General features: G+C 39.6%; 2 protein-coding genes across 4 annotated transcripts; both read right to left on the bottom strand.

Annotated features, from left to right (window-relative positions):
• Window positions 1–293: 293 nt before the first annotated feature.
• Window positions 294–20,264, bottom strand: vamp8 (vesicle-associated membrane protein 8 (endobrevin)). Of its 2 annotated transcripts, none has more exons than XM_049577982.1 (3): window positions 20,049–20,264; window positions 2,315–2,479; window positions 294–1,241 (listed from the first exon to the last, which is right to left on the bottom strand). In XM_049577982.1, the coding sequence occupies exons 1-3, from the start codon at window positions 20,061–20,063 to the stop codon at window positions 1,056–1,058; spliced, it is 366 nt and encodes a 121-aa protein (XP_049433939.1). In that variant the 5' UTR covers window positions 20,064–20,264; the 3' UTR covers window positions 294–1,055. The 2 variants fall into 2 exon arrangements, with proteins under 2 accessions (XP_049433939.1, XP_049433938.1); XM_049577981.1 differs by lacking the exons at window positions 294–1,241; window positions 2,315–2,479 and adding exons at window positions 8,423–11,134; window positions 14,826–14,993 and having other exon boundaries at window positions 20,049–20,245.
• Window positions 20,265–22,181: 1,917 nt separating this feature from the next.
• On the bottom strand, window positions 22,182–39,363 carry ncaph (non-SMC condensin I complex, subunit H). Of its 2 annotated transcripts, none has more exons than XM_049579678.1 (18): window positions 39,240–39,363; window positions 37,944–38,166; window positions 37,714–37,804; window positions 37,396–37,488; window positions 36,653–36,770; window positions 36,312–36,460; window positions 35,125–35,314; window positions 34,854–34,936; window positions 32,066–32,259; window positions 31,488–31,633; window positions 30,879–30,985; window positions 27,891–28,010; window positions 27,434–27,541; window positions 26,340–26,483; window positions 24,726–24,836; window positions 24,489–24,565; window positions 23,974–24,049; window positions 22,182–22,569 (listed from the first exon to the last, which is right to left on the bottom strand). In XM_049579678.1, the coding sequence occupies exons 2-18, from the start codon at window positions 38,159–38,161 to the stop codon at window positions 22,510–22,512; spliced, it is 2,085 nt and encodes a 694-aa protein (XP_049435635.1). In that variant the 5' UTR covers window positions 38,162–38,166; window positions 39,240–39,363; the 3' UTR covers window positions 22,182–22,509. The 2 variants fall into 2 exon arrangements, with proteins under 2 accessions (XP_049435635.1, XP_049435634.1); XM_049579677.1 differs by having other exon boundaries at window positions 39,258–39,356.
• Between the last annotated feature and the right edge of the window lie 21,585 nt (window positions 39,364–60,948).

Below are 60,948 nucleotides of genomic sequence, written 5' to 3'. Positions count from 1 at the left end.
AAGACATTGGACAGAATAATGGTCCAAAATCCTCCAATGTCCTCCCAGCTTTGGAGGATGATATGAAACTAAATATAGTGGACAGCTGATGAAACAGAGCTGTAGAAGGTTATGGATTTTAAGAATTTTACAATCATGTGATTTTGCAGAATATCAGAAGTGTTTCTATGCATATTTATCTGTTTACAGATTATTTGTACATGTACATTTGTTTTTCCAATAAAACTCAATGAAATCTTTTTTTAAAGAAAGTTTATTCATAATACAATGTAGCCTGATGTTTTGTTCCCCGAAACAGTAATAATGCACATTATATTAATAGTAGCATAGTAGCTACTCCATATAAAAATTAGCAGTACTGTATAAATATAATAATAAATACTAACAATGTTGCCACATTTCTTCCATCTGTGAATTCCTTTTACCCAGTACGGATACTGAATAAACCTGAATGCACTCTGTAATTATTAAACCACAAGTAAGATAAGATAAGATAAGATACATCTTTATTGATCCCCAGAGTCCAGAGAGCATCCCATGACAGAGCTGGCCTTCTTGATTACCTTGTCCAGTCTCTTCCTATCTGCAGCCAAGATGCTGCTGCCCTAGCAGACCACTCCATAAAAGATGGCTGATGCCACCACAGTGTCAAAGAAGGTCTTCAGGAGCGCCCCCTGCACTCCAAAAGACCTGAGCTGACTCAGCAGGTAGAGTCTGCTTAGGTATTCAGGAATTTAAGAAAATAAATACAGAGTAATTTATTTCAAAGTTTGTTTGCACCACATATTTAGAAAACAATATACATTCTAATTTGCAGGCTGTAAAACAAAGCGGTACTGTCATTTCTATTTGCCTCAGAATTTTGCATTTAAGAAAAAAAATACGCAAGAACGCAACAGTTGCTGTCCTCTGTAAAGGTTCACATGGAAGAGGGCTGCTGAGATAAATGCACTGATTTGTGTGAGTGATACTTTGTTTACGTTGTGATAGACATATGTTTGTTTATGATTTCATTGTGTCTGCTGCAGGTACATTGTGTGTGTGTGTGTGTGTGTTTATGGCTTGGAGGAGGGAGTGACTACAGGAGGCATAGGGGCACTGACAGGGATGACTCCGGTGGCCAGCAGGATGATGATAAGGATGACGATGAGGACGACCACCACGATGACCGTGATAAGCTTGACGTTCTTCCACCAGTATTTGCTCTCCACTTCCTTACTCCTATACTTGAAGTCCTCAGCCTGAGTAGGGAGGGGAGTGAGAAAATACATTGAAGCGAGTCACATTATATATTATGGACACAATGGTCCACGTTTCTGTTAAAGAAACAGAACCGAAACTCATTAATGTTTCCCTGAAAGTTCATTAGCTCTATCCTCTAACCATACCTGAATCACATGTCATTGAGAATAGTCTGAGACAGACAGCATATAACACTTATCACCGTTTTGATAGAGCAACAGAATATATACACTAACATCAAAACCACAAGCAACAGACCTTTTTACATTTTGGCTGGTCACACAGGTGTAACTGACAACATGCTATCCATTCCTGGCGCTATGCATGCGGGCTCACTAGCATGACTTAGTCACAATGCTAAATGAAAAAGTGCTATCAAAAAAGGAACAGTTCATCCCAAAATCAAAAATATATATTTTGGCACTTTGAGCACCACGAGCTGAGTGCCATCTAGTTTTATCATATTGGAGAGAAGGCAGATGCCCCTGCATCTGATATCTCCAATAGTCTGCAACTCACACCACAACAATCTAGACCAATAAATGCTACTATCACTATACTATACCTATACTACTATACTACCACTAAATACTACTACTGGGGTGAACTGTTGTACAGTTGTGCTTTTTCTGCTAAAACGAAACACAATGTCAGCCTAAGACAGTGGTTACTGTAACTGATTTCCTGATTTCCTGAAATGAGAAAACTTGAATGACTGGTTGTGCCTTTTACAGACATCAGTAACGTCATTACGCATGATGAGTAATACCACCTGTGCAGTGAGGCGCTAGAACCAAAGACAAAAGGTTGTTGACTTAATGTGCTTAACCACCACTGAGGTGCAGCTGGAACAATGCCTTACTGAAAAGTGCTTAATTCAAAGTTGAGGTCAGAGCAAGAAAAAGGCCACACATAGTCACTGAGGACATAATTAAATAGCCTCTTTATTTGACCTCCCACTGTAACTGCACAGGACACCAAAGATGCAATTTTGTAAGCGTTAACAATTCTCACAGCACAACAAATTTACACAAATCATAGTAAAAGGATGAACTACTGCAGTAAGACTGACCTCCTTTTTCATATTCTCTGATCTGGTGAGGAGGTCGACCACCTTTTCTCCTTTTTTAATGATTCCTTTCATATTCTCCTTCATCTTGTCACTGAGTTCATCTACCTCACCCCTCAAGGTCTGCACCTTGCTCTGTGATGCTGGCTCTGCCACTCCTCCCCGCTCCTGGGATGGGATATGAGAGAAGGACGGAAGGAAGGAAGTTAGTTAATTTCCAAAGAATGTCTTGTAGCAACCTTTATAGGTTCTGGATGGTAATAGTGGAAATGAATGCTGACCTTAAGTACATTTAAGATATTTGTACCTTACTAAAGTATTTCCCTTTTTCCTACATTATACTTTTTTCCCCATTACATTTCAGAGAGAATTATTATTATTTTTTTAAATATATGATTAAAAGTATCATCTTTTTCATTTAAATTATGGTTACATTGTTTTGTAACAGGACATAAAGTAGTTAAACTTGAAAGGACTACATTTGCTGAAGAAAATTTACATGTGCTAGCTGCTGAAAACTGTAGATGCAAACACTGTAAAGAAGTTAGAATGTTAAATATAAGATATAAGAGATACTGTATGGGCAGATTTAGTTGAAACATGAAGAGCAGTAGATGTGTCAGTTGAAGCCAAAGCACTGAGGCGGTTTGTAGTATCTGCTGACGTATAAGAGCTGAAAGCTGTTGGAATTATAGTTTTACAAGTGAGCCCTGCAGGCAGGTGAATTTTAGTTTGTATACAAACACCAAAAGTAGCTTAACTAATTGTTAAATTAATTGAAATGTCAGTTGATGATGCGTTAAACGCAGTTCAACTGTCAGCTGAAGGGACAGATAGATGAAGTGTGTGCATTTTAAATAGATGATGTGTTGATGACAGAAGTTATGTGTGTCATTTGCTGTGTGTCAGTTAATGTTTAAATGGAAGAAAATAAATGAATGAATGAATATGAATCAAAGTTAAAGTATTGAAATGGGCTGCAGATGATTAAAATATAATGCATGTGTTTCATGTCATGTTCTGGGGCCATAAAAAATGTTTCTGAGGGCCACAATAGAAAAGTTGGCTGCACTTCAAGCAACAAGGCTATGAGTCACTGGTTCCCGACTCGGGGGTTCTGACCCCCAGTAGGGGTCGGCAAGGCGTCACAAGGGTAATGAGGCCTTCTAAATTTTAAAGGTCGTAAAGCCCCTAACTCACCAAGCTCACGGCCCATGTTGGACCCTCAGTGAGTATCTGTTACCCTAGCAGGGGCAGTGTATCCTGCACCGTTGCCCTGTGTCGACTTCTTTTTTCAGCCAATTCAACATGTTAAATTGGTATCAGCAACAGAGGAACCCATTAGTGAATAAAATCACTCTGATTGGCAGTTCAGTTCAGTGCACGAGAAGGGAAACAGAAGTGAGGAAAGTAAACAATCTGCTAAAGTCAAGAGGGAGTGAGATCGAACCAAGCTTGTTACATGAAGCAGGATTATTTTTCTTTGAAAACTGAGCTGTTTATCAGGACCGTGTCATGATTGTTTGTCTTATTGTTCATTGGTGCAAGATACTTACGCTCTGTTCTTTCAATATTGGATTATGTTGTTAATGTGCTAACTGGCTAGTGTCAAGATGGTCTTCCGGTTTCCCTTTTTTAATGACAAATACAGTCTACTGCTACTATGAAAAGTTTTTTTTCCTCTCAGGCTGGTGCAGAATGTACATGCTGGGTGGTCGTTGCCTTTAGTCTTTGTGTTCATGTACAACTTTTTTGGGCCAAGACACAGGCGACGTGAGGCTACGCAACAGTCAACTTCTGTTGCCGCTAGTTCTTGAAAGTCGGTTTGGAGTGTCTAGGCCTTAAGACAACTTTTTTAAAAAATATAAAGTTGGCCTATGTCTCAGCATTCCACTTATTTATGTGAAGAAAGCTGAATAAAATTGTTATTTCTAAAGTTTGGATTATTATCCAAAATATAAACTTAAAAGAAAAATGGTGAAGCCTTAAACACAATCTACATTCACAGAGCCTTCACTAAAAGTGCGCAGTTAAAACAATCAAAGAGCTATAGAGCGATGGCTAAACGTCAGGGAGAAGAAAACGAAAACAAAAAAATGAAGCCTATTATGTATGTATGATTGTTAAAAATCAAATTTAAAGAATACATAACAAAGACAGAGAATTCCATTAAAAGCTCCTAAAAGACCCAGGAAAACTAATCTGTTATCCAATATTCACAGAAAAAAATCTGTTTCTAAATCTGCTGCTAAAACTCTCTGCAGTTGTTCTGTACTGTCAAGGTTATGCATTGAATATAATATGAAATATCCATAAAATATGTCACTTAGCCAGGGGTTGTGAGTTTACTCAATAATAGAAAAGGGGTCACTTGAGGATAAACATTGGGAGCCACTGCTCTAAGTCTACACACCACGAAGAAAACCACAAGAGTCCACTTTGATTCAAACCTTACATTTGTTCATTTGTTTATGCTTAAAATTCCTTAATCGTTATCCTGGCTGTATGAAGGTCACAGGTTTTTGCCACCTTGACTCTGAAATAATCTTTGTGAGAAACTTGCACTTAATTCATACTGAGGAAAATTCCTCCTTAAATCTAACTTTTCAAACACATTCTTTACAAGAGACTGACTGGGAGATACAAGAGACTGTTACTGGGAGATATATTTACTCTATGCCTAGTATCTTCTCTGTCTGATACCACAGTGAATTAACATGCCAACACAATCTGAAGAAGAAATCAGATGATTCACTATCAGGCAAAGGTCCTTTCAGTCCCTCGTCAAATGATCTTAAATTATGTCACATTAAGTAAAAATTGTTTTTCCGATTTCCAGAGACCCTCCTACAGTTTGTTTATCTTTAACTTAGAATGAGTGCAGATGTGAAGGCTGCTCACACAGCCATAAGTGCACTTTCTGAGAACAAATGTTATAGTGTATAGAGAGGGAAAAGCAGCACCCAAGGCCAGGACAATAACTAAATGAATCAGCAGCAGCCTGGGTAACTGCAGATTTCTAAGAGTTCCAGTGAAGGATATTCAGAAAGTTGTTGGGCCTCAAAGCAACTTGTATCCTGACAGGCTTCACCTTTGCCTTTGCCCTGTAAGCCATGAGAGAAAGCCGGCATCTCGGAGGTTGACAGAAACAGAAAACTGACAACACATGTCTAATTAAGCAGATTTACTGTCCACCTCCCATTTGTTTCATTTATGATTCATAATTTGTAATTTTAAAAAGAAGATTTTGCACTCCAACTATGCTGTCCTGTTTTCCCACAAAAAGATTTTACCACAGATAATGAAGGGTCAGAGCATACTTTTAGAAATCATCCTCCCAAAACAAACATTCCTCTCTCTCTCTGTCTCTGTCTCTCTAACCTTTATAGAGAGAAGTTTAGCCTATACAAATTAGGCTATGCCTCACTTACCATGTCTGCCTTGCCTCTTGCTGTGTCTGTGCCAGACCTGTCACATATCCAATGCATTTAAACATCCCATGGCATGATTTCTCAAGCTTCCTGAAAAACATGTAATCTTCACAGGTGATGTCATCTGTATTAATGGGTGAAACAAAAAAGTCTCACCAATTAATCATCAAATCACGCTTCCTTTCTCCCCATAACTGGCAGCCCATCCCTTCACTGACTAACAGGAAACACATCATATCAAGGAAATCATACCATTTAAAGTTACTTTTAGAGTGTGAATAAACTTCAGAACTTCAGAAGCAGGAAACACAGCAAACCAGCTCGCTTTTGTTGTTGTCCAAACTGTCCCCTGGGATGACAGTGTTAGCCTCTCAAGTTGGTTCAGACTGAAATATCTCAATAGTGGTTTGAGTTGACATTTGGTACAGAGATCCATGGTCCCCAGAGGAAGTATGACTTGACTGACCTGACTTTCAACATGCTGACATCTTCTCGACTATCTCAACATAATTTGGATGGGTTTCCATTCAGTCTTGTACTGACATTCATGTTCCTAACTCCTAACTTTTTCATTTGTGTGGTGCCCTAGTAGCTCACCAGATGGAGTGTGTGCCATTGGAGCTGGGTCCTTGCTTGGGTCTGGCCTTGGGCCCTTTGTTGCATGTCCTCCCCTCTCTTGGCCCTTTCATATCTCTATGTCTCTATCAATATAGCATGAAACATGCCCAAAAAAATCTTTAAAAATTCAATTTGTCTAATGCTTTGGCTTATAACTAAATACCTGCAAAACTAATGACATTCCCATCAGCCTCAGCTGTACTTTGAGTTTGCTAATTAGCAATTGTTAGCATGCTCACACCCTAAACTACAAGAGTGAACGTGGTAAAATTTATATCTGCTAAACATCAGCATGTTGGGATCATCACTGTAAATGATGGCTGTAAACTCTTGGTGTGTTTCAGTACCCATACTATTTAGTATACCAGAAAATGTCCCAATACATAGTATGTCAAATACAGTATGCCAGAGATACCAGGATGTACAACTCACAATTCTCTGTGCAGGGGAAGATAAGTCACAAGGACTGAACAGCACACAGAGGACAGCTCACTGACAGCTGACAGAAGCTGCAATGACTATAATCAATCTACAAAGTATGCTGTTATAACTTAAAATTTAAAACTACACGGACAAATTTAAATGCAACATCTGTGATTTTGCTCCCATTTATAACAGCTTTAAGTTAAAGATCTACAACTTTTTTCATGCACTTAAGATATATATTTCTCTCGAATTTTGGTTGCAAATGTGTTAAAATTTGTGTTAGTAAGCACTTCTCCCTCTCTAAAATAATCCATCCCCTGACAGGTGTGGCATATCAAAATGCTAATTAAACAGCATCACTACCAACATACTATATGGGAAGTGTTGTGTGTAAATTTTTATTCAGTCTACATTGCAAAGTAACAACAGCAGAGCTCTCCAGATCAACCTTTGTCTCTGACCAGCTTGGCAAATTGCATTTTGTTGTATCTTTAAGGTCATGTTCTGTGATAATGTTAAGATCTGTTGCATACCAAACAGCATATGATTTCCTTGTACTTCAAATTTCCCACTAAGGACTGTGGTGGATGTCTGAACAAAAGGGTTCAAAGTTCAAGGCGCAATGTTGATGAAGTAGCATTTCCCAGTTCTATGCATATTCTACGCAACAGTACTTTGTAAGGACAGCTGCAGAATGCACTGAAAGCAAAAAGAAAAAGTCTGTGATTTGAATGCAGTGTTAAGTGTCTTTGTACTCTTTCTTTAGTGCAAGCTCACCTCTGTCACTTTCACTTCCCACAATTTTTTATTGTCTGAATGTTTTTTTTAATGAATATAGCAGGACACCCTGGAGCAGTTTTGATAGTGAATTATTTATAAAGGTGAAATCAAATAAATCATACTGATATTCTCAGGCTGCTGTTGTTGGATTTGCTGTTTGACTATGATGTGTTTGCTATATTCCCAAAAAGTTTACAGTTAAAAAAGGTGATACGTAACCAAATAAAGATAACCTAAAGAAGATTCCTGGATGGAAATTTTGTCAGACCAAGAAGGTAGGGTCTAATGACAGCCATGTCAAGTTGCATCATGGGAAGTGTAGGATGCGGTATTTTGTGGACTTTTTGGAGGGATGTTAAAGAATAAAATTCAGGATGTCTCTTGCAACTCCTCCAACTTTATGAAAGCACAATACCTAATCACTGGAGTAACCCTTTAATATGACTGCTACTCCACCTTTCGAAAACATTATATCATTACATGTTTACTGTCTGTGAACTACTGAAATAATCTTTGCAATTGCAGTTTCATTACCCTAAAGCAAAATATACTTTGCTGTAAAGTGTTAGTCTTAACAGTTTTAGACTTACTGCTTTGAAATAAAGCAGCTATCAGAAGTTATGAACCAAATTCTTGTACTTGCTTTGTTGGTACTTACACAAATACACATTACACTGAGAATTAACTGCAAGTAAAAGTGGGAGAAAATGTGCCAAGTTGCTGTTCATAGCTTCACTGAGAGTTAAGAAGTATTGCCTCTGACCAGCTTCCTAGAGTGTCAGATTAGCTGGGCTCTCTGTCCCCATCTTGTGGCACTTTGACAAACAGCAAAGAAGGGGACACCATCACAACAGAGCAGAGGTAAATACTATTTATTTCATATCAGACCATTAAAACCATTAAATACCATAAGTAATCAGATTAAGACCATGAGAATTCTAATCAAGCGTCCAGGTACATCACAGGTCAGCTGGAGTCTGACATTACATCTGTTTAAAGATTAAGGTTCCAAAACGACAAGAGTTAAAGACACTGGACAAGGCCTCTAACACAATGACAGACCTGCTGCAGCCTGCATGAACACAAATGTGCTTGTGATCTCTAACAGCATGAATCAGGTCAGTATGAGTGTGTGAACAGGCAAAGAGGTTTGGATTACTGCACCCCAGAGCCATGTAAGAAACACACAATAAAGAATTTGTTCCAACACAGCCTCCTTTTTATACCGACAGCTGAAACATGATTAAGAACAGAGTGATTGAACTGAACCATTTTAAGATTAATGAGTCTGGATTACCTGTTTATACAGAAATCACATACAGCTTTCACTGGTTCATTTTTGATTAAAAAAAGAGAACATGAATGACAAAGCATTAAATAAATAGCCTCTAAAAGAACATATCCTTCCACTAACACATTAGGTTCAAGGCTGTTGCAAATATACATAAAGGTGAGACCATGTTGACTATTTACAGCTCATAATGGTGATTATTTTGACCTCTTTAAAACTAAACTGGTACTGTAACAGCAGAAAGAGGTGGGAGGTGAGACACACAGGATCTTTGCCACAGGCTTATTTGTATTCTATAAGATTTTCTCGCTGTAAGCTGTGACTGTGGGGGCCTATTGGTTGACATGCACCCAGCAAGGGGAACCATGGAGGGGCTGTAAAGGATCTCTCTCAGCTGGTTGGCTGGAAGAGCCTGATCTCCTCAAAACTACAAATGTGTGAACAGATCTTTGGCGGCTGACCCCAGTGGGCTGTTTATTGAATCTAAGTACCAAAGCAAAACATTTAAACTGCAATATTTCTAGAGGTAAAAGGAGAAAATAAACATGATCTTTTAAAAAGGCGGATACTGCAGAGCACAAATGTACAAATCTACAATTCTGTGTTAACTTTCCCTCTAAAGACAATGCATCTCTGTTGAGTAGAAAAAATACATTACTGCAAATGCTGTGTCATATTCAAACTTAAGGTCCTGCTAATTTTTATGGCCTGAATCAATGCTGTACATTTAAAGGTCTAGTATGTAGGATTTCATGACATATAGTGGTGATGCTGCAGATTGCTGCCAACTGAAACTTCTCCTGCATGCCAAGCTTGTAGGAGAAACTACAGAGGCTGACACAAAAATGCCAATGGCCCTATCTAGAACCAGAGTTTGGGTTTTCTGTTCTGGGCTACTGCAGAACAACATGACAGCCTCTGTTGAAGAGGACCTGCTCTGTATGTGGATATAAAAGGCTCATTCTAAGGTAAGGAAAACACAAGGAGTCTTAGTTTCATGTGATCATACATAAAACATAGTTATAAATACTGGATTCCATTTCTGCCAATATATCCCCCTAAATCCTACACACTGGATGTTTAAATATACACTCCCAGACTGTGTGTTGTACCCAACTGTGTCCCTACTCACCGTTTTGAAGGTCAGTACAGTTATATGATGATTTTTGTGCACAGCAATTGTTTCTTAAACTCTGTGTAATATTACAAACCTTTCTTCAAACATCAACCCTCAAAACCAGTAAGTAGCTAATTACAATACTTTTATAAGAACTAAAGCAGTGCCAAGTGTTTACATTCAATTAACTATTTGACAAATTTAAAAAGAATTTCTATAGTAATTATTTTGCCTAGACTGTCCGACTACAAAAGAAATTGGAAGCACTTTGAAAGGAATAAGCCCACAACTGGTAACATATATATTCAATACACAATTCAGCCTTTCATTAAACACAGTGTGACCTAAAATTGTTACAGATTTGCATCAGGTGCATTTGTCCAATATCAGCAAAAACATGTTTCCTGACTTCTTTTAGGAACTGCATTCTTCATCTTATAAACTATACACACTGCCCTTTGCAAAGGTGCAATAAGTGATAACATTCAACGCAAACATGTCTGGAATGATACTGGAGAAATCCACACTCATTATTTCCATCTACACACATTAAAGTGACGTGGTCTCTGCCAGGATGAAATAACCGTTGATGGTGAAACAGTTAAACAAAGAGGCGCTGGTGTAGTGGTTTGAAGCATCCTTTGAAAACAGGGACAGTGTTTTTGCTGCTGTCAGGTGAAGACCTCAGACCTTCCAGACACTTTCATTTCATTTCTCACAAATTCAAAAAAATGGCTATGCTGAAATTGGGTTTTGAAAGGATTTCAAAAGCTAATGTGCCATTACAGTTCCTTAAACCAAAGCACAAAGTCCTTGAATTCCAACAGAAGCATGAAAGCTACCAGTAGAAACTAACTCAGAAATAATAAGGGTTTCACCAGACAGCAGTTGTCTGCTAGAGTCTATATATTACTTTGTATATTGTGCAATAAGAATGTGTTTGTTGACTGTATATACATCGTGTGTGGGTGTGTTTAGGGCTTTTTGGTGGGAGTGACTATAGGAGGCACAGGGGCACTGACAGGGATGACTCCGGTGGCCAGCAGGATGATGATGAGGACGATGATGAGGACGACCACAATGATGACCACGACCAGCTTGACGTTCTTCCACCAGTAGGTGCGAGCCACTTTCTGGGACGTCTGCTTGAAGTGCTGAGCCTGAGCAGGGAGGGAGACGAGACAATACATTGAAGCAAAACATCATGTGTGTTCGGTAAAGTGTTCCAATTCTTTATTAAAGCCACTGTGTGGGATTTCTGTGATATTTTATTGTTTCAATCAAACCAATCAGTAGCGAGTGACGTCTTACCAACTCTTTAATTTTTCAGTTGACACAGAAGCTGTGGAAGCGGTTGTTAGGTGCACTTAACGTTTTTCATACTGATCAAAACATATGTCAATTTAAAAGAAAATATCAATATTTTGGAAAATAGACTTATTGCCTTTCTTGCCAAGAGTTTTATGGGAAGACTCATGTCCTTACACTCAATATAAGGAGTGGTTAAGGAATAGGGCTGCACAATAAATTGAAATGTAATCACAATCACGATTTTGACTTCCCACAACATGAACATGATCTGCTGTGTGGTTGACATTTAAAATGTGTGCTCTGCTTGTAGAAAACTCTGCTGCACATCAAATAAAGTGTTTTCTAGATTAACAGCAAGTCTGCACTTTTGGGGAGTTGTCTGCGACGCATGCACCCTGCAGTGGCAGAAATACTTTCCTGAATGTTGTGCCTGCAGGCGGGCTTAACGAAAATCATCTGTTCATTAACTGTCACCATCAATACTTTGGAAATAGTTCGGAGAGAACTAATCATATGCGACAAATGGATGAGACTTGTATCTGTGCTGCAAGTAACTCAACCAGCCTGTTAAACCACCTAAAAAAACCTCTAAAAACTGCAGTACGATGAATGCATGAAGGCCAAGATGAATAACATCGCCAACATTACTTCACTGAGTCCCCAGCCTTGACAGCAATGCTGCAGCGCGTCATGGTGCTGTGACCGCTGTAAAAAGTAATACAGCGGCGGAGACATATCCATAGGACATACACTGATTTGAGGTGACCAAAAGTTATTTTAATTAGCAGGAATGCAGCACCAGGTGAAAGTGAGAGCACTGCTCTGTTGATTTAAATTTGGGTAAAAAGTTTGGCACAATTTTATTTATATTTTCCTTCTAAAAGAAGCGTTAAGGTGAAGAAGAACCTAATTTTAACTCTTATATTGATACAAATATTTGTATATTAGCAGGAAAGTCCCATAGAAATATTGCCCCTAAAAACAATGAATAATTGTAATAAATGATCATGATCTCAGTATCAATTAAAAATAATCGTGGTTATCATTTTGGAAATAAGTTAGCATTTTTGCACTTCCGGTTCCCTCTTATTGAAGCCAAAGTTTTTTGTTTAAAATGGGTTAGATGCCTGAAAAAAGATCTGTGGTTAACACAAGCTGAAGAGACTTCCTCCTTTTGTTCTACGACATTAAACGTCATCGCCAAACACTGCTACAGCCTTGTGGTGGTGACGTTAAATTCATGCAAAAGTAGTGTAGTTCATATATAGCATAACCTTAGCATTGTACTTCTGGCAACTGCATTTAGGCTTCAATAATCATAAAAGTGGTGTTCATTTGTTAAGATTATGTTGCTGAGCAAAACTCGCAATATCACAAACTTTTGTTTGAAACAGGCTTATTTTCTGCAATAAGCCAAAATCCAAAAGAAAATTTGCAGAGAGAACCAGGGCAAAGCTAACCTCCATGCCCGCCTACAATAAGGTCATCCCTCTAGCACTCTGTACCCGAAGCCAGTAGCCAGCTTCTCGGCAGCTCAGCTGTGCATGAAGATTGGAAACTGGTGAAACAGCTAGCTTGGTCCTGTCAAAAGGTAACAAAATTCGCCTCCCAGCACAGCAAACTATGGTTTTTAAACTTCAGTTGTTGCACAGATAAAACAAACAAAATATAATTCGTTAGACAGCTTTTGTTACCTGGGTAGAGGAAAGTGGATTTTGTTACCTGTGACAGAGCCAGGCCAACTGCTTGCTTGTCACATTTTTTTTTTCAGATAGGAAGGTAGCTGGCATGCTATGTAGGAAAACTGCTGTTCAAATTTTTGCCTTTATTTTGATAGCTGATAGTGTAGAGAGAGAGACACAGGAGTATGACATGCATCAAAAGCACCAGCTACCATTAAACTGAGTATGTTGTGGTTATATGGAATGCACGAGGAAAAGAAATGAAGATAACATCCTGTTTCCTTTCTTTCTTAACCACACCCACTAATGTTGGATTGTTGCTCCAATCTGTGGAAATAGATTGAACACCAGATCAATATGAATTGAATAAGGTTTGTCACATTTTTCTACAATTACATATTAATGCCATCAGAGTCACTTCAAAGACGCCATCATCACATAAAAAATTGACATGTAGTAACAAACGCTTTATTAACCATTTAAATAAACACACTACCTACTAATGGTTACTTTTTGTGTGACTAGGAGGCTTAGTCGCCGACTCTCCCTTACATGGTACACAGACACCTTAACCATGCGTCACTGATAATGGCTCCTTTGTTCATTCCTGGTATCGTGCATGCTGGGTCACTGACATGGCTTACTGGCACTGCTAAATGCAACAGAGCCATTATCCATGTTATTAGATACAGCAGTGCTTTTAGGGCTTAGAGGAGGGTCAGCTGTGTGAGACATTAAGAGGTCGTACATTTTATACAGGTGCTTCAGATAATGAAGTTACTGTGACTATTCCACATGAAACAAAATGTATACTACTTGAAGAAGGTCTATACAGCCAGTGCAATCAGACATCTGTTGGGTTAAGGAGCTTAATCACCCAACAAGGAGCAACTGGAACAATGCCTTAATAAAAATTGCTGAAGTCAAAGTTTTGGTCAGAGCAGGAAAAAGGCCATACTTCAGCTACGTTCAGAATGCAGGCAAATCACAGTTGTTTCTCAAATCAGGTCTTTAAAAACAGACTGTCCACACTGTTATTTGAAAGTGATCACATTGGTAATGTGTGTCCAGGCTGGGGCTGCCCCCTGAAAGCTGAAGAGTTGGAGACTGCTCAGTCGACTGAGACTGCTTCAAGTCAAGTGGATGTTTTATTTTCATTTTTTGCCAGTTTGCAGTGTGCTTCTGTAGATGTTTGGTCCCCTGATTTTGCTGCAGAGTGACTGCTCTTCACTTTTATGCTGCTCTTTGGTACAGGCAGCTGTGGGCACAGAGGCAGCTGCCTGGAGGAGAAGCTTTAACCTGTAAGGCTCCAAAATAATGTTATTTCCTGCTTTCTGTGTAGAAGTGGTGAATTTACAGCTCACAGCAACTTAATGAAATACAGTCTCTGATTTTTGTTTAATATCTAGTGTCGGCTAAAAAATGTTTCACATTTGCAAACAGTCGTTAGTACAGTTGGCATGTTTACTATATTATGTGAATGTCGCTGTCACTCTACGTTCTCACATTGCACGTTCCCACTCAAAAATCACATTTCATGTGTTTTATGCTGTCCGGAATTTCTAAAATTAATCTGGATACAACCTGCATGTGCCAAAAAAACAGTATTTGGGCTGGTAGTGTGAACAAAGCCTTTGTCAGGTTCACTTGTACTGTGTAATGTCTTGAATCTGACTGACTTGTTATACTGGTTTACCTGATGATTATCACTGAGGTTACTGCTTACCAACCTGCTTGTTTATAAATACACGGAAAACCAAAAATGCATTTGTGCATTTTTGAGTGTTAAGTCCACATCTCAACCCACTTTTACACAAATCAAAGTTAAAGGATAAACTCCTGTGGCAGTATGACTCACCCCTGCTTGCAGGTCCTCTGACTTGCCCATGAGGTCATCCAGTCTCTCTCCTCGGGCCAGGATTCGGTCCACATTATGCGTCATGATGGTTTTCACTCCATCTACCTGATCCCTTAAGGCCTGCACCTTGTCCTGTGGCTCCGGCGCTGCCGCTACACCTCCCCGCTCCTGAGATGGGCAGAAAAGGTCATTTTAGAAGATGAGTTGAGGAATAAAGTATCCATGTCCAACTTTATCTTGTATTTTTATCAGTGTAAAAACAAACAGACAATAAACAACTCTGAATAAAAAAAAAACAATTGGCTATTGCCACTTCTATTCCAACAAAACCTTTACTTTGTAAAGTGAAAGACTCTAATTGCAATGCTCCTGTTGACCAGTTCTTAGTCCATTGATACTATGTGTAAACTATAGCAGTGGTTTTTGGGCAAGCCAAAATCTCGAGGCACACCTGTATTTACCTGTGCCCAACAGCTTCTATAACATGTGTTATCACCCTTATCACGACATTAACAATAAAAATCAGAAAAAATAAGACAGGTAACTTTAGTGATACTGTCTACTGACAGGTTTTTTTTCACTTATCTTTTGGCAGTAGGTCGTCTTCGCTGGTGCTTTGTTGTAATTTGCCCTGTACCATAAAGCCATCCATTGTCCCACTCATGGCTTTCTCCTTTTAAATGTTACCACCCCCCACATTGGCTGCCAATCAAGGCTTCTGATGTGTCACACACAGTCCCACACGCGAATGGCGAAAAACAGGTTCCTTGTGAAGTTTTTTTTATATTAAATATGATGAAATTACAGTTTTTTAGCTAGAGTTTGCCTCTTTATTGGGAAATGAGTGTGCACAAAATACTGATACAGTCAATGAAAAATTAATTCATAACTTTTTGTATAAGCCCAGTTGAATATTGTCATCATAATGTGTGGTCATCACAAGATCCCACAGCACAACTGGACTGGCGTCAATGCACACCATAGCATACTTATTGACTGATCGAGGCAGTGGAGAACTGTCTGGCATCTTTGAATTAGTTTGTCTGCTCCTTGATGACATGTGGAGAACCTCAGGGGTCAGTCATCAGATTAATTCCTTTTACTTAGCATATTAAAGATATACTCTGCAGGAATTGTTGATCAACTTTTATCACCAACAAAAGCAAAAGTGAAAGCCAACTCCAAATTCACTCTGGTTTGCTATATTTGCATCTTTTTTTTGGGCACTGGGTTCAATTTTCGTAGCTTCCTCTTGGATCTCTGTTTTTTTAATGGTCTGGCACCTGGTCGCTACCTTTTAATTATGTTTAGACCTCATCTGCATGCTGTGCCCAGGAATGTCCTGAACACAACAAAACAAGAAAATAAGAAAATACAGGTAGAGGCTCTGCAGATCAATACACCGCCACACACTTCTAGTAGCTTAGAAGTGAAGATTGAGAGGGATAACTTTTGTCTGTTTTTTTGTCTATACATTTAAATGTTTCTAAAAACTGAACTCAAAGCTATTACCATTACTGTCTGTCCTGCATCTCTCTCTGTCTCATTGTGTCATATGGATTACTGTTAATTTATCATGTTGATCTGTTCTGTATGACATCTATTACACGTCTGTCCGTCCCGGAAGAGGGATCCCTCCTCAGTTGAGGTTTCTACCGTTTTTTTCCCCCCCTGTTAAAGGTTTTTTTGGGGGGGAGTTTTTCCTTATCCGCTGTGAGGGTCCTAAGGACAGAGGGATGTTGTATGCTGTAAAGCCCTTTGAGGCAAATTGTGATTTGTGATATTGGGCTTGATAAATAAAATTGATTGATTGTTTGATTGATTAATTGATTGAAAGTGGCTGGCCTTTTAAATCTGTTCCCTGGACACATTTTTTTCCATTGGGCCTTTATTATTCTTCCATTTATTCCCTCCTATCCTCATGTTCTTCTGTCTGACACCAGCGCAAGTCAATAAAGTATTATAATCTAAAGAGATAAAAATCAAATGATTCACTATGAGTCTTTTATTTTCATACAACAATGTGCATGACAAGTGGTTGTGGCGTTGTGTGTCCTTTCTCAGGCCGCTGCACATGACAGTACAGCCTGCGGGCAGTCACACCATGGTTCTTACATCTCTGGGAACGCCTGCTACAGCGTGTCTGCACTCAACAGGAAGTTAAGCTGTAATCGTACAGTCGTAGGTGTCATTTCAAAGCAGAAATGATATATATGGTGTGTGTGTGAGTGTACAGTGAGTTTCATGTCCCATGGGCCAGCACCGGCCTGTAAACACAACTGTCTCTAGGAAACAGAGCAGCTTGTGCTGCGTCATCTGCTGCCTACCTTCTCTCCTGTTACCCTCCCCAACCTTCTTTCTATTCCTTTCTTCCTTCTACTCTGTTTTCATTCTTCTTTCGCTTTTGTCCTTTCTTTTTGTCCATTATCTCCCATCTTTCATTCTTCTCCCCAATCCAACCCTCTTACTTTCCTCCACTCTTTCAATTTTCTTTTAGATCTGCTGGTTTATGCAGTATCATCTATTTCACTTCTTAAAACAGCACTTTTACAGACTTGCTCTTATGTAGCTGCTTTTGATTGTGTAGGCTACACTTTGTCTTGTTGCTTTCTTGTTTCATTGAATATATTTCATCTTTATGCCCCCCTTATTTCATACTCTATATCTCAGTACTCTTATCAGACGTCTTGCCTTGTATCCTGTTTAACTCGTCTTTTATTCACCTGCCATATATATTCAGTTTAGTCCCTCTTCTTTTCCTCTACTAGTTTAACAAGGCCCACTGAATGGCTGACAGCGATCAAGTATCAACATTCACAGAGAGAGCGAGACAGAAACATGGCCATTATGAGACATTCATGCATGGATGGCTACATAGTGTCCCATAAAAATATTTGAACTGTTGTAAACCTTGTAGAGGAATCCACCCAAAAATGTGTTCCTTTGCTGTGCATTAAAAGTGACTGCAATTTTCAAGTAACATTTGACAACTCAAACAAAAGCCTGCCCAGAAGACACCTTGTAAATACTTATCTGATATGCAAGGAATAAGTATGACACATAAGGAAGTGCTCTCTGAAATGTGAGCGAGTTTAATCTTCCTGTTGAAATGTTTGACTGTGGCTATAAATGCAATGGGTGGATTTCATTTGTCTTTGTAGACCACATTAAATCCTCACTGCTCACATCCTAATCTAGTCAAATGTGAAATAACCCTAATCTGTAATTGCACACAAGATTTGAATAGACAACATGCAGACACTTGACTGGCAGTGAGATTTTCCTTTTGTCAAAGCATTCTTCTAAATGCTGATGTAAAACTGAAACTCATAAGTGCTGCAGGCCACAGGAAACACGGTTTGTTGGTTTAGATCTCCTCCTCTGCACAGCTGAGTTAGTAGTGCTTAAGTTAACCTGGACCTTCAAAGACCGGGAATGTTTCAGATCCTCAGATCACTGTTTTAAACTGTTTAGCACAGAAACAACCTCCAACAGATACTCCTTAGACTCCACTGTCCCTTTTAGGACTAGCCTTTGTTACTGGTGACTGTCTAAGAAGATTTGTGTTTGATATGAGTAAAAAAAAAAATCCCATAGCTGTTAATAGCACAGCAGAGAGAGAACACGGAAGCAAAGGAACAATTTCGCAAGTCATCATGAATAAAAATAACAGCAGCCTATTAATAACACTCGAGTATCCTCAAATTTACTTCTTGAAGATCCTGGGAAACATTCAAGGACCTTGATTCCTCATGGGAGAAGTTGAGTAAAAAATGTTCAGCCATATCTGACAAAGACAAAAAATATCAAGCTGCTTTGACATATGATTTGAAGGGCAGCACCAACTACATTAGGATTCCAATATTATTTCCATGGCCAAGAAAAGTTCAGTCATTACTGTGAACATTAATTACTCTCTCAAAGCCAGAAACCAGAGAAGCAAGTCTCAAACTTGTGACGTCATTAGGTATGAAGTCTGGAGCTGCTCCGTAGGCAATGAATGGGAACCTGATTTTGTGGACATACAGAATGTTTTTCTCTTTTTTTTTTTTTTTTTTTTTTTTTTTACCCAAATGAGCTTTATCATATTACACAGATTGCCATATACACAGATTATTCCCCTGGCTGCCCCCAGTGTCATCTATTACATTTTCCCAATTCACTGTCTATGGAGCAGCTCCAGACTTTATACTGTGACATCACATGTTTGAGGTTTTGTTTTGAGGGAGATTTGTTCTGTTTGACTAATATTTTTGAACTGTCTGAGACAATAGGAACAACATATGCATTGGTGAAGCTGTCTTTTCAAGTTTACTCTGCAGATCCTGGGAGACTTTCAAGGACCACCATTTCTGATAGGAAAAGTTTAGTAAAAAATGTTAAGCCTAATTCAAAATACACTTAATTTAAAAATGTCAAACTATCTTAACTATGGTTTAAGATATAATATTAGGTACAAAGTATTTCTACATATCTCTTTTCATTTTAGAATAATATATGAGCAAAGCAAGACTTCATTTAACAACACCAGTAGTTTAACATTTTCCTTAGCACAGTATTGTAATGCTAACAGTGTTAGGTGCACAGACTGTAGCTGTCAAAGCAGCTAGTCTAAGCAGTTAACTCGAGATTTAAAAGTTGAAATTTCACATAAAAAGTGCTGGCGGCTTTTGAGAGAGAAATGTGGTAGTTAAGAAGTGTTGGGGTGTTTATCTCTATCAGCAGGTAAGGTAAGTTAGCATTATAATGGCATATTATGTTGGTGGTGTTTGGCTACAGGCGTCAGGCTCAACCGACACCCGTGAAGCAAAGTCGCGCTTTTTAAATATTTGCGGAAGCGTTTTATCTGTCAGTGACTAAAATAAATTATCTGACATTATATAATAGCGTATGAAAATTGTAATGAGACGCTTCTGTACTTTCTTGAACGCAAGAGTTGCTTCACGTTAATTCAATGAAAAACAGCACCTGTCCGGTTTCAGCAGCGGGTGTACTTAGGCCATTTTGTTAAGATACCCTAAGACTTCCTCTCTAAACTATAAAAAGTTAATGTGCTCATTTATGTAACTCATTTTAAGACTTGGTGCAACCGTTTGCAGTCAAATGTATATTATTATATCCGACAATACACCTGTTGCATGTCGTGTCTGGCGCTAAACATCATGACGGCGGCGGAGAGGCTTTCGACACAACAAAAAACAAGCTTCAACCATTGTCACCTACCGGATCATTGTCCATCTTGTTGGAAACAGTGCCCTTTGACCACAACCCGATGGACCAACTTTACTTAAAGTTGTCGCTGTTGTTGGAAACCTTTGTAAAAACCTTTTTAAAGATTTGAGCGTTTGATGCTCCAACACAGCGAATACGTTTCCTCCTCTGTTTAACTTCCTGGTTGTTGTTTTTTTTTCCTTCAAACTGAATTCCTTCGCTTCACGTGTCAAGTGGCCCACAATACAACATCCTCCCGACATTATTTTCAAAATAAAGCACTTGTCGCTTTCTTTCGGTAACTAAGTAATGTTAAGTCAGTGGTTAACTTAATTAGCCTTAAAGTGAAACGTGAAAATTAAATACCCTTAAGGACCAAGTTTGTACTGAACCATTTATGCCATATTTATCTGTAATATCAAAATATACTGAAAACCACAATAAGAAAATACATTTAAAGAAATTAACTTGAATTTGCATGTACACAATTAGTATCAAAGCTGTGTAGCAATTGATTTAGCAAAGAAAATTTTACATTTATTTTATAATTTTTTTGAAAAATATTTATGTAACTTGTTATTTCTAGTTTATAATATAGGCTACAGTGTGTAATGGCTTCATGTATTTTGTTAAATTTAGCCATGTTGCACCGTGACCATTGCATACTATTATTTTGAAGGGCCTCTCTTTCAACTTCCTTTATTGTTGTATATACAACTTGATGTGGCTTTTCCCATTTTAACCTCATCAAGGTGTTTCCGTCATGTATTGCCTGTTTACCCAATTACTGAATCATCAAGAGAAATCAGCTGTACCACAATCATTGTTAATAATAATCAAATATTGTTTTCTTCTAGCTGAACTAAGAGCTTTAAGGTGTGAGCTAGGCGTTATGTCATCTTCTGTGTTTATGATCAAACAAAAGGACTAGGCAAAATGGTGAAGGTGTGCTAAGAGAGCTAGACTGACAGCAAACTATTTTACAGTGAGCCCACAGCAAAAGACCTACCAGCAAGAGTCAAAGTCATTATTGTTAGAAGACAATTACAAACTTAATTTCAATTCACTAATCAATCAAATCAATTCTTTCAACAAGTAATCAAGTAAGCAAAAAATTAGTCACAGGAATGAATTGATTTGTTAGAACACTGACACTTCTGGAACACGGGTTTATATAATCTTTACTGTTTTGATGTTTTCAACCAAAACAGAAATAAGTGTGCTAATATTTCATTACAGCATACTCATTACATTTAATACTCATAGTGCAAATGTGAAACTACACCTGCAATATGAACCTAGCTCACTTTGAATCTCTGAATGCAACAGGTAATGAAAGAATGGGTCGAGTCTGTGTAGGAGTGCTTTACATCTCCTGTGTTTTTTTTTTCCATGTAATGTCTGTTTGAGTGATTCTACAGACCAACAGTCACATGGTAGTATTTAATTTCTACTAAAGTGTCAGAAATGCACTGTCAGGTCAAAGTTGACAACATAACATTATAGCTTATTTTCTTGATTGTTGTATTGCTGATAGCAGACGTGCAATATGATCATTGCAGCTCATTCCATAACACAATAGCCCAGTATCTCTTCGTCAGCAGCAACGTTCCATGTCACAGATCCCATTTGATTAGATAAGGGATGTTGTTTGTGGGAAGAAAATGATCCACATTAGGAACTGATAATGTTGACATTGTGGGATTAGTCATTCCTATTCATTTTTTTTTTAAAAAATTAATCATTGACAGTAAAATTGAACTCTAAGAAAGACCATAGAACTGCTGGGGCTTTGCTGTCTTTCTCAGCTGACTGAGTGACTCCTCCCTGTCCTGTAGCTCCTTAAAGTACTGATGTCATAACAAGTCCCACCCAGCCAGCCACACCAGCCCTGACCAACCGGTTTCACCTCTATGTAGGAAGGCGGTGGTAAGGCCCGAACACTGCTCATTTACTGCTGTCATGTGAGACAACCTTTGCAGGCTGCTCTGAATCATAAGCAGTTTAAAGCAATTATGACAATTTTGGAAAACAGTCTGCCTGGAAGTCTTTAGCAATTATGCTAAAAATACTGTCTATTGCAATACTGAAAACATAATTGGAGTGAAGAAGGCCTTATGACTTGGAATGAAGCTCTACAGCGCGTTTTAGAGAAAAGCTTTTATTTCTTTTAACAATATACATTATTTGTGCGGTGGTCGAGCAGTTAAATAATCTACACACAGGAGAAGCGTCGACAGTACAGAATAAAGGAAAAGGCAAACGCTACTAAAAGAATAGAGGCAGATTTGACCTTTGAACAGTTCCTTATTTCATACTGTATTTGCTAGAAAATGAAAAAGAAAAAAAACTAAATCTAAATGAGAGCATGTCACAGAGAAACATCACATAATATACAGTAAAGGGTAAAAGAGATGAATAAGGAGAACAGCAGCCATTCTCAAACATACAACATCCCATTGCTCATTTCTCCTCAGCGGCCTTGTCTGATGATGATATCTGACATGTCATCAACCTTCACCAGCTCCAAATTCTGTAAAAAGACAAAACATATTCCACATTTTACACAACAATCAATAGACATGATTACATTTTTTAAATAGACAGCCACATGTCCTTATAAGACCACTTCAGTTATACTGTTTGTAAGACATAGCAAAAGGTTTTGTACACATTTTACCCTTCAAAATCCTTTCTGTTTTACATATTTTAGTGAAGAACACTACTATGAGCAGCCGAATACACTACAGTGTGTATTAAACATGTACAAATTTCTTTAGCTTTGAGTACATTATAACACTCAGAGCAGGAGCAAATAAAGAAAAAAAGAGTGGCTATTTTTTTTTGCAATTATTTATATACAGTGTTGCCTCAGTATTGCGGTTAAGGTTACCTCGAGTTAAGAGTACTTTTGGGACTTTTCAGAACAGTGAATCATACCTGATGTTGATTTTCCCCAAGAGACCAATGTACCTGCCTGAATCAAACGGCATTTTAAGTCCACACAGATGTGTAGACATGCCAACATACTTGCTTTGTCGAGGTTTCAAGATTGGAGCAAGTAAAAACAAACAACAATGTTGGACGATATTGATAAGATGATGACAGCAGCCTCAATAGCAGCATCTATCTTGTCCATAGTGGTCGCCATTTTTATAACTCCTCACCAGGTTTGGCACACAGCTTGACAACTGTGTTAGTCCCATCCATGGAACTGATTGGCTAATCGTTAGTCCCCCCACAGCTCGCACTGGATCGATTGTTTTCTAACTGAGAAACTGCTGTTTCATGTCACATTGCCAGACTTATCAGTCAACATTGTGGAGTGGGTGGATTTAAAGGTCTGTACTCAGGCAACAGCCACTTAGCTGACCCAGAACAAAGACTGAAACCAGTCTGTAACAGCTAGCCTGGCTCCATGCAAAGGTAACAAAATCTGCTTTCAACTCTAAAGCTCATTACATAACATGTTATTTCTCATATGTTTCATCCGTACAAATTTCAAGGGGCAAGGTTATGTTATGCACTATTTTTTGGCTGGGAGAAGTTATCTGGCATCCATTGAAAAAGTTGCCACTCCCAGCCAAGAAATAGTGTGGCACATGATCCCTTGCAATACCACGAATTGGCAGATTTTTTCCTCTGTACACTGTCAGGCTTGCTGTTTTTTTTGTTTTTTAAGTTTTTTATGCTAAGCTATGCAAAGCAGCTGCTGGCTGTAGCTTCATATTTAATGGACAGATATGAGAGTTGTATCGATCCTCTAATCTGACTCTGCAAGAGACTAAATAACCCTAATCCTCAAAATGTTGAGTATTATTTAACATTTTCAAAACCTTATACATATCAATATTTTTTTCCTGGACTTTGACCAACACAACAATGTAATTTCCTTTTTGCCTATTAAAAACCCAGCCATAACAAAAAAAAATATCACCTTTTCATTGGCAAGATGAAGCAGAGCGACAAAAGCCAGAGGCACCGACAGATTCTGAGCCATCGTGTTTGGTAATCTGGATAAGACAGGGACAAACAGAAGAGAAAAAAGAGAAACAGGCATAAACAATAAGTGTTACATTCCATCAATCATGCTCTTCAACCTAGTGCATTTAAGGCCCAGGACACATGCTGTATCTTTAACTTCCTGGAAAACACAATGTTGAGTGCTGGGTGCTACTCTTACGCCTACTATGTGAGTGCAGAGCTGATCTTCTTCCAGGTGTTGTTTGTTAAGTGTGTATTAGGCCTACAATGTTCTTAATGGGATTTAAAGACTGTGGCCAGTTGTTATATTCTACATATCAAACAAAGCAATGTATCTCTCCAGATGAAAATAATTCTTTGCAATAATAAACACACAAAAGAAGATTGTATTTGAATCTACACCTCCATATATTATTGCTCCTCATTAGTGCTAGGCCATGGCAAGCATGGTAGGAGGTCTGTTGGTACCTTTGAAGAAGTGTCTTTGTGGTCTGACTGAAGACTTTCTCCCCACACACTTGTGGTTTCTCCACAGTATCCACCTCCTGTAGGGAACATCATGATATGAACTGATAAAACAGACTAGTACAATGAGCAGTACACAGATATACACATCTGAATTTTTGACTGGCTGCATATCTACACTACCCACCAAATGTGAGCAATGAACACAGACCAGAGTTTCAGTCAGTCGGTGTTATTTACCTCTGTGGGTTTTTCTGGGCTTTCAGTCAGGAGAGTCCACATGCCGTTCTTGAGTCGCTTCATGTCCATTTTCTTTGCCGTCTTAGCATAGTTGATCTCAATCTTGTTGACCTACAGAATGCACAATAATGTAAGTATAAGCGTGGAAAAACTGCTGGCAAAAAACTTTTATCATAATTAGTCCAATCCATGATGAGTACAATCATTTGCGTAAGGGCCCTGACACACTAACAGGTCCACAGATCAGTGTTGGGCCGTCAGTGATCGTCTGTTTGCTCTACTTTCTGCAGTATGTCCCGCACTGTCTTTTTTTGGGGGGGACAATTCAGTATGCTGAATTAGCGTCGGAGATGGTGGAGCCCGTTGGTAAGTGAATCTCTCTAACTGGCAGTTCAGCTCAGCACATGAGTTGAGAAGAAAAATGAAAGTGAGCCAAGTAAACAAACGTCTAAAGTCGAGAGGACGTGATATCGAAACAAACTTGTTAGCCATTGAGCTCTATAGCAGAAATGGTAAATATCCTTTGTTCTTTTAATATCTGGTTTTGTTGTTATTGTGCTCACTGGCTAACTAGTGTCTTGACTCTGTCCTGTCTGTCCTCCGGTTTCCATTTTGAATGACAAACACAGACGACTGCTGCCTGCTAGTATAGACAGTTATTTCCTCTCACACAGGCATAAAAACATATATGCTAGGGGGCTATTGGCTGTAATCTTTGCGGTGTGGTCAAACGCAACTTTTTGGCTGAGACACAGGTGATGTGAGGCGATGCAGCAGTAACAGTCACAAGTCGCTGTTAGTTCTTTGATATCGGTCTGGAGTGTCTGAGCCTTAAAATGTGCCCTTAACCTTCAGGCTTACAAATGCCTAGTTCATACTACATGACTTCAGCTATGGTTTTTCACCTGCCATCGGGGAGCTCCCTGACAAAAGCCCCAGTTCAGAGCACTGTCGCTGTTGGCTTGGTACTCATAACGTTGCACTCGGGAGTTATGTGTGAACTGTTCAAAGACACGAGCCAAGAGGCTCTCAAATGTATTGCAGACGTTCCCCAGATATCTAGTGTGCTAAATGTTAGAACCTGTTGGTGAGCTACAGCCAATGAGAGCGCACACATGGATTGAGGACAGAGACATGTGGGGCTGCAGCACTTTCCAAGGTGACAGAGACAGTGGAAGGGAAGGTGGACTATTGCACACAATGTTTCTGTAGGTAATTATTATCCTAATAACTTTCTTGATATGCTGTTTTGTCACTTTTTGACTCTGACACCAGCTGGACCCCACATTGTATCGACCTGTGCATCATGACATACTCACTGGGGATTCCTCCTGGTGAAAGATCTTGTAGTATGTGACCCTGTTACCGGTCATGTATTGTGAAAACTATGACGACTTCAAGACTCCCGATTGCAAGACAGCAAGGTGTGTAGTGTGAACTGTACAGCAATCTGACGACTTTGAACATTGTGTAGAGTGAACTTAAGTATTTTGTCAGGTTCAGAGTTACAGACTGTAAAAGATGTCAGGTACTAAAATTGTACTTTAAGAAATTTTGAATTCACCATTGTACAAAGTTGCCATCTACAGTGCACTAAAACCTTGTGTTACTTACCCTGTGTGGTTCAGGGACCAGATCCTCCTCCCCATAGGTTGAGATGCCCTCTAGAGCTTGAGAGGGTGGAAGTATACTGTCACCTGAAGGCTGTGTATCGTCTGAACCAGCATACCCTTCGACGTCATCATCACTGTCTGCCCCCTGAAGAGAAAGATGGACAGATATGCCAAAAGATTGAAAATCTGAGATGTGGTTCCTAATCAGTTTTAATTGCTGATGACAATCCTCTATCTTTGGTTCCTTGGGAGATAGGAAGTCCTCACATTTAAGAGTACAGTATTTGGTTTGCCAACAGAATCATCCAACAGTGGAAGATGGGCTGATAAATCACAGGTTTGATCATGGTAAACTGCCATATGCCCTTAAGATCCTCCCTACTCACCCACTCTCAATTCCTCTGCTGGGGTGTGCCATATCATATCTTATTATACCAGTATTAATCTTAATGTGATTAAAAAAGTGTCACATCATGATATTAACAATATTGCTTGCAGTGTGTTGCGTTTCTGTCATGCCCCTATTTGGAGAAGCAGACTTGAGTCTGACATGCAGCTAAGCAATAACTTAGCGGTCAGCAGCAAAATGTATTTTAGCTCCCTAAAAAATAACATTATTGTAAATTTATGTTTTATGGCTGTTGGGAGAAATCTGCCTTCGGGGGACTTCAGCCAGATTGCCCTGACAATTGAGAAAAAGATCATGGTTTGGGTTAAAATAAAACTTCCAGAGAGGGCTCTCTGGCAGAAAGCCCTGAGGGTTATTGTTCTGTTTTGTACGTGTAAGTGGAGTCAGTATAAAGTAAACTTTACTGGACTCAAGTGGTTACAATAATTTATATTATTTATGTGTTGTTTTAATCTTTTATGGCCAAAAGCAGGAGAAAAAAAGGGGTGGCAGCTTCTTCTGTAACAGACTGTGATAAATGGGCATATAATATTGTCTCATATTGATCACAGGCCCCTGAATTACATCAAATCGAAATTGTATAATGGTAGACTTTGTGCTATCAGCAAATATTGTATTGTTGTCCAAGAATCGATATACAAAAACCCCAGTTAATCAAAAGCCATACAAACAGGCTGAGTTCAGACCTGAAGCCCTGGACAGAAGTTGGCTGTGTCATTGGCGTTGTTGTAGTCGTAATCTCCAATGCCTTCTCCAAGCTCCCCAGACAGCCTCTTCTGGCCTTCTTGACTCAACTAGAGCAAAAACAAAACCAAACACATCCTTCTGAACACAACACAAATGATGTTTATTTAGTTAACACATCACAGACAATCTTTTAGTTACAGATACTCAGAGGACATTATATGATGACTGCTAGCATGTCTTTTGTGGAAAGTCAAATGTAAAAGGCTAACGACTGCGAGAATTATGAGATTGCTGTACATTTTTTCTGATCCTTGTCTGGACTGAATTGATAATGATGTCATACTTCAGCCAACATACAACTAATTTCAGTGCTGAAGTTGATGTCCATGTTTGTGCAGTTCTACCTGCAAACTCTTCCATGAGCTCCATCAGCTGACAGGAGTAATGAAGACTCACCGAGATGGAGGGTTTGAGGCTGAGCTGGGACAGAGTCTCTGGGGGAAACTGGAAGTCTGCTGGCAGAGTTGTTTTCTTATTGCTTGCACTCAGGGCAGACTTGGTGTTAGTGGTGGCAGCCTGTGAAAGGAAGGCAGACAATGCCAGATTCACTTCATATTCTCCTTTTGTTTTGTTTTTTTAGATTTCCTACATTTTTTAACTCACAAGCTCTTAATTTGACTGTACTGGGGGATTTTGGTCAAATTGCTACAGGCAGTGACACTGCTCATTAACTGAAGATTTTTTTGTGTATTGTGGAGATATGTGCCATTACATGCACTCAGTTAAGCAACTGTAGCTGTCTCACATGTTCATAATGATTGAATAATGATAATTCAACACTACCAGAGTAGCTTAATTTCCCGAATGTTGTCAGTTCAGGATAGAGTGCTGTGCTTGGTTAAGTATTCATCCTTGTTCATGAACAACTAAAACCAGACTTCCCGAATGTCAGGAAGACCTCCAGAGCTGTAGCTGTGACACCAGCTGCATCAAAAATAATTCCCAAAGTGGTGGCTGTTGTGTTGCTACGGCTACTACACCAAGTAGTAACACGTTATAGCCTTGATGCCTCCACATTTTGACAGATGAAACATTGTTGAGATGGACCACCTCTGGCTCTGTTGTTGGACCCTGTTTGTTGTTTGTTGGTGACTGAGTAACCTAGATTAAAATGTTGATGATTTGACACAAGACATTTTTTTAACTTAAGTTTACAATGAAAGACTGTTATGATTCCAGATGAGAACATGCAGGTTATTAAGAGATCATTATGATCTTTTGGTGTATTTGTCACAGTTCAATTTTCATAATTAAGAACTGTCTATATCTATACATGATAAAATATACGATTAAATACAGTACAAGGTATGTACCCTAAAAATGAACCATTTCAAATGTAGTTGGAGATACCCCTGAGTGAAAAGACATAAAATCAACTAAAAAATTTTGACTGTTAAAAGACTGCTGGAACCAGATTGTCCGAAGGTAACAACACCTACCTATCAGCACCTTTAAAACTCGCCAACACATTATAGCTTAATTGTTTAATTTGTACAAAAAATAATTAATTATTGAAATTTGATACTTCTGGACCGAGCAAGGTTTGCTTTTACCTCATTTCATGTTTTTATGCTTAGCTAAGCCAACCGCTGGCTCTAGCTATATATATATATATATATATATATATAGTACAGGCCAAAAGTTTGGACACACCTTCTCATTCAATGCGTTTTCTTTATTTTCATGACTATTTACATTGTAGATTCTCACTGAAGGCATCAAAACTATGAATGAACACATGTGGAGTTATGTACTTAACAAAAAAAGGTGAAATAACTGAAAACATGTTTTATATTCTAGTTTCTTCAAAATAGCCACCCTTTGCTCTGATTACTGCTTTGCACACTCTTGGCATTCTCTCCATGAGCTTCAAGAGGTAGTCACTTGAAATGGTTTCCACTTCACAGGTGTGCCTTATCAGGGTTCATTAGTGGAATTTCTTGCTTTATCAATGGGGTTGGGACCATCAGTTGTGTTGTGCAGAAGTCAGGTTAATACACAGCCGACAGCCCTATTGGACAACTGTTAAAAGTCATATTATGGCAAGAACCAATCAGCTAACTAAAGAAAAACGAGTGGCCATCATTACTTTAAGAAATGAAGGTCAGTCCGGAAAATTGCAAAAACTTTAAATGTGTCCCCAAGTGGAGTCGCAAAAACCATCAAGCGCTACAACGAAACTGGCACACATGAGGACCGACCCAGGAAAGGAAGACCAAGAGTCACTTCTGCTTCTGAGGATAAGTTCATCCGAGTCACCAGCCTCAGAAATCGCAAGTTAACAGCAGCTCAGATCAGAGACCAGATGAATGCCACACAGAGTTCTAGCAGCAGACCCATCTCTAGAACAACTGTTAAGAGGAGACTGCCGAATCAGGCCTTCATGGTCAAATAGCTGCTAGGAAACCACTGCTAAGGAGAGGCAACAAGCAGAAGAGATTTGTTTGGGCCAAGAAACACAAGGAATGGACATTAGACCAGTGGAAATCTGTGCTTTGGTCTGATGAGTCCAAATTTGAGATCTTTGGTTCCAACCGCCGTGTCTTTGTGAGACGCAGAAAAGGTGAACGGATGGATTCCACATGCCTGGTTCCCACTGTGAAGCATGGAGGAGGAGGTGTGATGGTGTGGGGGTGTTTTGCTGGTGACACTGTTGGGGATTTATTCAAAATTGAAGGCACACTGAACCAGCATGGCTACCACAGCATCCTGCAGCGACATGCCATCCCATCTGGTTTGCATTTAGTTGGACGATCATTTATTTTTCAACAGGACAATGACCCCAAACACACCTCCAGGCTGTGTAAGGGCTATTTGACCAAGAAGGAGAGTGATGGAGTGCTGCGGCAGATGACCTGGCCTCCACAGTCACCGGACCTGAACCCAATCGAGATGGTTTGGGGTGAGCTGGACCGCAGAGTGAAGGCAAAGGGGCCAACAAGTGCTAAACAACTCTGGGAACTCCTTCAAGACTGTTGGAAAACCATTTCAGGTGACTACCTCTTGAAGCTCATGGAGAGAATGCCAAGAGTGTGCAAAGCAGTAATCAGAGCAAAGGGTGGCTATTTTGAAGAAACTAGAATATAAAACATGTTTTCAGTTATTTCACCTTTTTTTGTTAAGTACATAACTCCACATATGTTCATTCATAGTTTTGATGCCTTCAGTGAGAATCTACAATGTAAATAGTCATGAAAATAAAGAAAACGCATTGAATGAGAAGGTGTGTCCAAACTTTTGGCCTGTACTGTATATACCTTATAGATGAGAGGAATAATCTTTTCATCTACCTCTTGGTAAGAAAGAAAATAAGCATATGTCTCCATTATCACACCAATCCTTAAAAACGGAATATGTCGTGTTTGTACTATGCTGTGTACTTACTCTTGTGGTGCGGAAGTAGGTGTCGAAGTTGACATCATCATTGAAGTCTATTTCAAAGGTCTTTTTGGGCTTCCGTTTACGCGTCTCCTTGTCTGGCAAATGGTCCACTATGGCAGATTAAGTACACAGAAACATACGGTGAGACAGATAATTGTTACTCTGCCCACATTCAGCAGGAGAGGTCAACCATCAGAAAATCATGTCACCTGTTACAGAAAATGTGAAAGCCTAATGTATCCCTTGAATCACAGAAATAAGCCTAACGTGTATACATAATGTTGCAGTATAACACAGCATCCAAATGCATTTCTGCTACATTTCTGGCATTATATATAATGGGCTGACTAATTGGCTGAAACTAGAATCACCATGGTAAGCTCCACATTAAGACAGCACAAAGAGAAGAAATGCAGCAGGTTGAGGCCACATTAACTCCCATTACAAGACATTAAAAGCAAAATATGTTTATCGTTTGGTTTTAGCACTAGTCTGCCTACATATATCAAGTCCATGGACAAATAATAAGCAACATGTCTTGTTCAAGAGCACTTCTCTACTTTGACACCTCAATTGTCTCTTATTATGTGTTAAACTATAATATTCACTCACACTTGTGCTTTGGCTTGAACTGCCAGTAGCTGGGTCCAGCCCATGTGGCCATGGTCCTGGGGCTGAAGTATGAGTACTCCCTGGGCTGAGAGGACAGCTGTAGACACATGGTGGTGATGTCTCCTTCTCCGATTGGAATCACATCTCTGCATCACCATCACACCAGCGTGACAAACCATTCAAACCAGCATTAAGAGTTGGGTTTTGACCCATTCAGTATGGTCTAACAAACCAAATACATATTCTCCTGGTAGTAATAGGCAATGCAATTACTTTACTCCCAAGATTACATAATGCATTTCAAACTTGCAAGCTTAAGTAAGCATTAAGAAAAAGAGGCTCTCTTCCTGAAGGACATTCTCTTATCCTAACACAAGGTATAAACAGCAATAGGAAAGCAAAGAGATAGAGTGCAGACAGAGACAGAGAAAAGGGGCGACCTCTAGAAAGTTGAGCCTAACACTATAAAACAACATCAGAAAAATAAATTAATCTGAAGGTCTGTGGTACAAGAGTTCCTCTACCTCTCAGCTGAGGACAAACATTATTGTTAACCAACCTACCATTCACCATCTTACCTTCCTTTGCCAGAACCAGAGGCCTCACAACCCTCCTTGTATTCCTTGTTTTTCTCCTCACAGTCACCCAGTCCCTCCTCATAGTCAGCGTCAAAGTCAGGGCAGTCATCTTCTTCAGGCTCAGGCTCGGGCTCAGCGTTCACATCATACACGAATTCGCCTTGCTTCATCTTCTCCAAAAGCTGATTCATGGTCTGAAAGAAAATGCACAATCACACTGTCTCTGTAAATAAAAGCATGCAGTTGATTTGACTGAACCAAATGGCTGTAGATCCTGAGCTGCAGTCCTAGAGAAGATTTCTGGATGTGAAATTGGTTGTCACCGTAGTCTTTGCAGCATGTTGACATGCACATTTTAACAGCAGATATCAGGTGATGCATGCATTGGTCTTTTTTTGGTGAAGTTTTTTAAAGGTCATCTTGATGCGTTAGCGCCCTGACAGTAGTGTCCCTTAGACAAGATCTTAACAACTGGGCACTATGGTTCCAGCTTTGAATTGAGAGCCTGTAAGTTCTTACCAACATCTGCTCCTTTTTCTACAGAAAAGTATCTGCTGTTTTTTTTAGCATTTGTGTGCTTATATATCTGCATACTGAAGACTAGGACTTAGGGATGCACAATAACTTTTCTTTTAAACCGATAACCGTTAACTTTCAGTTCCTAAAGGCCATATATATATATATATATATATATATATATATATATATATACACATACCTAAGATCATGACATCAATACTATGAACAAAACCAAAACAGTTTTGACTCTTTAAATGAAGAGATATTTATTTTTTCCAATGAAAAACTATTGGCAAGCATCTCAAACATTTTTGTAAAGATATCAAACAAAAAACCTATTTGATATCTCAAATGAACATCAATTTAAATAAGGTGCATTACTTACTGATATAAAAATAAAGGCCCCTTGAACTGATGTAAATACGTGCATCGGGATTACAAACTGAAAAAGTTCATTCCAGAAGTTCAATATATATATATATATATATATATATATATATATATTTATGTAGAAAATGATTGCACTGAACAAGTTAGACTTGTCTATGTAAACAAATAAAACAAATAAAATAATAAAATAAATAAATGACATAAAAATCAACCAGCCACCCTCCTCCCCTGACAAGTCCCTTCATAAATAACGAACAGTCCCTAAAGTTTCTCCTCTGTTACGCCACATACTTTGTGCCGCTATGGCTCAGCTGTTCAGGTACTTTTGGGCAGTCATGACAACAAGTTATTCACCTGGAGCCGGACTTCTTCGCCGGTAAGCCGTTATAATGCGCCGCCGTATTTGACAGGAATACGTATTCCTGTCTGTGACCCTCGTTCAACCCACAACCGGCGGGATTCGCCTTTACTGTTTATCGCCACACTGCCGACATTTTACTGTGTCCGTCACCGCACGCTGTTTGATTGTGTTATCAAAACACGTCGCTATTATTCGGCCTTGCTTTTCACTTATTCCACCGAATACCGAATGTGTTTTTTTTTTTTTTTTTGCAATATTCGGCCGAATATATTCGGTGCATCCCTAAATAGGAGCCTTCCCCCCCACTCCTGCTCTCCTCACTATACTGGCTGCTGCGCTGTGCAAGTGCACAGATGTCTCAGAGTGGTGGTGCGTTTGCAAAAATGTTTTGAAGGAGCAGCAGCGGCGGCGACACGCCGCTGCTAAATGAATGTAGCGGAAACACTGATATGTACTGTGGAGTTTTAGTGCCGCGGCCTACCGTTGGTACCAGTATACCGTGCAAAGTGTGTGAGAGAGAGAGTGTGCGCATCTGTGTGTGTGTGTGTGTGTGTGTGTGAGAAAGAGAGAGAGTGTGTGTGTCTGTGTGAAATCATGACCGAGTTAACGAGTTGTTTTCCGACATGAGGGGGTATTCCTGAATCTTCCCAGTCAGCAAGAGTTTTTCTGATTATGCCGACGTCACTTGAACGCAGCATTCACTGCAGGCCATTCAGGTCTCCTAGTGGGAGCGGGGCACTGCCGTGCTGACAAAATTATATGTTATCGGGGCTATTCGTCATGATATCGGACTTATTGAAATGACTTAATAATTTCCTGTTATCGGCCCGATAGTTATCGTGCACCCCTACTAGGACTGTCACTTTATCAAAAAGGGTGTATAACATCTCCCATCAATTGGCTATCACACACAAAAACATTTTATACTAACATCACTGTCTGCAGCAGGCAATAGAAAAATGTTAAGACTTAGACTTTTTAATACCTTATAAAAAGTTTACAAAATATTGGTTAGACTAAGTGTCAACAAAATTAAGTGGCAAATCCATAAATACAAGCAGTTTAATAAATGGCTTAGTCAGATCTGCAGGATGGAGGCTCCTCTACCAAATTACAGAGCAGAGTGACAATTAACACCAAGTGTAGACGACTGCCAAGTCCAAGCACAAGAAGAAGGAATGTCCAAGAACAATTCACTTGTTCCTCACATTGTGAAACATGCCAAAATGCTTACATGCAATGGATTTACTGTCCCTGCTACTCCACACAATGTAACTTCACATCAGCACTGAGATGGTCACGCACGCTTATAGCACTACTCGGACATATTAAAACTGGTAATGTAAAGAGAATATGCTTAACAACAAAGGATCAAATGACTCTGTATGAATGTGTCATTTCCACCTTGAAGGATTACAAACATTTGAGAGGAACTGCTGGTTTTATATCACTTAATCTGAGAAATTCCCTCTGAACAATTTCTAATATCCGGCCTAGTGGTTAAACGGTTTCTCTGACCTGCTCAGGGTTCCAGCTAGTGAAGGAGAAGTCCTGCAGTGAGGGGCAGATGGCGCTTTTCTCCTGGGAGCGTTGCAGTCCGGCTGTCAGAAACACAGCACGGTCAGAAGGTGGTTTACCAAGTTTGCCAAGGAGCAGCTCAAAACATAACACAAAGCTAGCTACACTGAGGTTCAGACAAACACTTTTAATAGGACAGTGTATAATGACTACCTAAAAGTTTATGTTAATGAAAGAAACCATAGTTTTGGGCCTGTTAAATGCTTTTTACCCATGAATGGGGATGCAGGGACTCCCTGTGGAGGTGGAGGAGAGTACGAGGGTCTGGACTGCAGGAGGGTCATGTAGGAGGGAAACAGCAGCTCGCAGCGACTGTTCTCGCTGAAGAGAACTGACAGGAAGACGCCGGCCGTGCTGCTCTCATCAAAAGATGAGGCCATCCGCTGAAACATGGGGTCCACCTGGGTGGGTGAGAAAGACAGTTGATCAAGTCAAAAACAGTAAAATGACCTTCATTTATATTAATGTCCTTTGGTTATCTGATGTGAAGATCAGTTGGGTATGGAAAGGTGAGGCAGTCATAGTGGAGACCAAAGGTAATGGTTTGATGAGAGCTTAGTGACCCAGGTCTAATACATTATCTTTATCATCAAATATGAACTTATCAGTCCTTAGTCATTCAGTGGATATCAGGTGATTATAAAATTTTAATCAAAGATAGAATAATATACTGCAACTGGAGGGATGTTGCCTTAAGTGTCCTCTGATACTGATACACCAGATCAGTATATGGGCTGATATTAACATTTCATCAGTTCTACAGTTCTAAAAAACAAAAACAAAAACAAAAAAAACCCCAAACAAAAACAAAACAAACAAACAAAAAAAACAAAACAGCACTGTCAGTGCAATGCATTGAATTAGCCAGTAAAATGACAACAAGGTGAGAGGTGGGATTGGTGCATCCTCTTAACTTGATTGTAGAAAACAAGTGTCACACACTTTTGGCTCCATATGCATTTTTAAATTTTATTTTGATGGCCCAAGGGTCGAAACAACAAATGTTTGTTGATCTAGAAGAAGAAGGCCGAAAGGCCGCACATCATCAAAATAAAAGAAATGCATATGGAGCCAGAATGTTTTCTTGTTTTCTACAATCAAGTTAATTGCCAGTTATCAGCACCTTATTATAATTCTTGGTGTGTGTTACTTTTATATTCTAAGCATCCTCTTATCTTAACAAGAGGGGAATTAATATTAGCATATAGCCCTGTTAAGCCAAAAGGTCCCAGGAACATTCCCTTTGTATCTACTGCATCTGAAGAATAAAGTATTATGTGAACCCTAACTAGAGAGAGAGAGAGATTTGCAATTTGTCCAACAGCACAGCTGTCTTCCTTTTAGACTTACGATGGGTGTCATCCAAAATAAAATTGTTCTGTTAAGATAACACCATACCTCACACTTCCTCTCAGACTCTGCACTATTGATGTTGCTCAGGTTCTGCTCTACTGTCTTCTTAGGAGGTCTCTTTTTCTTCGGCTGTTTGGCAGTCACTTCACTTGCTGCAACCCCATCATTATCTCCGTCTTCCCCCACACCGTGGTCTGAATATGCACAAAAATTGAGAGAAACAAAAAGCAGTCTCAGATAACAGAGCAATGTGAGCAGACCAAGATTTACATCCTGTAGTGCAGCCCAAACAATTCTGCATCATAACTCCAGTGTAATTCAGTGTATTCAAATGAAAGTCCAAAACACATTAAAGTGAGAGAAAATCACATTGCTGAGACTCTCACCTTCTCCAGGTTTGGTCTCTGCCCCCAGGCCACCCAGCACTCTGTAAGCGTCAGCATGAACAGCATCCACCCTCACAGCATAGATCTTTGTACTGGCATCTAAAGTGCCAGCTGCCACCTTTAGGAGGACAAACACACAACAAAGAGTCAGGTCAAGTCAATTTTACTTATATAGCTAAATATCACAAACTTCGAAATTTTCCTCAAGGGGAAACGCAAACATACTACACACTGCATGTAAAATAAATTTGCTAATCATGCATTGTTACCTATATATATATATATATATATATATATATATATAGATATATATATATATATATATATAGGTATATATCTGCAGTTATATATTACCTATATAACTGCAGATTGTTCAAATAAAACACTGTGCTCCATGGTGTATTTTAAGACTTGAATGCTCGACTTCACTGGATTCAAGACCTCTAAATGATAAGGGAAACTGTTTCATTGAAGTAAACCAGCTCAATGGTTATCACCCATCTGATATGAAATGAAAAATATCCAAGTTACTGTACAGCTTTTCACATTTTTGGACAGCTGACTACAAAGTCTGTGTGTCTAGGCTTTTCAAGGTTAAACAGGATAAACAGCTTTAGCAGATAAAGTAAGATACATTTGATTCGACTTCATTAAATTATTCAAAAGTTCAAAGACTTCTGGGGAACCGAGAGAATATCAAAGGCTTGAAAAAAGTAGCCGAGATAAAAAAAAACCCCTCAAACCTTGAAGTTTGTGAGCTCAGAATCCTTCTGTTTGAGAATATCAGCCATGTAATCAATCAGATGCAGACCAAAGGCATTTTTCGTGGTGATTTTCTGTCAAAAAGAAAAAAATACATTAGTCTTTGATTTATTCCTTTGAAGTCTTAACTCTCTCCATTTCAGAAGTAACATACATACATCTTAAACAAAGGGAAAATGTAAGACAAGAAGAAAACACCATTACATTTCCTGTGGAATTAATTATTTTAACACTCCAAAAGGCAAACTGTGAGACAGTGAAAGTCAGTCTCTCTCTCTCTCTCTCTCTCTCATACTCACATTCTCAGTGGAGAGTTTTATGCAGGTGGAGTAATGCTCTGAGATCTGTGCATTTGACAGCTTGGGCACGGCAGCAGGTGTCCCCGAGACACTGCATACAAAAATGAGATTATCTTTAAGAACTTATGATACATATTAGCAGGGTGATGAGTAAGAAAGCCATGGCTTTAAGTCCTGCTCAAAACACAGCCAAAAGCATGATTTACAAAACCTTTATCTCTACAGCTTACCTATGAGCTGCAGAGTCATTAAAGGAGGAGTCAGTGGCAGCCTGAAGGTCAATGACTCTTGACCTTCGGCGCTGACGTCGTTCCTGCTCATCATCATTGCCGGGAAAGGCTGCCAGCAGTGGAGTGCTGCAGGCTGCAGGGGACAGACCCTTGTTCTTAAATGAGGACGACGTCCATCCTGAACGTATATGGGAGGCGGGTGTGGAGGCTGCACTCATTTTAGCTGAAAAAAAGAGAAAACCACAACAGGTTGACACAGGCCCAAATTTCACCTTTAAGAAAAATAGTTAGGATCATGTTTTCATGTTCAAAAAGATAAAAATAAAGTAGGTAGCAGAATGTTACACATACTCAATGTGTTGTTTCAATGCATTTGACAAGCTGATATGACAATGTTCATTTTAACATTTTTAAGTTGAGTGGTTAATTGAGCATGGAATTGGACGGAAAGGAGAGATAGAAAAATATACAGTATTTTGAATGCGTGTATAGAATTACTTGCAGTGTGAGAGAATATCGGTCTTAGAAAAGTGGAAACCATCTATGTTTTTGTGCTTATATTTTACAGTTATATTATAAAGCTAAATCTGACACGCTTCTCTTCTCAGTGAGGTGCACACAGTGATTCATAATATCATGTAAACGTAACGATTCAAGTGGAAATTCAAGAGAATGTGAGAAGAATCTTGGCTGTCCGATGAAAACAAAAGATATACGCATGTACACCACAGAATTAGATTAGCAGTGACGTTTCATTCCCCCCCGTCACTGAATTTTACTCCACAGCCAACAACTACATGTTTCCACGTTTGACTGAATAGTTGCGCACTTCTGCAAATTAACTTGTAATGACAAAGATTAGATAGGTTTCAGCCTTCACCTTTTAAGGCACCAACCCTTTCCACCCACAGAAGGTGCCACATAATGTAACTTATGTATAAAAACTTAATGGGCTACGCATGTAGATCCTGTGTCTTTCTGGTGGAACTTCACGTTCACTCATAAAGAAAAGGACTCCAACGGGCTCATAATGTTAAATGACCTGGAGAGTATTTTTTGAGAAAGAAAAATGTTTTGTTAACACAGCATATTTGCTAAGGTACCATACCGGTCTAATAACATGCTGAAACCGAATAAAACAAACGTTGCCCCAGCTCTATGAGCTAAGCTAACTTCGCATACAACTTAGCATAACAATGCTAGCTTCGGCTAGCATTAGCTAATATAAACGTGTTCTCACTATCATTGTTGGCTAACTGGCTAACTGACACACAAGGACTTAACCACAAAACTTACTTGGTCCACTAAACGTACCTCGAAATGTCTAAAATCCGATGTGGCTTTGCTGCGTCTCGTTATAATTTGTAAAACAGCATCCAGAAAACAGACCGGAGTTTTTCTTCCTGGGTAGCGTTTGAATTTTTGCGCCGAACGGTTTACGTAACAAGACCATACGTCATGACGTTAACCACGCCTACTCAGAGGTTTTCCGTTTGACTCACTAGCTGATCAGCCCAAAAAATCATTATTTTATTAGTAGACTTGTAGTTGTTGTAGTAGAGAAGTAGCAGTATTGTATTAATCTGTTCTTTGATAGACTATTGTTTCTTTTAATTTTATGATTCTGTTTTCTTAAAATACACTTTTCAGACTTCATCAAGCTGAGTTAGTGAGATTCTGCTCAGTATTTTGTACTACATGAAAAAAAACCTCATTGTGTAATAGGCCTGGCTGTTTCTCCAGTTAGTGATATGCCTTGTTGCTGCAGCTGCACTTTCACAATTGGTAACAACGCTGTTGATAGCTCTCATAAACACTTTATCCAGACATTGTATTACGTGACACAATAATCTGTATGCACATTTCCCCCTTCTTTGTATCACTTGATTCTTTTGATTGCATTGAACTAGGTCATGATCACTGATAATTTGATGAGCCTTGTGATTCTCTGAGTGGTCTGTTCTTTCAGCAGCATAATTATTAGGGCAGCTATCGGAGGTGATGGGGAAACGTTGCTCAACCGTGTTTCTTATAATCCTGCCAGATCAGGCAGGATAGGATGGGGACTGAAGGGCACTCGGCTGTGACTTAGTAAAATAAAACTAATACCGTGGTTCAGTTCACAGCAGAACAAAACAGGCATCACTCCCACGTGCATCATTCTCACTTTTATCATTAAAATTGCCTCTGAGACAAGTCAGCACACACAAATAAACAAACATGTAACTGCCCCTGTAGGCCATCAATATAATTTTGAATATGTCAAAAAAGACATACAATGACATGTCCTAGCTGCAGTGTTCCATTGCATTTACCTTTACCACCATACAACAGATTTCCTTTTGACATCTGTCACTTTTAGTCAAAGTTTTATGACTTATCTTTCATCAGTATGAAAGCTGATATTGTTTTTTTTTTTGTTTTTTTTTTTAACAAAACACACCATTTACACCCAGCCAGTGGGCGGCCTAATGTCTCTTAGGGCTTTCCTTGTTTTCTAATAACATAAATTCACATTTCATCAATTCAAGTGGAAATCTTCATATCTGATTCTTAAAATGGAATATTACTACAATGAAGTTTCTGTCAATTACATAACAAGTACAATAATTCATATTATGTAAAGTGGCAAAGATATATGATTTTTTTAATGTCTTGTCTTGCTTATTAGAGATAAAATTTGATGAAACATTTTTTGTTGCCCAATGCGGATACACTGTATTTGCTCCAGTTTGCTCTGTTTTATGTGTCTGTGGAAACATTAATTTCCCAGGCAACTGGAATATGTGTTGAGAGTCGACCAGAGAGAGTATGTTAACAACAAGGAGAGAACCACAGCTGCTCACTAGATGGCAGTAAAAAATAAGGCTCCACTCTGGCAAGTAACAGTACTGGTATGTTGCAAACCCCCTATTTGCTGTAAATTAAAAACAATTCCACCAGGACAAAGTATGTCTTTGCAAAAATAATAACTATCAAAATGTATTTTTCCATTTGAGTGTCTTGGATCTCCAAGGATCTACATGAACAGTAAACACTGATCTATATGAAGCTCCCTGCTTCCCAAAGTGAACCGTTTGCTTTCAGTGTTTCAGCCAACATGTGCATCATTGATGTGCAAAATTTCAGGTCATAAAGTAATTTAAACTAAGTCGTTTACTCATGTGACAAAGTCTCAAGTCCCTTAAATCTTATCTTTAGTTCAAGTCATGTGTCTTTACATAATGGTGCCTAACTGCCTTTGTTCATGCATTCATTTTTAAATTCTTTCACAAAGCACAGTATAACACCACAGAGCAAAAGACTGATGTAAGCCCCCTGACTGAACTTCTGTGTTAAAAGCCCCTGGGCCTGGAATTATGTATGTGATGTTGTTAAACAAACCAAAACATCATTTGTCATCTTACACTAGTTTAATCTTGTGTATACATCCAACAAGAGCAGAAACAAATTCCTAAAAATTCCCATTCTATTAATCTTCTGGTGGAAGACTTTGTAGTATATTTGGTCCTGCTTTTGGTTTTAACAATAACATAGGCAAACCCTCTGTGTTTGTATGTGTGTGTGTGTGTGTGTGTGTGTGTGTGTGTGAAGTGAAATCTCCAATGCCTCTAGAAGCACTTCAGTGTGATATATGGTTATGGCATTAAAACTGAAATGACAGTGTGTGTGTGTAGAGAACATGTAGACCTTATGTTTAAATCACATCTCCATAAACATGAGAACATGCATTCACATATTCATGTCAGCATGAAGCAGTGCCAAACAAATGAAAAGCATTTATCTCTTCAGCTGACGCCTTGGCTTGTTTTAACCAGCCCATACCATTTGATCGATTTTCCCATTGATGGGAGATGATGAGAATTATTAAATGACTCATCTTTCTCCACCCTCTGTGCTTCTCTCTCATCCTAATTCTTTTTACTCATAGACGTCAACGCGCTATTTTTTAACAATGAACCTTGGTTACGTCTTGTTCATTTTAGTTTGACCCCTCTTTTCCACAAGTGCAAACTCGCTAAGCCCTCAGACACTGACACTATGCTCTTGTTAGCTCAGGGTTAATGGGGCACTTAACTTCTAGCACACTCAAACAATATGCAGTGCAATAAGGGCCTATGCTAGATTGAGTTAAGTGTGCCTGGCAGAGGCGAGGATGGGCTGAGGTCCAAGTCAGTGAAGGAGATATATGTACTGTACCGGTCCAGTGCTTTTAATGAAATTACAAAGCAGGGGTGTGCTGTAAACGGGTACACAGTGTTGTTAAAACAAGGGTAGACTGAAGCAGTGGAGCAGTGTCAAAGAATACAGTGCTGGCCATTTGTTTTAACGTGCTGGGAACATCAGATGTGCCAGGGTCAGAAGAGGGAGTGTCATAAACAATATATGATAATAAAAGTCAAATGGAAATGCAGAATGTGTCGCCATTTTACTGAAAAAATAAAACCTCTGGTAGTTGCATTGAATGTCCTCAACTTTGTGGTGATAACAGCCTCATGCACTTCTAAATGTAGGCTACAACTTAACATCTGAACAAAAATTAATTCAAATATGTAATTAATGTGCATTTGTGGGAAGCAATGGTGGAAATTGTTAGATTTTAACATTAGTTTCACATTAGGCACATCACATTTGAGGATGCACATCACTACATGGATAACAGGAAAAAACGGCATGTAATGGAATCATGGTGAAAAGCGTAGGGTTATAAATGGGATCACAGCCCAAAGTAGGAGACCAGTCTGAAGAATAAAGATAAGACAGTTGCTGTCACATAAACCAAAAAGAGATAACATTTAAAAGTTACCTTGGGGGTATTTGACCGCCAGGGGGTGGCCACAGCAGACAGATGCGTCTGCCCACTGTACACTTCTTGCTAAGCACCGAACAGCAGGCAGACACTGTTAGAGACTATATGGGCAGCTAAAGAAACAGATATTTCCCTCAGGAGTTGGCAGAGACCATACACAATTCAGAATGAGTGATAATAGCTGTTTTTTGACCAAACAGTTCTGGGGACTCCCCGAGAGAAACTTCCTACTGCTCCCCCAAGAACTACTTAGCATCAAGTGCTTTTTTTTCTGCTTGCATTCGCACTGCCAGTAAGAACACTGAAGTGATGTACTGTAAGCAGGTCGGCAGTTGGTATAGCACCGTCACTTTTGTTTTGCAGAGTCAAAGTCATGTTATATTTCCATCGTCGCATATATGCTCAGTTAAACCTGGACTTCACTGTTGCTCCATTTGTCCATGTTTTCTTCAGTTTTATTGTTTCAAGCAGGTGTTTGTGTTTTGTGTTACCTGTTGTTGGACTGTAAACGGATTTTTAAAAATGGTAGTTGCCAGTGCTGCATTGGCTGTGTTTGGCTTATAAATGTACATGCACATTTGGACCAGTCACCATGTCACTCATGGTTCCTCATGTGCTGGGAGAGTACCTACCCTGGATTTATAAAGAGAACTGGATGCAGTGTTGGAGGTGAGGGCCTGTTCATCCCTATAAAAGTTGCGCAGTGTTGCATTAAGCCAAAAAAGATCAACTTCCTGATTTTAAAATTAACCAGCCTCTGCATCACTGGGCCCATAGAGCAAGTCAGTTAGAGAGTTTGCTGGTCGAGCAGCTAACTTCTTGTTTAGTCCTCTACGATCTTGAACGGGTATAAAATGATGTAGTTGTGCCGGTTTTGAAAGGTTATCAGATGAATGGATCCCGATAGTAAAAGTAATCATTTCATGGAGGTTGTGATGTCCCCAAAAATGTATCCACTGAATTACAGGCATCCTTTTCACAATTTAAGTCTATGGGAAAACGTCATTTTGGGCCCAAAGGTGTCATGTGACAGACCTGCAAGTGTTACGCGGTTTGGTCACTATGTGAAATTCAAAGCCTGACAAACTTCTTGGTGGGCCAGTACTTACTCTAGAATAGGAGTTAAAAAAAGTCCCATGGTGCAGACACAACAAAAAGGGGGCTTCATAGAACTATGTTATTAAACTATGAAAAACTTCCAGTCCGCAAATGCTTAATGTTGCTCTGTAATGCTGAATGTGTAAATAAACTCCACACATTTAACACACTAAACTCACAGAGAATTTCAGAAAATGCAAAGCACCTCCTTTTACGTCAGCTTCCCACTTCAACATGTTTTATAGGTCTACTTATGTGTGAGGCAGTTGATGTCTTTGGGAAAGCTGCTGGCTCTCTGGGAGAAAGATGCTAATTCCATCACCTCCATTGTGTCTATGTCTTACATTTTGTAACCTTTTTATCCACAACAGCTGAGGTCTGGGATTGTCAAATAGCCAGCTGAGAAAGGTTGGCTGTCCCGGAGAGATGGATGTATGTGTAACAGAGAAAATTCGTTTTTTTGAGACAGCATGTCTGTCTCTGGCTCTTTTCAAAATGATACATATACACTTACAGAGACTCACAGATGTGTACTGACACATGAACATGCAGGGACTCAGATGTGAGCAATCCCTCGCAGACATGCATGCAATATATTTCCACATTAGTATTTATGCAGTGTTTACTTGTGAGGCAGCCTTAATCCATGAAAAAATTAAATGACTTCTATGAAATTTATAACATCCTTTCAAATATTTTGCTGTATACCAATGGGAAGTTGAGGATAAATTGAGCACACTCTGTAATGGCCCCATAGAGCTCCATCACCGATATCTGAATAACCCAAGAGTGATTCCATGAATACTGATGGCTCATATCAGGATCGCAGGTGGCAGTAATCCAGATATTGATTTGATTTCTTGATCCACTGATTAAAGGTAAAAATTGTGATTTAGCAAGACTGACGTGATCTTATTTACTGTCCAACCTGGGATTCTGCTTTACGGACTCGCCCACGGCTGATCACATGGAAAATCTAAGTGTCAGCAATCCAGCTGTCGATTTTTATGACAGCCGTGCAGATGGAATCAATGATGCTCCCGTGTGCACCATAAAACTCTTTAAATGGGGCCAGAGCTGCCTGGGATTTATTCATGATACCATTTGACTTTTCTTCACCAGAATTTGACAAAGAACACGTGCTATATATTGTAAATACCTCCATCATGGCTTTTGCTTGGAAATGTGTCAGGTACTTCATTGTTAAAGGGACAGGGACTGAACTACACCTGCCGACCATATCGAGGTCTGCCAATTGTTCCAAAAACCCAAAATTTAGAAGCCCAATTAGTAAAAAAAGAAAAGACCTGTAAGACCGAGAGCAGGGAATGTATACTTTTTAGAGAAATAGGACTTCTGAGCAATTGTCATTTATTTTTGGGATAACAGGCTTTTGGCCCAATTTTTTGGACTAATGGGGCTTCTGAATTTTGGGCTTTTGGGACAATGGTACGGCACACCATATCACCATGCAGAAGGAAGCATGCATCTACTGCTAGCTCACCTAGCATGACTGAGCTGGCTAACATTTCAGCTCAGGCAAGGAGTATGCCACTAATGATCACATCTTGTGCTGTTACGAGCATGAGCCTCTCACCAACGAGTAGATGCATTTTTCCTTTTGTACATTGATGCAGTTGGCAGATGTAGTTTGATAGAAAGAAAATACTTTCTACATGAGGGTCTGTGTATTATCTTGAGTAATTGCTGTTGGATTTTTCACATGCATTTTACTTTTTTTTTTCTTGGCGCTTTGAGCATCACAAGCAGAATGGCATCTAGATCTATTATATTAGAGAGAGGGCAGACATCTCTACGGCCAATGCGTCCAACACTGTGCAACTCACATCAGAACAATCTAGATTAATAAATGGCACTAGACTGGATTTTTGAGTTTGGGTTAACTGTCCCTTTTATCAGAGATTTTGGCTTGTTCTGTTGTTGAAATTACTTATGGTCACTCTGAAAGGAAGATATGGAAAAATGCCTCAAGCAGAAAATAAAATAAAGGTGAATTACATCTCCCATAGAGGGCTTCCATCAATGCAATGTGTAATAGGGGGGAGCTTTAGTTCCCAGGCAACAGAGCAAGATGAATAAAGACCGTCCCATTTCTTTGGTTGTGTGGGATAGGCCAGTGATAAAGCACCTACAATTTCCCATCAGAGGGGGAAGGAGAAGATAAAGAGGAGCCTCATACTGTAGCAGCTATCTTGGATGTAATAGGCCTTTCTCACCACAGACATTTTGACTTGTCATAGTAGGAAAAACACAGGTGGTACTAGTAAGGCTAACAATGACTCTGTTCTATTCAAGTGTGACAGTGAGAGTGACAGTGAGACAGCATGCATGATACCAGAAACCTAAATTCAAAGCCGCTAAATGGAATTCAGCCTTCATAAATTTCATGATGGGGCGGGAGGACGAGGACCACAGGAAGGAGGACCACAGGAAGCTGTTACAAACCTGCTCAGGACTTTTATACCATTCATCCTCCACTTGATTTGTCCCTGAGAATGAGGCAACCCTGCATAGTCCTTTTAATTAAAAGATGAGACTAAGCACATCACCAAAAGTCTGTATCGCCAGCTGATTAAGACAAGCATGCAGGGTTGGTAATTCAGGGGAGCTACAGGGAGCTCAGCTCCACTGGAAGACACATGAGCTCCTCAGAAAGCCTCGTTTAAGAAATTTAGGGAGCTCTAAAATATTGTCATTTTTGGTGCCACTTTTTTTCATTCATTCATTCATCTTCTAACCGCTTCATCCTCTTGAGGGTCGCGGGGGGGCTGGAGCCTATCCCAGCTGACATTGGGCGAGAGGCAGGGTACACCCTGGACAGATCGCCAGACTATCGCAGGGCTGACACATAGAGACAAACAACCATTCACGCTCACATTCACACCTACGGACAATTTAGAGTCACCAATTAACCTAGTCCCCAATCTGCATGTCTTTGGACTGTGGGAGGAAGCCGGAGTGCCCGGAGAGAACCCACGCTGACACGGGGAGAACATGCAAACTCCGCACAGAAGGGCTCCCACGCCCGGGATCGAACCGGCAACCCTCTTGCTGTGAGGCGAGAGTGCTAACCACCACACCACCGTGCCGCCCTGCCACTTTTTTTTTTTATTTGCATAAATGTATTTTTTCCTGTATATGTGTTTCAGTAGCGTATTTCAGTTCACCCCAAAATCAAAAATATTTTTTTTCCTCTTATGTGCCATGTATCAGTCTAAATTGTTTTGATGTGAGTTGCAGAGTGTTGGAGATATTAGCCGCAGAGATGTATGCTTTCTGTTCAGTATAATGGATGGCACTTGGCTTGTCATGCTCAAAGCTTTTATATATCTCCCCTGTTTACATTTTATCAAGCCTGAAAGTTACACGTAATTAAGGACGGGCTGCTTTGAGTGACAGGCTGCCTGCCAACAGTGTCCTTGGCTTCTCAGTCAGATGCACCCCTTGCTCCTCCACAGCTCCAGCCTTTCGCCCAGATATGGTCACTTCTGGTTTCAAAAAACCAAGATGGTGACAGCCGAAATCCCAAACTTGAGGCTTAAAAATGGGAGTCACTTACCAATGGGTGATGACTCTGTAGCTATGTCAATTAGTTTCACAGTCTGTAGCACTTGGCTAGTGGTGCTCTTGTTTTCAGAGGTGTCAGGTGAGCTAGCAATAGATGCACGCTTCCTTCTGCACGGTGATATGGTTGACAGGTGTAGTTTGGTAGAAGGAAAATAGTTCCTACAGGATATTGCTGAGTAACTGGGTCATAATTTTTGGAAAGAGACATTGCTGTTGAGATTTTCAAACATATTTTTTGGTGCTTTAAGCAGCACAAGCCAACTGCCATCTGGTTCCATTATACTGGAAAGAAGGCAGACATCTCTGCGACCAATGTTTCCAACATTGTGCAACTTACATAATAAACAATTTAGATGATAAATAACACTACAGTTCAGAGAGAGATGTATTTATTTTCAGTTTGGGGGTTAAGTGTCCTTTCAAGGGATAGCTCAATGTGTGTGGAGTGTGTGGTCAACAGAGAGAGAGAGAGGATACACTCAGCACTGACAGGTGCTGGCAATCCAAGCAGACAAATTAAAAGCAGTAAAGCACTGTACACTGTAGGTTTCAGTTTGTCCGTAAGTGTCCACTGTGGCTCCACCCCAAGTCTTGAATCAAGTGTGTCTTGTTTTTTTAACTGGGTAAAGTGAAGGTGTTAGTCATGAAGTCAGCATCAACTTCAGCCTGGAGGCAAAAAAAAAAAAATTCTCCCCTGTGCTTCCTGACTACGAATAGCAATCCAAAATAAACATAGCAACGATGAATAAGTTTTAGTTTCTTTGTTGTCCTAGGCTAAATATTTGCTGCATGAATTGAAATGTATAATATTTTTTTGCATGCAGGAGGGCACATCCACATCCACCCCCCCCCAAAAGCAAAAAATTAGGACTACACTGAAAGCCATGCTGTAATTAATCCCTGCAAGCATTTGTTAAACTGTACAGGTGTGACTGAGTCTCCCAGCATGGTTATGGTGTACTAATCCTCTGGCTCCTGTGAGGAGCAGCCATTGTGAGGAAAGAAAGCGAACAGAGGAAGGAAGGCGATTGACAGTACAACAGCAAATTTGAGAAAAAAAACGGAAACAAATTAAAAGACAATAATCAGCAAAGAGGGATCAGAAGCAGCGCACGCTTGTCATATACATGTTATCATTGTGACAGGGAAATATGTTTAAGGAAATGGGTTGTTTGTTGTTGGAGTCCTGTGGCTACTGTCTGCAGAGGAGGTCTGCTTTTATGATGACTTGGGAGTTTGAGTCAGTGTTTGGCAGAAAAAGCTCAGGCTGTACTCCTGTTGTTCATGCTTTGTTTCCTCAAGGGAAAAGATGAAGTTTGAATCCCCAGGGATAAAGACTGTACTGCATGGGAACTAACTTCCAAGACGATGATAAATGCCAAGAAAAATAAACCCACCTTTGTGCAACATGTAAAATTCCTGAAATGTGACTTACCATTAAATAAGAAATCTACAGTATATAAACTCTCTCTCTCTCTCTCTCTCTCTCTCTCTCTCTCTCTGTGTGCTTTCTTTCTAGGCTGTGGGTGGCATGCCTTATCCTGCATTCACATGGATTCAGGTAGATGGTAGCTACACGGCAACCCTGGTATCATACAGGTAGACAAGAGCAGGATGGTACAATTAAGTGAGGGCAGCAGAGAATATTGGCAATGGTTAAAGCCACAGTTTGTAGGAATTTCTCCCATCTAATGTTGAAATCATATATCGCATTCAAACGGATAGCGCACTCTAGCGCCTCACTGTTTGCATATTGCAACAACGGTAGCCGCTGTGTACCGAAAAGCTATGATAACATTGATGAAACCATGTCATCCGATACTTCATAGAGTATTCATTCAGGCTCCTACAAAGATACATGCAACGTGAGTTGACAAACCCCCTCCTCACCATGCTGGCTGTGTTTACAACATAGGACTTTTACGAGAATAAGTCAGATTATTGGTGGAGGTAATAATACACCAATGATGACATATTTATGAATGCAGACATTGATTTTTCCCAATAAACAATTTAAAATGCTACACAATGCCCCTTTAATGGTAGACGGCATTGCGAACAAAAGTTAAAATATTTGAACCTTTTGTCATTCTCCGTGAAGGAATTTATATCTGGACATTATGTAGCCGTCTTACACAAGGTGAAAACATGGGCAATCTGGACAATTACTGGACATAACTTGAAATATGACATAAAATAATAAACATTAAATTATTTCATATATTTTATTCTGTTCTTTTTATACATCACCATCCCAGCATATCATCATGTGTTTTTTGTTTTGCTGTTCTGCCATTTCATTGAACTGTTTTTGTTTTGATTGATTGTTTTTCCTGTGCCATTCAGAAGGTGTTGTCCATCTGCGATCTACCGGCCCGAGTTTATATCAATGCAGCATTAAGTCAAATCTTCACTTAAAAACAGAGAAAGATTGTCTTGGACTATGTTCATACACATACAGCAGATTCAGAATACTTTCTCTTGCGGCCTATTTCCACCATTTGCATGTCGGCTGTCAATATGTGTGTTTCCACTGGCTGCGGCTGTGCTGCGTTCCAGCTCCGTCTCAGCTGCGGTGCTCCAGAGCCCTCCGCAACAGATACGCAAGACTTCTATTTTTGCCGGATGCTGGAGCACAACGCAGCAATTCAGCACAGAGCAGATCGTGCAGGGCAGGAAGTCGTGCACAGAAACAAAAAAACCCCCATCCGGTCCGGATCATATTTCCCTGCGCTACACCTTGAAAATGTCATAATGGGCGGAGACAGGCCTGGATATCTCCATCTCGCGTATGTGCAGGTCGAGTCATAATACCAACAAAGTCACCTGTGACCATGCAATGACGTAGGGCATTCACCCAGGATAAAACCCCCACGTTGTCACGCAGTCTGCTCCTTCTATAGGCCCGTTTCCACCGCAGGAACTTCGGGGTAATTTTACGGGGCCGGGGCCGTTGGTGCGTGTCTCCACCGCAGGAACCACCGCTGAAGGACAGAGTTCCGGAACTTTTACAGGGGCTAAACAAGTCCCTGCCTTGGGGTAGGTACTCAGAACGGCCCCGAAAGACTCCTGGCTGGGGCTTGGGGGTTACTTGGTGCTGATTGGATATACTCAAGGAGGGATGTGACGTCAACAGAAAGCAACAAAATAGCCAGCATTTTTAAAATTCAGCAGACGAGGGTTAGCTTGTATTGTTCATATAGCTTTCGCCGCCATGTAAAAAAAACTCACTAAATGGCCCGTGAAAAAAATATTCTTTCCAGCGGATATCTTAGTTACAACATGATTGAGCTAGCAAAGCAGTTTTGTGTTGCTATGTGTGGTATTTATTCAGTTTTGGGAAATCACGATGTCTAGAAAGCAACAGCAGCAGCAAAGCTAACATCAGGATGTCATCTGTTAAAAGCCTCCCGTTGTTGGATACGACATGAAACTACTCCAGTTAGCTCAATCATATTGTAACTAAGACATCCGCTGGAAAAAATATTTTTTTCACGGGCCATTTAGTGAGTTATTACAGACACCGCTATCGGCTAACGGTGTCCCTATGTCGCCCCGGTCAAAATGGTCGCGCAACGATTATGTCACATCCAGAGGCAGCCCGTAACTTTACAGGAACCTTCCTCGTACTCCACTCAGTGGAGACACAGCGGTAGGGTGACCATATTTTGATTTCCAAAAAAGAGGACACTCGCCCCGGCGACGATAGCCTACTTAAATGATACTCGCAGTTTACTCAAAGATGCCTTATAATTTTAATATATTTAAAGTTTATATGTATGGATAGAAAATTCAGTTATATTACAAAATAATATCTCTCAAAGACAGACATTTAGATAGACTTCTCAGAGGTTACTCAACTTGCTTTTATTATGCCTAAAATAATAATCTTTTTACAAGTTTCAATTGTACAAAAATAAATATAAATGTAAAATAAATGTAAAATCTCTGGAATGAAATAATGATAGAAATAATGTCTCTTCTGTATTAGAAAAATCAACTTGTAAAATAATAGCCATCTTTCAAGTCTTAATGGACAAATAATATGAAATAATGTTCTAAATAATACCTCTTCTGTGTTAGGAAATCCAACTTTGAGGTCCCCGGCACCTTTATTAGGCACAGAATCATATGTGCCAGCTTTGCACACGGTGCACTCAGCCTCCCATATATCCCGACCGGGTCGGGACAGTAAGTTGGGAATTTTTTCTGCAGTTCATCTGTGAAGCTGCACTTGGGCTTCGGCACCCCCTGGACGCCCCGGGCAGGATGTGAAAAGTGGACATGTCCGGGCAAAAGAGGACGTTTGGTCAGCCTACACAGCGGTTGAGAGGGCCGAACAAGAGAGTAGGGCCGGGCCATCCTAGGGAAAAAAAAAGACACGCCCATCCAAGATATATTCTGGCCTCCATTACATCATGTGATGTTTTTTTCTCCTCAGTTCGTATACAGATTAAACAAAATTAGTGAGTTTTACAGGTGCTAGTAGGCAGCTTCTGTTCCCTCCTGGTTACAGTCTTCATGCTAAACTAGGCTATCCATCCCCTGACTCTGGCAGACAGATGAGAGTGGTATCAATCTTTTTATCCAACTCTCAGCAAGAGTGAGTGTATTTCTTAAAATGTCAAGCTGTTCTTACCTTTAGCAGTGTCTAACTGAAGTGGAGAGACAGCAAGGTCAAAACATGAAATCAAATGGGTTTTTGTTACCATTTAAACAGAACTGCAGGGGACATGTTTGGTGAGAAAGCTTAGTTTAAATACAAACAGGATCAGTGCATGAGCCTATGCTTGGAGACATTTATTAAAGACCTTCAGAGTTAACATTTTATATTTTTATTTGATGGTACATGCAAATAATCAATCAAATTGATACCAAATAAGGAGCACTTGTTTGTCATGTTCAGTCTGCAGCCATACCAGGTTCAGATAAGATTTGCAATTCTCATCCTGATATGTTTTGATCTACATGGAGATTAGATAAAGAGCTGGACAGTACATATAATCACATTATCATTTGTCAGTCAAGAAGAACAATTTCTATACATATTTCAAGGTCATTATCCTGTTCTGTATTGGCTTCTGCAGTTGACTCTGAACAGTCAGTAGAAACCATTATCCAACCATTTCACAATCTGGAACAAATGCAGAGTCAAAGGTCAGAGATTTGTATGTGTAATGTGTCACCCTACTCTTTTTAATTGCTCCCAATGCTTTTTAACAATGGAAAATATACTGTATTCTAGCTGATGTAATGAATGGCTCTCTTATCTCCCTTCATTAAAAATGCAGACCATGTGTCATACTTTGGATGTGCTCTGTGTTTAAATTGGTGAGATGTTATAATTACGCTACGCTACATGCAGGATTAATTGAAGCATTTCAGGGTTGCTTTATGGGAGGGAAAAAAATATTATACATCTCTCGCTCTCGTTACTAGAATCAGGGTGCAATTTGTGTCAGTCATTCATTCCCCATTGATTATGAGGCTCACTAGTAGATGAAGACAGTTGTAGGACTATGTCATGCTTGCTGAAATATACTTCTTCTTCTCCCAATGCAGCTGGTGCCTTTTCCATGTCGGTGTGTTCACTTTCCTCTCCAGTGAAGGGAAATTTTCCAGTGCTCTTTGATTCCAGAGGGTGCTTACCTCCCTAGCATATAATGACATGTATTTAATTCAGACTAATGGGATACATTGGTACATTTGGGGGTCAGTGGTGGTATGTCTTAGCTATCAGGGGAGAACAATCATCATGTGCCTGACAAGCTGGCCTTAACGCTGCCAGGTCAGTCAGCTACCTAACAGGCTCTCAGGGGGCAGTGAGAGCACCATGAAAAAATTAGGAGTGGCTCTGGTGTTGAGAAGTGGGGTGATTATGAGCTGAAGTGAGTGAATGTGTCAGTGCCTGACCCTCTTTATGTTTCATTTTTGTTACCCTTTTTAGCACATTCTGTGGAGGAGAAAAAAGAAGGTGATTTTAACAGGCCTCCAGATGATCCAGCAGATTTACTGCCTGACAGTCATTTTTCATACACCAAAATATTTTGGTAAAATATGAAGGAGTGAGGTTAAAGGCCAAGGCCTGATACTTTTTTTGTTACTGTTTCAAAATCTGCAAAGTTCTGGTGCTTCAAAAGTTTTCATCATGTTTGCTGAAACTGTCACTATATTCACACAGAACTAAATGAGACAGATAATCTGTGAAAAACATTATATTCCTCTGCCTATTCTATTGTGTTGTAACACTTTAATTGGCCTGACTGTACATGAACAAAAAATAACCAATCAGAGCTGAGTCACTAACGCAGCTGTCAGTCATGTCAATCACAGCTTGTGGACTGCAGTCAACCAATATAAAAGTGATGAAGACCCTGGAGCGGCTGGTCCTCCTTGTCCATCTCTGCCCCATGATGAGCCTGGACCTGCTACAGTTTGCCTACCAGCCTGGCACTGGGGTGGATGACGCTGACATCTGCCTCCTATACAGATCCCTCTCTCATCTGGATAAAGCTGGAAACACTGTGAGAATCATGTTTTTTGATTTCTACAGTTCCTTCAATACCATTCAGCCCATGCTTCTAAGCGATAAGTTGGAACGAACAGGGATGGGCCGCCACCTGACAACATGGATTCTGGATTACCTCACCAACCGCTGGCAGTATGTAAGGCCCCGCAGGAAACAGTTTTGGCTCCCTTCCTCTTCACTCTTTACACTAAAGACTACACACCACTCAGTCAACTGCCATCTACAAATGTTCTCTGCTGATTCTGCAATTGGCGGCCTCATCATAGACAAGGATGACAGGTAATACAGAGAACTGATCCAGGGCTTTGTGGGCTGGTGCCAGTGGAACTACCTCCAGATCAATGCAGGTAAAACTAAAGAGCTGGTGGCGACTTCTGCAGGTACAAACCACACATACTAACAACACTGAAAATCAATCATCACTTCTGTATATAGTATATACCAACTGAGAAATATCTACACATGATATGTGCAATAATGTAAATAACCTGTCTATGTATATGTCTTGCTTTTATATTTTACTGCTCACAATCATCTCTCAGGTACAATATCAGTATATGCTAAACTGTGCAGTATCTATACTATCCCATCAGTCGATAATGTGAAGTTAGCCATTCAGTCTGTCTCTTTATTATATGTTGCTTCTTTTATATTGCTTTGTATTTCTATACTGTTGGCTTATTACTGTATATTGCTCTTTGCTTTATACATTTTACTTATTACAACAACCTGTGTTTTTCTTTTAACCAGTACATACCTATATATTGCTTTGTGTTTCTCTCTGCTGATGCCTCCTGTTTGCACTATCCCTCTGCTGCTGTAATGTTGCAATTTTCCCCACTATGGACGAGTAAAGGATCATCCTGCCTGGCCTTGCCTTGCCTTATACTATAAAACCAGACAGTGTTTTTCAAATGTGAATCAACATTCTGTCACTGCATTGTTTATATCTCACATCAGATGTTTTTTAGTAACATATTTTAGTGTACTGCTTAGCTGTAAAATCAAAAAGTTGGTCCTGCTGGTGAGTGGTGCTTGGCACTTTGGCTAACTGTATCCAACGTGGCAGGCGGGTCACAAACTTTCTCAGGTAAGAGGAGGAGAGACATGATTTTTGTCAAAGAATATCTCTCTTATGTGCTTCTTTCAGGGTATAGTGACAGTTTCAACAAATATGACACAGTTATTTTCATAAAAGTTAACAATGTGGCTTAAACAGAAAATCACATTCAAATTTCATGGAATCATTTTCTAACTTAAGGGAATACTTCACCCCCAAAATTACTTTTTCAATCAGGAGAGACACATTTTTATGGTAAAAGAACATTTATTAACATGTGAATGAATGAATAAGAATGTGGAAAGTCTTTGGCGATTAGACCCTGTAGAGATGGTTTGATTTAAGGAGGGTGATGAACCCATAGTCAAATAGAGAACCCCCCCGGGGTCTAGACGCTGGTGGTGGTAGAGGTGGTGAAGATGAGATGAGAGGAAGACGGAGAGGTGCCGATGATCTGGATGAGTAGAGGAATGAGTCTTTGAGAGCTTGTCCTGGACTCTGGCATATTTACAGACTCTGACACAACTTGTGCAATCCAAGTCTTATTCATCCAGTAGGCTCAGTACTTCCTAAACACATGCGTTTGTGCAAAAATGTTAAGATCTAAGACACGTTAGTACAAACAGTCTCTCGCGTGTGTTTGAGCCCTGCTGACATCAACCACACTTGCATGCTCAGGGGGCACTACTCACAGGCGTAAGTATATTGTAACGCTTTAGTGAAATTTGCATGTTTCGGAAGTACTAAGCATACCACTGGACAAATGAGACTTGGATTATACTGCACAAGTTGTGTGAGTGTTTGTAAATGGATGTTTTGATATAGTTTTGTTGTTGTGAAACAGTTCTCGTTCACTTCACTTCGTCGAGAATATTCGCCTTTTTTGATTCTCCAGTCACCCTGGAGGCATGTGAGAAAAACACGTTTTCTTCACAGATTCAGTTTAACACGGACTGAGTAATTTATATACAAATGGTCATTTTGTGGGTAAAGTATTTCTTTAAGCCTTGCGATAGCTGGCTATGCAGATGGTTCAATGTGCAATATACTGAGATTTTTAAAAACCCATCTTCATGATTGATGCCCAAATGGAATAAAAGATTTTAATGGTTTTAATGGTTTTGCTCTGTGATAGTGTAGAGCTAGGTTTAAGATGATGTCTGAAAGGAAGCACTGGAATTATTATTACCATCTCTGCCTTATTTGCATTCAGGTACATGAAGTTACCTGACATCCAGCTCTTAAGAGGTGGAACATCCCATTAATGTTCTGTTATGTTGAAAATGTGTGAGGTTGGATTGTTTGCCATTTTACCAGGAGTGGGATGAAGGGTTGATATTAATTTGATTCAGCAGACACATCGTTCCAGGGTATATCAGCCTGCCGCAGGGGCTGGAAGTGTTGGAGGGGAGTTTGCCTCCACCTGAAGAGGAGTAGTTCACCTCCAGGTCACTCCACAGTTGTCTCATTTATGCAAGCACACTTAAAAACCCACACATAAAATGTTTTTGTAAATGGAATCTTGCTTTGAAGAGAGGATAGGTAAGTTTCATTTTCTGTTCAGTTCCCCATCAGAGAGGGCTGTCTGTTTAGGGAGTACTGAGCATATGACTGGATAAATGACACTTTGATTACTCTGCATAAGTCGTGCAAGAGTTTGTAAAAGATATTTTGATTGCAATCCCCATTCAGCAGGAGAATTTCTCAGGAATTTTCTCAGTTTTTGGATTCTTCGTTGACCAGTCCGGAGGCATGCGAGAAAGGCCCCTTTGATAGAACTCGGCTGAGTAACTGAAATAAAATGTAATGAGTAATTAGTAATGCACTGACCTTTTCAATGAATATAATGTAATGAACGATCAATACTGGTCGTAAATAAAGATAATATCAAGGGGCGAGAACATAGCAAATAAACAATAATTAGTAGTGGCCTAAGTACGAGTCCTTGGAGCATCCCAGATTTGACAGTGGAACTATTTCTTTATGGGATAGTATCATTACAGATATATCATTCTGTTTTGTGTTTGACATATTGGAGAGTAAAGGCTGCCTCATAAGCGTCTGTGAAGATGTTGAGTTCAGACTCATGGCAGAGCTGTTAGAGACAACTTGGCAGGCTGAATGTGAACACAGTAGCTTTCCTGTTTCTCATCAGCTACTGCAAATTGCAACAAGGAGCTCTGACCACCTTGCTGCTCCAGTGGAGCTGGTCTGGAAAACTCTGAGGTATGAGATATATGTTTATAATCCTCTCCGCCTGCAACAATGCTTTGGTAAAGTTGACATGAATAAGAAGTCTTCTTATTTAGTATGACTGGCTGTATAACTGTGAAACTATAATTTTTATTTATTTTTTTTTATCTTCCTCTTGATCTCATCCTCCTTGTGTTTAACTGCTTCTTGCTGCTTGTGTTGTACATTTATTAGTGTTTTGCAGATACACATTATGCTCCTATTATTAATTGGATAATATTGCACCCCTCCTTCTGACATTTAAGCAGGCTTTGAGAAAGCAAAACCATTATCCATCAAGTTCCTTTTCCTCCCTCCTGATTACCGAGCCTATCCTCAACCTTTGTGAGAGGCTTTTATTGTCTTTTGTTGGGACTCAATTATAAGTGAGACCATGAAATAAAGTAGCCCACTTTTGTCTGAATGATGGAGCATCATATAATTGTGTTGTTGTTGATTTCATGTCTTGTTGGCTTCATTGATATCTCCAAAAAGATTTAAACTTATGTGCTATAGCGTATGTATTTTGATGATCCTACCATAAGCAATAAAACCTTAAGGGTGACATATCATGCAAAATGCTCTTTTTTCATTGCTTTTTAGTATTAACACATGTCCCTGATGTGTACAGGGACCCCCAAAGTAAGAGAAAAGATCCTCTGTCTTTATCCTGCTCCGTCTATCAGAACACAATGTGCTAGTCCGATTTGCTTCTCGATGTAACTTCCTGTGGGGTTTGTGTGCCATAGAACAATCTCCACCTAGGTGACCGGATGAAAGTCGGGGTTTGTCCGTCCCATCCACCTCCCTCCCAACTGCCCCTAATATTATGTTGTTGCCAGCAACGTTGCAAATTGATGCTGCCTGGCGGCGTAGGTGCCTTGTGCGTTGTTATCTGATGCCGAAATCACTGACAAAGCAGTGGTATTTGATGAGTTCAGAATGAGATTGGGCTGAACAGGCAGCTACTGCGAGTGGTTGGGAAAACGTTACAGGACCGCAAACAGCAGTAACAACAGCCAGAGAAAAAAAACACCTTATTTTCCAATCTAACTCACTTAACTGGGGGTGGCTGTAGTGCCACACACTAATACCATCAGATAACATAAACCCCAGTGAAATTTCAGGAAGGTATAAAAAACATAGATACCGCCCAAGCCTAATTGTAAGTATTTGCTGAATATAAGCAAAATATGATGAATATGTACTCTATAAGTCACAACCCTGGTTGTTTAAACTCATTTCTCACACAATGCTTCCTCCAAACAGACCAGGGGCTCCTCCACCTCTTCCCCAATCATGTCCTTTTGATTGATCTCCTGATGTGACTGTGATAAAAAAAAAAAAAAGATCAAAGTTCACTACACATATTGAATTTAACAAAGTTCTTATTGACAACTGCAACTTGCCACCTTTATTTCACAGCTCTTTTAACTTCTTTTTCTTATATTCAAATGATGGTGTGGTTATCTCACAGATTCCCACCACAGTAACAGCACAAGTTGTGGTATACATAGCTTTATTTCAAATACAGCCTTATACCTTGATCCAAAAACCTTCTCACAATATAAAAGTCATACCAACTTTATGCTAATGTGTTTGTATTGGATAACATTTGCCAGGAAGCTAAATGTCAGACAGATCAATCTTGGCTTTGCTAAGATGGACAGGCGCTGAACAGCGGATGCAGGCGAAGCTAATAATGATAGATGTTAAGCCTGGTTGTCAGTTCATTCTGACAAAACTCATCTCTAGGCCTCCGTCTGTATGACTCCAATTATCACCTAACTCCTCCTCACAGTCACAGTGAGCTTATGGCTAAGAACCAGAGCTCAGAGCTCTTCGATATAATGTCACAATCAAAAGACAATCAAGAGATCTGCACTGCAGAATACTGTTATCTTCATCTTTGCAAGTTGTTACATGTTAGCTATTCATTCACACCCATGAACTGATATTTTTCTGTTTTGAAAAACACAACAACAAAAACAAAACAGAAATACAAGCTTTAAAAACAACATACTGATCTAAAGTCATTAATTTAGTCAATGAAATCTTTTCTGTAAAAATTACAGTGAAATCCTTCTAGTCAAAAGACATTTAAAGCTGCACTAATTAATGTTTTTATATTTACAATGAATAAAACAACTACGTGCAATGTGAGAGGGGTTGCCTCTTGTGATAAATCGGACACACAATTATCCCCTGACTTTTCGTTTCTACGGCGCTATTAGTGTCTTAGTTAATTGGAGGAATCTTAGGATCACTCTAGGATCACTCATGTGATGCAATCTGCTTGATAGACATCATAAGAGTTTGATGGAGCCTTTTCCATCACAAATGCACTTTGCCTAAGGACAGACAACCCAGTTGCCAAAATAAAACATTGGCATTTTTGATGTAGTATATGAGTTGGGTGATATAGTATGTGAGTTGACAGACCAAGCTGCAGGATTGCGTTCGAAACCAACAAAAAACAAACTTGGTTGTTTTTTTGGATGATACCTGAATGTTTTGCACACTGCTTTTTACTAATGAGAAAGAGAGAGTTGGAGTTGATGGTGTCGTAAATCCATGTAACCTTATTTTGTAAGAACACCAAGTCACTCACTGGTGCACAAACATATTCACTTTCACACCAAAATTTTACTGGCATATGTAGCCAAAGACTTGTGCTGTTGAGCTCAGTTGTGGTAAAAGGGAGCAGTGCTGTTATATGATCAGTGCTTCATCTCATCCCAGGTTGTCCGATAATGATGCAGACAAAATACCATGTTTTCGGTTAAAATAAGTATTTAACATGATGGGAGTGACATACATGATGGACGAACGTCAGTTACTTACTTACTTCCCTCCCTCCTACCCTATACAGACATTCTTGCTCTTATACAACGTCTGTTTCTCTCAGCGTCAAATATTGATGCGGAATTGGAATTACTTGCAATCCCTGTGCATTTCATAGAGACACCAAAGGGTGTCTTTGGCATCAAAATCACACGCCAGGGCCGTGACAAAGCGTCAGTATTTGACAACCTGGAAATGAGAATGGATTTTTTTCCGATCAAAAGTGAGGATCCAGTGACAGAGGGTGTCGTATGCTGTACATATTGTAAAGCCCCTCTAGGCAAATTTGGAATTGTTGATGTTGGGCTATTGATTAAAATTGACCTGACTAGTTTCATTGGTTCCACCTGTGATTTTCCTTTGAAACTGTCCAGTAAACAAGGTCTGTACATTAAGTTTGACTGAACTGCACTGAATCCTTCCTTGACAGTAAAGCAGCCTTGTGCTGCCCCTCCATACTGAGGTCTGAGAAAGGAAACTGTTAGTCAAGTGTCCTTGAGTCCATCAGTCCAGTTTACTGACAGCCATCCTCCTCATATTTCAAATCAAGTAAAGTGCAGCAGCAGGTCTAAACCAGCCCTCATTCACATCATGAACCTACACAGTAAACAATTTGTTTATATTAGCATTTTAATGTGAGGGATAATTTCATTTACTTCCAATTTGGTTTCACCTGTTTGTAGTGGTAATGAGAAATTCATGGCGACATATTCATTTTTTGAAAAAATGTTATGCAAATATGAAAAGAGGCTTCCAGTTTAATTACATGCAAGTCTTTTCCAGTTGCCTTAGCCCTTAGCTGAATGAACAACACCACACTTTAGAACACTCCACATACAGAGGG

This window comes from Epinephelus fuscoguttatus, linkage group LG6 (genome assembly GCF_011397635.1).
Source record: "Epinephelus fuscoguttatus linkage group LG6, E.fuscoguttatus.final_Chr_v1".
Lineage (NCBI taxonomy): Eukaryota > Metazoa > Chordata > Actinopteri > Perciformes > Serranidae > Epinephelus > Epinephelus fuscoguttatus.
Note: the sequence above shows the minus strand (reverse complement) of the source record. Positions and strands in the feature narration are given on the sequence as shown.

What these genes read in the sequence shown, in the direction of transcription:
- ncaph (XM_049579678.1), bottom strand. Translation starts at nt 38,161, where the DNA reads ATGAGTGCAGCCTCCACACCCGCCTCCCATATACGTTCAGGATGGACG. An exon ending in AGTCTGAGAGGAAGTGTGAG is followed by an intron (nt 35,315 to 36,311) that starts GTATGGTGTTAT and finishes TCACCCACCCAG; the next exon opens with GTGGACCCCATGTTTCAGCG. An exon ending in ACTTCTGTCCAGGGCTTCAG is followed by an intron (nt 26,484 to 27,433) that starts GTCTGAACTCAG and finishes CTTTCTCTTCAG; the next exon opens with GGGGCAGACAGTGATGATGA.
- vamp8 (XM_049577981.1), bottom strand. An exon ending in CAGAGGACCTGCAAGCAGGG is followed by an intron (nt 11,135 to 14,825) that starts GTGAGTCATACT and finishes CTCCCTGCTCAG; the next exon opens with GCTCAGCACTTCAAGCAGAC.